The sequence below is a fragment of the Peromyscus californicus genome, unplaced genomic scaffold (genome assembly GCF_007827085.1).
Source record: "Peromyscus californicus insignis strain IS unplaced genomic scaffold, ASM782708v3 Scaffold_19__1_contigs__length_69161282, whole genome shotgun sequence".
Taxonomy (NCBI): domain Eukaryota; kingdom Metazoa; phylum Chordata; class Mammalia; order Rodentia; family Cricetidae; genus Peromyscus; species Peromyscus californicus.
The window spans coordinates 38,772,367-38,844,455 of record NW_026294491.1 but is presented as its reverse complement, the minus strand read 5'-3'; positions in this window follow the sequence as shown (position 1 = coordinate 38,844,455).

Genomic DNA, 72,089 nt, shown 5'->3' with positions numbered 1-72,089 from the left:
GATGAGAAAGCTACAGGTCACCACATATATAAGGCCAAATTAGAGTTCTTTATTAGCTGGTGGCCAAGAGCAGGCTCCTCCCCCAAAGAACACTCAGCTCTGAAGCTCTGGGGTACAGGGTTGACAAATGCAACACCTGCAATGACGTCATTGTCAAGGATCGTTCAGGGGAACCTTGTAACATTGGTTTTGGCTGTACACTCAGTGCATATTTTGGTTATGCATCTGGCCACAGTCAGGGTCATGGAAAGTCCCCAGTGTGTTGTTGCCAAGGAGGATATGGTTGTTGGGGGATTAAGGGCTGAAAAACACCAGAGTGGACCCAAAATGGAGTCAGGGTATTGATCAGGGTGGCATTACTTTGGTCACTCCACTAAATGCCAGCATTCATCACTCTCTGATTCCTGACTGAACACGACATGAACGGCCTTCTGTTGCTGCTGCCGACATGGTTTCCCCGCCATGACTGGCTGCACTCTCACATTGTGAACCAAAACAAATTCTTGTCATCTTAAGTTGCTTTTTTCAGGTATGTTGTAACAGCAGTGACCAAAGTCACTAGAGCCAACCCTTTCTTGGCCTTGCGTCCCTCACACTGACCCCCATCTGTCTCAGAACCTCTACTTCCTTCCTCAGCTACCAAATAAATTAGTATTTTTTTATCTTTTTCTAATGGAAAACAATCTTTCCCTCTATTTATAAACATTTTCACTTGTTCTGAGGATAAAATCCAGATTCTTGCCAAGTTACTCAAACTTCAGACTCACAATCCCATCACCTCACCCTCCCACACACTTGACACTATAGGTGTGCTCCTCCAGGGCCAGCGCTTTCGAAAATGTTCACATTCATTTATTCTGTGTCCAACTTTATCCACTCTTGTTCAGATGCAAGGAATGATCACGGGATTAGAAAAGGGGAGCAGAGAATTCCCAGCTAACTGTTCAGTAAACATGTCTCAGCTCTCCACCTCTGGGACATGCAGAAAGAGATGGATGCCGGAGGTGGGGGGGTGGGGGGGAACTTCTGGAATGCAGAAGCTCTTAAAGTGGTTCTAGAAATTTAGAAAAGCTGTGGCCTGATACAGTGTTAGGGTTGGAATGGAAGTTTCTAAAGAAATCCTAGGGAAGGATCTTCTGGGGGATATAGGGCTCTGTCTTTTACCTTGTAAGCCTACGAATCACAGAGGAATTGCAGGAATTTGGGTCAAATTTGGACAGGGTAAGTTAGTAAGTAGGGCTGGAGCCTGTGGTATGTAAAGACCAAGGGAACAGAGCAGGATTTCAGATAAGAAACAAGAGCCATAAGGTAAGAATCTGGAGCTCTGGAGGCTGGATGAACTCAAGGGGACAGAAAGCCAGGGGAAGACATTGGTGCGCTGCTCCCGCTTTCTGCCTTCTGGTCTTGAGATAGGGCGTCCTGTGGAACCTGGAGCCCAGAGAGAGGCCAGCAAGCCCCAGTGCACAGCTTTCTTCCTCATGCTCTTGAGATAGGGCGTCCTGTGGAACCTGGAGTCCAGACGGAGGCCAGCAATGCATCTGCCCTCATTCCCCACAGAACTGAAGTTATAGGTGCACATGACCATGCCTGGATCTCTATGTGGCTGCTGGGGATCCAAGCTTAGGTCCTCGACAGAACATCTCTGAAGTCACCGAATAAGTATCTCTATTTGCTTTTATTTTTTTCTTATTTATTTATTTATTTGGTTTTTCGAGACAGGGTTTCTCTGTGTAGCTCTGGTGCCTGTCTTGGATCTCACTCTGTAGACCAGGCTGGCCTCGAACTCACAGAGATCCACCTGGCTCTGCCTTCTGATTGCCGGGATTAAAGGCGTGCACCACCACTGCCTGGCTAAGTATTTCTATTTGCCTTCATCAAATGAGAAAATGGATCTTGTAGAAGTTTGCCTGAAATTGCGCAGGTCAGGAGGGTGAGGGTGAGGACCCAAACAAGTTTCTGGGAATCTCAGTCTTCTGGCTGGGGTAGGCAGCATCTAGGCAGAAAATTGCACTCACATTACAATGGAACAATTCTGGATAATTTTTTAATTATAGTTTTCATTAATACATCATAGGTCTGAGGTTGCAGAACAATCAATAAATCCAAACTCAAAAGAAAAAAAGCAGGAATTAGGACATATCACTTGATTACTTTTTTAACATTTTTTTTTATTATTCTTTGTGTTTTCCATATCATGTATCTCTGTCATTGGTTGTTTTTGCTTTTGGAGGGACCCGCCACCCAGCTCCCAAGTAAATCACACACAGAGACTTATTCTTAATTATAAATGCCTGGCCTTAGTTTGGCTTGTTTCTAGCCAGCTTTTCTTAACTTAAATTATTCCATTTATCTTTGGCCTCGGGGAATTTATCTTTCTCTATTTCTGTATACTTTTCTTTGTTTCTTACTCTGTGGCTTGCTGTGTAGCTGGGTGGTTGGCCCCTGGAGTTCTCCTCTTTCTCTGGCTACTTCTTCCCTTTCTCCCAGATTTCTCCTTCTATATGTTCTCTCTCCCTGCCAGCCCCGCCTATCCTTTCTCTTAAATTGCCATTGGCCATTTAGCTCTCTATTAGACCATCAGGTGTTTTACACAGGTACAGTAACACAGCTTCACAGGGTTAAACAAATGCAACATAAACAAAAGTAGCACACCTTGCAATAATATTCTGCAACATCTCTCGAACCCATTCATTTACCATCCCTGTGTATCCACCCTCAGCCCTTGCAGCTCCCTCCCACTTGATTACTTTTACAAACAGTGGACACCATGCCACAAGGTAAGAATTCACCCACAGTTTTTTTTTGTGAACAGCTGATGATTGAATGTGTACTAAGAAGCCTGCCCTAAAATCAAGATGGTACTAGAAGAATGTGAAGCTCAGACTCTGGTGAAGAGGACTAAAGCAATATAAAAACCCCAGAGAGCTCCACTTATAAATAGATGACCCTGGATTCTCATTCTAAACCTTACCTTTGAAAAACACGGAGGCCGGGAAGGGTACCCATTTCTAAAACTTAACTCCACCTACATGGATATCAGTGATCCTGGGATGGCTACTCTTCTTTGTCCACTTAGTAGATTTAGAATCTCCTAAGAAATGGTGAGTCACTTCTCTGGGTGTTTCTATGTGAGAGCTGTCCAAAGATTGACAGAAGGGAGAAAGTCACCTGGGTGGGACATCCAGTGAGCCAGGTCTCGGAGTGCAGTGAAAAGGGAAGAAATGGGACCCAGCTGAGCTCTGGCCCACCACCACAGGAACTGCTTTGATCTGCCGTGCTCTCCTGTCTGGATGGGCTGAACCCTCTGGAACTGAGAGCCAAGCTAATGCCTTCCTTCCTTGAGTTGTTTGTGCTGCCGCAGAAATGAGAAAATATAGTAGAGGGCCTTCCAAAGATGCCTGGCTTCCAAACAGAAAGGTATAAGACACACAAAAAAACAACAAAGAAAAGCGAGATCAGAGTTCAGTAGGGCATGGATATTGACGCTATTGTCTATGGCCCATCACACAGGATAGTTAAAGTAACAACTAATGTGTTCAAAGAAAAAGCTCAAGAGAGAAAGGTGGGGGACTATAGCTCAGTGGTAGAGCTTCCCTATCAAATTCAAGGCCCTGAGTTTGGTCCCAGAACAAAACCCAGACCCCTCAAAGGAAAAGGAAGATGGTAGACAGAATGCACAGTCACGTGTGGGACTTCAGCAGAGATGTAGAAATTACATATGAAAAATGACTCAAGAGGTAATGGCAAAATAAAATATGTTAATAAAATCGAAGGCGCTTCAGTGGTTTTGATAATGTAACTAATATAGCAGAGTAAGGGATCAATATCTTGAAGACGGCTACATATAAATTATGCAAACTGAAGCACATGAAAGAAAAAAATGGGAACAGATAGAACTGAGTCACCAAAGCCACAGGGCAGGTTCACATCATCTAATGTGGAGGAAGTAGAATTATTTGAACACAAAATGCTCAGAAATTTCTCAAAGTTAATAACGGATACTGAGATAAAAGTCAGAATTCTCCAACACTAAACAGAATAAATCCATCCAGTCTACCCCCACCAAAAAAATCCAGACAGCTCATATTTAAAAAGCTGAAACACAAGTACAGACAAAGGGGGGGGCAGGTACTTCAGTTAACCACAGGGGAATGCGCTATATACAGAGGAAAGCAGATTAGATCCACAGAGGCTTTTCATCACGAATTCTACAAGTCAGAAGAAGAATAATGACATATTTAAAGAGCTAAGACAAAGAGAAAAATGAGAATCTCTTATACCAGAATTCTACGGGCAATAAACTGTCTTTCAAAAGTGAAGGATGAATTAAAACATGCATACCAAACAATACAAGTGAAGACAGCCGACACGGATGCCGTAAAAGAAATACACAAAGAAGTTTTTCAGACATAAGAAATATGATACGTGTACTCACATCTACACATGAGAATGTTCTGAACTGTTGAGAAATTGTATTTATATTATATGGCTTTAAAAGTTAACACATAGGGACTGGAGAGATGGCCCAGGGGTTAAGAGCACTGGCTGCTCTTTCAGAGGACCCTGGTTCAATTCCCAGCCCCCATATGGCAGCTCACAACTGTCTATAACTCCAGTTCCAGGAGATCCGATGCCAAGGCACATAAAGTAAAGTTAAGTAAATTTCTAAAAAGTTAAAATATATATGGAGATAAAATTTTTCTGCAAGGAAAAAGATAATATTTTCAGTTTTTAAAAATATATTGTGTGTGTGTGAGTGTGTGTGTGTTGGGAGGGATTATTGTCTGCCTGTGCATGCAGAAGGTTTTAAAGCCTTACAATATGTTCTTTCCCAAGGACCAAAGCAGGAGCTGCCAGTCAATGCAGAAACCCACAGACCAGAACTGTTTGGTTCAGCAACACCACAGAGGGCAAGTGTTCCCACTTCACTGACACCAGCAAGGCCTGGTAGAGATTTCCCTTCAGCCCAGCCAGAGAAAGATGGCCCAGCCTTGTCCATGCAGCATCAAAACAGGCTGAGCCAGAAGCCAGGACTTCATCCCCTGAGCAAACTCTTAAAGCAATCATCATGAAGGTGATTCAGTGAATAATTTTTATTGTTATTTATTTATTTATTATTTTGTTGTTGTTGTTGGGTTTTTTTTGAGATGGGGTCTCACTGTGTAACACTGGCTGTCCTAGAACTTACTACGTAGACCAGGCTGGCTCTGAACTCACAAAGATCTGCCTTCCTCTACCTCTTGAGTACTGGGATTAAAAGCATGTGCCACCACGTCCAGCTCAGTGAATAATTTATAATTGTATGCATATATGGAACAAATAAATAAAGTGCCAGCAGAGAAATTAAAACTATATAAAGAGAAGCAAAAGGAAATTACAGAAAACAATTTTACACAACCAAATATAAAACTGGTATAATTTAGAAAAGAGCAAATGTGTGAGGCTGTGCCTAGTGGTATACATCTGCAATCCCAACATCCAAGAGGTGGAAACAGGAAGATTATGAGTTTAAGGCTAACTTTGGCTACATAGTGAGTTCACAGACTAGAGGAGACTGTCTACAAACAATAAACAAATAAACAGAATCTGTGAACTTATAGGTAAGCAAAGCAAAACTGTCTAATCAGAACAATGATAACAAGATACCCTAAGTAAATTAATACAATTTCAGGAACACGTGATCTGACATTCATGTCACTGCATCTGCAAAAGGAAAAAAAGGGACTCAAAAGATAACTCAAGGGATACAAGCCGGGTGCAGTTGTGATCCCAGCATTGAGGGCAGCAGAGACAGGCAGATTCTGGGGCCTGAGGAAGCAAACAAATCCAGCAAAAAAATGGCAAGGATAGGGTCCAACGAGAGACCCTGTCTCAAAAATTTGAGTGGAGAGTGATACAGGAAGACACCTGATGTTGACCTCTGGCATTCGTATAGATGTGCACACACAGGTGAGCACATCTACACACAGGCATGTGTACACACACACAAAATAAGCAAACACAGCAGGAGGAAGAGAAGTAGGTGGTGGAGGAGATGAGGAGGTGAAGGGGAAGGAAAGGAGAAGAGAGGGGAAGGAAGGGAGGGAAGGAGGAAGAGAGGAGAGGGGAGAGGGAAGAGGAGGGAAGAAGAGAGGAGAGAGAAGGGGAGGCGAGGAGAGGAAGCAGGAGGGGAGGGGAAGAGAGGGACAGACTATTTAAATCTTTATTGACTGAAAATTTCCAAATTTGCTCAAAATGAGATTCAAGAATTTGAGGAAACTGTAAACAGGATAAAACCAAACAATCTACTTCCAAACTTGTCTTTGTTGGAGTTCTGAAAAGTGAAGACAAAGAGGAAATCCTGAGAGCAGTGAAGGTAATTCTGCCAAACCAGAGAGAATGATCCAAATGGCAATGATTTCCCGACAAAGCCACAGAGGAAATACCAGAACATCTTCAAGTGCTGAAGAAGGAAAAAGAAGACAACACGGAATTCTCCACCCAGTGAAGGTATCTTTCAAGAATGAAGACAAAATCAAGGAATCCTGAGATGAAGGGAAGCGTCATTTTGTCATCGTTAGTGTGGTCTCAAAGGAATGGCTGAAGTGAGTTCTCCACACATCATGGAAATGCTCAAAGAGGGACTCTCAGAACGTTAGGAGGGAATAAAGAACAAGATAAAACAAATCAGAATGGGGTCCCAGACCCCAGTCAGATGGCTCAATCTTGAGAGTTCTGGCTGCTCTTCCAGAGGACCCAAGTTCAGCTCCCAGAACCCACATCAGGCAGCTCACAGTTATCTATAACTCCAGCCCCAGGAGACCTGATGCCTCTAGCCTCTGGGGACACTTGCACTCACATGCACAGACATATAAATAAAAATGAAAACTTAAGATGATGTACAATACAGTCTCCTCCTTTTTCATCCTCTAAATTCTAGTTAATAGTTAAAAATTATGATGTTGACTTCTATGATTCTAAAGACGTGCAGAGAAAATATTCAGACAATTATACTATAAACTTTGGAAGGTAAAAGAACCTACTGGAAGGAGTTGTCTACATTTGACTCAAACTGGTAAAGTTTAGATAATAATAGGCTATGTTATGTTATATTTACATAATATACTACCAAGGAATACCCACTACTAAAACTATCTAAAGAGGACCTCTAAGATGACTAATGATAAATCAATAATCCATAAGGAAAATCAAAATCTTAAAATTAACCACAGAGGCCTGGAGAGATACCAAGTTGTTAAAATGTCTCACAAGTATAAAAGCCTACGTCCTATCCCCCGAACTCATGTGAAAGTGCCCACCATGGTGGTACATACTTGTAAGCCCAGCACTGGGTAGGCAGAGGCAAACAGATCCTTAGGGCTCACTGGCAAGCTTCAGGCTATGAAGAGACCTGTCTCAAATGAAGTACATAGTATTCCTGAGGATGACACCCAAGATTGTCCTCTTGTCTCCACACACACATATGTTCATGTGTTCCTGAACACACACATACACATGAACACAAGCATAAAAATATAAAAACAAGCCGGGCGGTGGTGGCGCACGCCTTTAATCCCAGCACTCGGGAGGCAGAGCCAGGCGGATCTCTGTGAGTTCGAGGCCAGCCTGGGCTACCAAGTGAGTTCCAGGAGAGGCGCAAAGCTACACAGAGAAACCCTGTCTCAAAAAACCAAAAAAAAAAAAAAAAAAAAAAAAAAAAAAAAAAAAAAAAAAAAAAAAAAACAGCCAAAGAAAGGAAAAATAGAAAGAAAAAATGTAAATGTCTGACTAAACTTAAACCCATATGTACCAATAATTATATAAATGCACACATTATAAACTCAACAATTAAAAGACAAGTGACTGACAGAAGATATACATGTTATTTAAAAATAATTCACTTCAATTATAATGGCATGGAGAAGTGAACATGAAAAAGATAAAGGATAAGCTGGACGTGGTGGTTCATGCCTTTAGTCTCAGCACTTGGGAGGCAGAGGCAGAGGCAGGCAGACCTCTGTGAGTTCAAGCCAGCCTGGTCTACAAATCGAGTTCCAGGACAGCTAGGGCTGTTACACAGAGAAATCCTGTCTTGAAAACCCAAAATAAGATAAAGGATAAACAATTTAAATATTAATCAAAACAAAGCATAAATGACTATGCAAATCGGTTTAAGTAAATCTCAGAGTAAAGAAAACTGTCAGACACAGAGAGGCTTGTTACATGACAAAAAAGGAAACATTCGGTCCACGAAGAATAAACGAAAATCCTGAATGTGTCTGCATCAGACAATAGACTGCAAAATTTAGGAACAGAAAGAGATGGGACTGAAACACAATGCACGTGAATCCTTGAGTGGAGTTGGAGAATTTAACATCTATGTCTGGACAATTGATACAACAAGAAGACAGAGAAGAGCGAGAAAGAGAACTCAAGATCATCAGTCAAAACATGGAGAACGTCATGGTGACCCCAGCAGAAGGCATGAGCTTTCACACATGCTCAAAACCAATACTAAGATAGGCCATAGCTTGCATTGTAAAACAAACCTCAACAACCTTCAGCTGTCATAGTGGCCCTCCAGGGAGGAAATGCTGAAGAGGCACAGGCCAAGAGGATCATGAGTTGGAGACTAGCCTGGGCTACTTTATACCTTGTGACTAAAAAATGGCACAATGGGCTAAGAACACTTAGCATAGCATAAGGACCTAAGTTCGGATCCCCAGAATCTATATACAAAAAGAAAAAGAGAGGGTATATGGAGAAATGGCCCACTGGGTAAAAGCAGTTCCTGATTTTGCAGAGGACCTGGGTTAATGGGTTTGTTTCCCGACACCTACATTGAACAGCTTACAACTGCTTGTAATTCCAACTCCAGGGGATCTGATGCTCTTTTCTGGCCTACATGGGTACCAGAACAACTCAAAATAAACCAAGTGCCCTCCAGACTCCAATATCTACCAATAACATCACCAGTCACCCAAATCCCACACCTTCCTTGATGGAAACCCCTCTCCCCTGCCACAATATACTCCTCAACTCCACAGTACCCTCTGTCCCCATAGACCCATCCTTCCAGTGCTCACAGCCATGCCACACTCCAGGTAACTGATAAGAGATGAAGTCTTGTCTTTCTTTAATCTCAACCAAGGCAGCGCACAGCTAGAACTTCTTAGTAGAAGTTTATGGAAAGGAAAAAGAAAGCAAAGAGCGAGAAAGAGGAAAGGAGGAGGAAGAGGGGAAAACAGAAGAACGGGAGGCAAGGCCGGAAGAATAATTAGGGAAGGGGCAAGGTAGAGAGGAATGGATGTAGAAACCAGGACCAATTAAAGGGAGCCTTTGAACCAACAGAACAGACTCCAACTTGACTTTGTGGGCAACACCAGTGAACTAATCACAGCTCAAGAAGCAAGTTCACATGCAGGACATGATGCCAAGAAATGAAAGGGCTCTCAGCCACATGGAGTCTCTCTTTGGTTCACCAATTAGACCATGAAAGGCAGAGGCAGCTTAATGAGGACCTGTGGGTTCTTTAGGGACTGGGAGAGAGGAGGGATGCAGGAAGCAAGGGATCCAGGCCTCCAGGAGAAGGCCCCTGTCTTCTTGGGCAGCTCCAGCCTCCTTTTGATGCTAGAAAGGGGCACAGATCCGGATCCATGGAAATCACTCTTTGATACTCTGGCTCCAGATAATTCTGTGTTACTCTAGAGGTGAGAGTCCCCAAGTTTGTAGGCCACAGGTATGGGAGTCCTTTACAAAGAATGACAATTACACCTTTTGAATCTGGTCCCTCCAGAGATGGGTAGTGCAGGTCTCCTTTCTTGCCCATCAGCCACTGTGCCACAGGATATAATTTTCTTGACCCAAATGCCAACTTGAAAGCAGCCTCTATTTACAAACCAAAAAGGCTGCCCTCAAAGGCTTAGAGTAAACAGACAAAATGAGACATCACCTCTTGGCTCATTTTGTATGAAAAAAAAAAAAAACTAAGTCAAAGGTTCTACAAAGCCGAATGGCAGATTAAAATTTACCAATTGTGGAGAATAGAAATGATGCAGTTATGGAGCCAAATTATCTTGAGCCACCTTCGCCCCACTTAATAGCCATTCATTCAATCTGCCTCTGACCTATCACCCTGTAACTACTACATAAAACCTTTGGGGATATACTAACTTGCTAACCACCAACCCAAAAGCTCAGCGTGTCTTCCCATAGTACCTGAAACCAACAGCAGAGATTTCCCGCCATTGCTATAATGGTCTACCTAACACCCCCAACCAATGTGTTTAAAAAGAGGGGGGGGGGACCCTTGATTCATGATTTTGTTTTGTCTGTGGTATAAAAGCTCCATGAAACCATTTCCACTGTGGACTGAAGTTTCCAGGGGGAAAAATAAGCTACACCTGTGTTAAAGATGCTACAAAGTGAATTCATCAATCAGAAAATTATGATTGCAGAGAGTTGGATTTTGTAGACCCAGAGGCAAATTATCTTGGGCTATCTTTATCTCCCTATCTTAGTTACTTTTCTATAGCTGGAAAGAGACACCATGACCAAGGTAACTTAAAAGAAAGAGTTTACTGGGGGCTCACAGTTCCAGAGGGTTAGAGCCCATGATCATCATGGCTGAAGTATGGCAGGAGGCAGGCAGACATGGCTTTGGAGCAGTAACTGAGGCCTTATATGTTGAGACTACAGCCATGAGGAAAGAGTGACAACTAACTGGGAATGCCATGGGCTTTTGAAATCTCAAAGCCCACCGCCAATGGCATACCCACTCCAACAAGGTCACACCTTCCGATCCTTCCCAAACAGTTCTACCAACTGAAGATTAAGCATTCAAATATATGAGCCTATGGGGGAGGGCATTCTCACTCAAACCACAGCATGCCCTTAATAGCTACCCATTATTCATCTCTGTGTTTGATGAACATCCTTTTGACTATTAAGGAAAACCTTCTAGAATGCAAATACTACTATTTTCTTCAACAGAAATGCCAAGAATGACATCAGAGAATGTCTGAAACATACAACTGAGACTGACCCACTTTGCTCTAACAAACTACTTGATGTTTCTACCAATCTATTAAAAAATGCCTTAATTTATGACTTCCTTTTGTTTTATTACAAAACAAGCAAACAACAACAAAAACCTTCATGAAACTGTGACTGCTTTGGGACATGGTGATAGGGATTCCAACCACACCCATACGGTAGTGCATGCCCAGCAGGACACTTAGTCATTTCCACCTAGTCATTTCCGAGTCATACGTCCTGCGTGACCCATGACCCCTTGCTGCATGGTTGTGTAAAGTGCGCGTGCGTGGAGTAACCACGTGGGCCTGTGTGCACAGGTGCGGTTGGTCTTTAAAAGCCGAACCCCAGGTTCCCCCGCCCCCTTCACACACGTGTCCTTTCAGCAGGCCTGATCACATCTATTCTTCTCTCCTCATCTTAATAACTCTTGTTAGTGGATTCTGTCGTGTTTCGTGACTTTTCCTCGCAGGGTAAGAGCTCAGCTAAAAACCAACACATGGTATTTGGGATAACTTGAATCTGTGTTCCTCAACTGTCATCACTCATGTTTGGTTCCAAACTACACTCTCTTATTCCTTTGAGGTGAGAGCTGTGTTTTGCATCACACTGTCTGGCATGAATTGGAAGAGAAATGCCCCAATGGGCTCCCATATTTGAACACTATAGGTGCTGTCTGAGGAGGCTATGACCCTTTACGAGGTGGAGGCTTGCTAGATGGAGAACATCACTGGAATGGACTTTGAGGGTTTCTAGCCTTGCCCACTTCCTGCTTTCTCTCTGCTTCCTGTGTGCAGATGAGAACGTGGTCAGTCAGATTTCTGCTCCTGCTGCCTTGCCTTGCTCTGGAACCCTGGGCAAAACAAACTCTTTGTTCTTTGAGTTGCTTTTCATCATAGTCTTTTGCAGCAGCAAAGTAATTAACATGACGTCACAGACAGAGCATCCTTATTGGTTTAAAAATCAAAGAAAAAAGGTAGAAAAGCGGCATTTCCTAGAATTCATCTTCAGTTCTACACAACTCCCCAGATCTCCCATCTTTAACATCTCTTTTAAATTCTGATACAGCTTTCAAACTCTCATTAATTTTAAATTAGCAATTTCATCATTTTTTTGGTGTTTTCAAATCCCAATCAAAATAAACTGTTCATTTATGATACTTAGGTATATTGCCTAGAACCTGTAGTTTATTACACACACAAAAATTAGGAATATCAAATGTTTTCCTTTTAATGTTTGCAAGTTAAATTAATGTAATTATCAAATGCAAACACAACCAGAGCACCAAATGGTACTTTTTTTTTCCTCTAAGCATTTCTTCTTTTCTTGGCTAGTTCTCATTTTCTCCTGAAAACCCCAAGCTTTTCTGCCAGCTAATGATGTGTGTATTTCATAGCAGCCATACATGCTGCTTGTGGGAGAGACTCTCTCAGCTCTCACACTGAGATCAATTCCCTCTCACTGTGTCTTGGGTTTATCCTGAGCATCAGAGACATGAGAAGGCTCAAGAACTAGATGAACATCTCTGTTTGTGTCTTCCTTGCTGAGCCAATAATGTTTTTACTAATCAAAATTACCCAGAAGACATTTGTCTCAGCCACCTGGGCATTACCAAGGCGATGCTCTAAGTAACAGGAGTGCGGTGGTGGTGTTATATTCTCCACAGTTCTGTTACAGCACAACCAGGGTAGGGGGGAGATCTTTATGGGCAGCAGCTGCCAGAGAAAGGAGCTCCCTCCTCACTTAGAGACCCACGACCAGGATAATACACACTAGAGGACTGTCGCAGGGCAGCTGATCAGCAACCAACCCAATGCAAGCAAATCATCATACTTAATGAGCAAGTATGTCCCTATAATGCTGTGCCGAAGCTAAAGCCGCAAGCGCAGTCACTGGAAAAATGGGAAGGGAGTGGGTTCTGAGAGGAAGGGAGAGCTGTCAGATGCCAGAGGGAAGGGAGGCGTAACTTCAGCAGCTGACATTTAACACTCAGAGCTAAGTTGCTTGTTTTGTTTGGAAGCCCATTTTCCCAATACATGCAGATATTCCGACACCTGCGTAGCATTGACAATCAACCAGATGTTCAGAATGGCAGAACTGGGAAGGATGCCAGTGAGTCCCCTGGTCCTGCAGATGGCTTCAGTGGGGCAGGAAACAGGAGTATGGCACTCAGCCTTTGTTCTGCTTTGCACGCTATTGCTGTGATAAACACCATGACCAAAAGCAACCTTGGGAGGAACGCGTTTATTTGGCTGACATGTCCCAATCACAGTCTGTCATCGAGGGAAGCCAGGACAGGGATACAAGCGGGGCAGGAGCCTGGAGGCAGGAACTGAAGCAGAGGCCACAGAGGGATGCTTCTTACTGGCTTGCTCTCCATGGCTTGCTCCTTTTGCTTTCTCATTCTACCCAGGACCACCTGCCTAGGTATTTTGTTATAACTATGGAAAGCTCACGAGCACCTCTAGGGCAATGATCCATCACCTCATCCACATGCTTCATCATTTCCCTTCCTTCATGCAATTAAGACACAGATGTGGCTCAAATCCAAACATACACCGGAGGCAACTGGTGGCTTAGCCATTTCTGTGCATGGTTTAGACTTGGATTTAAGTCCTTTGGCCCAAGTGCCAGTAATGACAATTCCAGGGCACAGATGTTTGCCAATAACAAGAGCAAACTCCCCCAAGGGAAGGAGCCCTGTTCCAGACTTCTGCCTATCCTCCTGCACAAAGAATCTAGAGGACACACCTCAGAGCTGGGCTGGGCTCCAGCTCTTGGTTACCAGAGAGCATGGGACAAAGAGTGGGTACTGTCTGGAATGGACATATCCTTCCCTGCTCTTGTCCCAGGCCCCAGAGTCCCTGATAGGAGTACAACATTCTAGAGGACACACTTCAGAGCTGGGCTGGGCTCCAGCTCTTGGTTACCAGAGAGCATGGGACAAAGAGTGGGTACTGTCTGGAATGGACATATCCTTCCCTGCTCTTGTCCCAGGCCCCAGAGTCCCTGATAGGAGTACAACATCCAGGTTTGGGTCCCCAGCACTCCAAAAAGGGGAGAGAAAGTGATGGGAATGAAAGTTCAAAAAAAAAAAAAAACAATAACAACAACAACCAAAAAACATATCTTCCACTGAACCTGACACCAGGCTGATGATTGGTTAGGACCTCAGTAATTCTGGAGAGGTTAGGATGTTGCAAGTCCAGAGCCCAATCGCAGTTGAACTTGGGCTATCAACAGCCCCCTTAAACATCCTGTGAATAAGTAAGTGAAATCTTTGGAAACGTATTAACAGACCACTAGCTTCCACCAATCAAAAGGCTTATCAGCTGTTTTCATGTAACCTGGTATTTGCACTAATGTATTTGAAAAAGGGTCTTGATTTATGACTTTCTTTGTTCTGTTACTATTTAAAAAAAAAAAACTTATGAAACTGTTACCTCATTGGAACATGGAATTCACACAACTCAAATCTGTTCTCCAGCCATGGTCTCCCATATTTGGCTCCATAACAAACTATCTCTTATCCCCTTTGAGGTTAAGAGCTGTGTTCTTGCATTTGGGGATGGGGGTATGGTGGGGGGTAGAACAGAACAGACCAGAAGAGGCCACAATAGCAAGTACCTAGAGAATGAGCTACTCAGGAGTCTGAATTTGGAGGAGGAAGAAGAGGAGGAGGAGGAAGGGAGAGGAGGAGGAAGAGAAGGAGGAGGATTGCTTCCTCAGAATTCCACACCAGCCTAGGCAACATGCAGCACTGTGCATGAATTAGCTAATTAGTTGTTACCAAGAAACTGGGATGTGGCTCTGGGGTAGAACATTTGCTCAGCATGTGTAAGGCCATAGGTTCATCTCCTACATGGCGATAATAATAATATTGATGACAGTAATCATAATAAACTAGACAGACAGATGTAGAGCTACATCTAGATTTGGATGTCAGCTGCATTTTCTACATTTGGAAAGGAGAATGGCATAAGCAGCTGTGTTCTGGGTAGAGCTCCTGCCCAGCCTTTCCGGCTCTGGAACTATAAGGCTGAGTCCACTGTGATCGCTATCATAGAACATGCAGACGCTGAAGTCCTAGGTCCCAGGGATGTGAGCTGGGTGCTCAAGGAGGGAGCATTCCAGTCCGACTCCCATGAAGCTCACAAATGTTTGTATGTGGTGTGTGTGTGTGTGTGTGTGTGTGTGAGAGAGAGAGAGAGAGAGAGAGAGAGAGAGAGAGAGAGAGAGAGAGAGAGAGAGAGAGAGAGGTGGGGGCGGACCCTTAACATTTTACCCCAAATGGGTTCAGTAAGGCCTGTGCTTTGCTCCTGTTCTGGCCTGTGACTGAATGAAGGGACTCTGGAAGTATGTGACCACTTCCTCTGAGATCTTGGGATGAGGCCTATAGAAATGGAAAGGGAAAGGTTTACCCTGACAAGAAGACAGGCCCTCTCCCAACAGCTTCCTCAAGCAAAAGGCTCTGGGCTTGAGGCTGGAACTAAGGTACCAGAGAGTGTCTGAGAAAGGGACTGCTTGTGCTTGCTCAGACTCCAGTGGTGTGTGAGCATCCCTAGGGGACGGGTAGACCTTCTAAGTACAGGAGAGGATGGTCATGGCTGCAGAACAAGGTCAGAGTCCTGAGTTAGCCAGAGACGATGAACAAGTAGATGTCTACCCTGGCCAAAATGTGCGCAGTGAACAACCTACCTATCAGCACAGGATGGCTGCAGTGGCCAGCACCTGGCCAACAGACAGCGCTATGAAGAGGTCCCTTGAGAGTCAAGCCACAAAAGCCTTTGGAAAAGGGCTTTCATTCTCCTCCTAGTCTCCTCCTTGCCAGCATTTTCTGTGTTAAAGGAGAAGGCAAAGAAGAGAGCAGACCATGCAGTTCTGACCTCTATAAAGCCATTGCTCTCCACCCTGTGAAAAATCCTGACAATTGTGTCTTGCCCTGATTAATTAGCACTTTTGCTGTCAACAAACCGGTTCTTAGGAAAAAACAAAGAAGTGCGTGCATGCGTGCGTGTGTGCGTGCGTGCGTGTGTGAGTGTGTGTGTGTGAGTGTGTGTGTGTGTGTGTGTGTGTGTGTGTGTGTGTGTGTGTGTGTGTGTGTGTGTTTGCATGTTCATGAATGTATTTGCAAGCCCATCTCTTGGGCCACTAGGAGAGATACAAATTGACTAACCCCATGCTGGTTCATTCGGGAGAATAGGGACAGGGAAGTCCTATCCCTATGGATAATGGGAAAGGGAGCGGGGGCAGAGGGAAGGGGCTTTGATTAATCCTCATTGGAAATCATAGAGTGAAAACAACAAATGAAACCACAAAGAGAAAAAAGAAGGAAGGGTCGCTTTTCCTAGGTTGCAGAAGCAGACACACAATGATTAATGGTGCAATCAGGCCACAGAAGCTGCTTGGGTTTCTGCGCAAATGAAGAGGAAAAAATCCAAATATGTGGCCAGATCCCAAGCCCCAAATGCCAGTGTAATCTGAGGAGTGTCTGGCTGCTGAGAACAGGAGAAAAGCCACTGCTGGGATGTCACAAGCCCACCCAGAAGGGACCTGGGACTCCATGCTAGGGATGCAGGGTAAGGCTTCAGTTCTTTCTCACACACAACTGCAAGATCACAGGTCCCCCCTCTGCCATGGTGACGTCTCTGCCGTGGTGGTGATGTCTGTACCACCCTGTTGAGGCAGGACAGGAAATTGATGGTGAGTGGAAGGAAAAGGAGCCCCTAGGTGCTAAGTCTGGCAAAAAGCCCCTCCCAATCTGAGAAGCAGGGATCTCAGCACTGTCAACAGCATTTGCTGTGAAGGTTGCTGATGTGAGATTGTTTTCTTCTACCAATGGTAGGTGGTAGCCTGAAAGGAGCCGATATTTGCCCAGCCCCTAGATGTTTCCTGAGTTCTAGCACATCCTTCCCCTTCATACTCATTAGCCTGTTGAATCAGAGTGTGAGGTGCAACCCCACCTGGATTAGGGATAAAGGACAGAGGCCATCTTGAACCTAGTGTGCTCACTAGCCCAGTTTGGATCCGGGCACACCCATGCTGCAGAAAGAAATCACCGTCCTGGGTTACTTCATATATTTCTTTGCAAGACACCTGAATTATTCCGTCTCCACACTGGCACGGAGATAATGTTCCTTTCATATATAGATATTTTAAATTAAAATAGTAACAAACCAGGCTTAAGACTTGAATGTACACGATCTCGGATAGGGTCTCCTTTCTCTCTCTTACATTTTCGGGGAATCTCAAATAAGACTGTTAACCGTTTAGCATCAAGGTGTCTTACTTTTCTATACTCTTGTGATCTAAGTCCCTTACCTTATCAGTTGTAAGACTGCCGGGTGCAGGAATCACCCTGTCATCTCATCCAGGCTCCCTGGCAACTTTTTGAAGATAATAGCTTCAAAGCAACTAAGTCATGTGTGTGTCTATAGTAAAGACAATGAAATGTGGCTCTCCTTTGAGCAGCCCACACCCATACTCTGGGGTGTGCCTTCTATTCTTCCCAAGCACGGGTCCTTCTCTTAACCCTCATTCTAAAAATCCATGCTGGAATAGCTTTTAATGAACTCTGAGTTTGCTCTTGGCTCATCCTGAAATTCTTTCCTACACTGAAGCCAATGATCCTGTTTCACTGAGTTGGAGTCAGTACAGGACTGAGGGAACACCTCGGGCTGCTGGGAGCCACAGTGTGGAGCTGTGCCTCTGCCCTGCCGCCACTGCCACTATTTGGATTTACGAAATTATGACATGAGAGCTGAACCAGGCTAGCACTTGTCCTGGGATATGTAGAAGAAACTCACATACTCCTGAAATCCAAGTTGTCCTTTGAAATGGCTGTGTAGGAGGAGGAGAATGGGGAGGAGGAGGAACAAATAAAGGGGCCCAGGGACCACATCCAAAGTCCATCTTCCAGGTGCTGGCCTGAGGTTTAGATCGGAATAGAAGGTAAGTGTGCACATAGCTAAGCACTCCTGGTCCAGGTGGGGCTCTGGCCCTCACCACTGTGTCCTGTGTTGGCTCCCTTCTGGCCTGCCCAGTGGCTTGACAGAACTGTGTGGGATCTTGCCTAGGAAAGAAAGTTCTTCCCATGGTGGGACCTCAGGCTTTCCTCCAACAGCGTGCAATTTAGGGGGACATCTTAATTCAAGGGGATCATTCTCAACATCCATCTGGTGGCCAGAGACAGCCACAGATGTCTCCAAATGTCTCCTCTTCCAAGTAACTGGTTTAGGAAGGCTGAGGACAAAGCAGCCGAGCAGCCCTGTGAAGCAGTACCGTACCCCACTCCCCGACGTTCCTCTTCCCAATGTGGCCACAGTGAATAAATCTCTTCGCTTAGCTTCTCACCACTCTGCGTTTCTTTAATTGACTTGTTGAGGACAAGTGGGTGATCCTAGCTCATTATGACCGCCAAGGCCAAGGCTTTGCTGGGAGGGTGGGGTCTTACATTTGGTATTTGTGTTCTCAGTGGCTAGCAGGGGTCTGGCCGACTCTAGGAGCTTGGACGATGTGTCAGATAAGTGAATCTACTTTATCTGTGAACACCGAGGCAATGTGTATTTTTATTATCTCCTAGATAACTTGACACTCTTCTATGGAGAGAGAGGGCTCTCCATCCCTTCGACTTAAATCTCCAGGGCCTACGACCATAGGGAAATGAAACAGGGAAGTGAAACCGAGTAGCCACCAAGAGACACTCCCAGTGCCATCTGGTTCTATTGGAACCTCAAGAGGCTGGGAAGACAAAACCAGCCAGCCTCCTCCACCCCACACCCTCCTTCCCACTCCACACCCATACCACCAACCTTCACTTCCCACCCCTAGCTCCCACACCCTCACTCCTACCCTCCATCGCCCACCTCCACCCACCCCCCCATCTCTCATACCCCCACTCTCCAGGAGAGGCTATATAGAAGAGCAGGGTAGAAGTGAGGTCAAACTTAGCATATGAAAGAATCCAATGGCAGAGCAGAAGAAAGAACACTCTGACCTAGGGCTGTTACCTAACAAAGTAGCAGCGAAGGAAGTGTCCTCACTATGTGAATGACCCAAAAGCCCACCATACTGGCCCATAAAAGTGTCACCCGTTTGTAGAGCATTCGTCATTGAGCCTTTGACCTTTTCCCAAGCTGCGGCTCGCTTCCTTCCTTGTTAATGCTATTTTTCTTAATCAATGGCCTCGGCTTCTACCAGTATCCATGTGGTCCCTAGTCCAGTTCCTTTTTCCTAGACAAAATAAACCAAGCACATAGAAATCCCAGCGGTGTCCACCAGACCCCCCAATATGTTATACTATGTATCTATAACAACATGCTGAGGTTAGCCCCGGCTGAGGCCCCAGATGACAGGCCACCTCAGCCACCAGACAGGGGGGCCACCAGCCTGGAGGCGTGGAGTCCTAGATGGATGGACATCTTCCCATTGTTATGGACTCTAGACTCACAGCCTGTGCCCCGGGCAGTCCCAATAAGCCAAGTTCAGCCACCCCTTCTCAAGACACCAATTTAAAGAGTCAAATGAATAGCGAGAAGAAGAGAAAGGAGATTTATTCCATGTGGACACATTGAAAGAGAGACAAAGAGAGCTAGGCCTTCCCAGTTAAGCTGTAGCCCAGCTGCCTCTGACTCAGCTTCGTCTCGGCTCCATTCTCCTACAAGGTGATCCAACAAATTACAAATCTCTTTCCAAGGGAAGAGTTTACCCTCTACCTGGCAGACATTAGCCCTTTTCTTTTCCCAACATCTGGCATAGACATTAGCCCTTTTCTTTTCCCAACATGAGATTCTTGGGGCATTTCAATTTAGGGGAGGCCATAGTCTGATGGCCAAAGAGAGGGAGGGCCACAGTGTCCCTTTAGTATATCCTCATTTTTGCCAGGCCAGTTACATCAGCATCGCAGGGCAGAGACAGCATCCCTACCCTGTATGCTCCTAACCCCTATAACGCAGACCGGGTAAGGAAGGGCCTGCAAGTCATCCAATAGGAAGTGGGGGAGTGACCAGCATAGGCTCTGAATGAAAGGTCTGAGGTTGGAGGGCCACACTGAAGTGGACTGTCCCTTTGTATAAGGGGTTTATTTTAAGAGTTATTAATGCCATGGACAGACAGACAGACAGAAGCAGCATGGCAGAGGTCCTGAGGATAGTTCAGGCTCTGATGCCATAGGTAGAAAGACAGCCTGAGCTCAGGTTCTCAGGCAGACTGGAAGTCACTTCTACTGAGTTTCAGAGACAGGGGGGTAAGTTGCCTAGCATGAGCTTGCAGCCAGGCTGTCCCTGATTTCTGGGTAGCAGGGGAGAGCAGGGAATTCTGGGTAAGGAATGTGTGACTCCAGGATACAGGGGAGGAGGGGTACATCTAGTTGAGGTATACCCATTTTAAGAGTGAGTGAATGTAGACCACCTGTGGCCGGCCCTCTGATGTCTGGCAACCAGGTCTGGAAACTTCCTCGGGGCAGTGAAAAAACGGTGCTTGTCATTCTGCTGGAATCCAGGCACCTGGGGAGCCTGTTTTTGGATTCACAGACAGATTCTGGGTAAAGGTCTGTCTTTCCTGGTAGCATTAGGGATCCCAGAAAGAGGATGGAGACAGAACTGGCTCCTCTTACCCCTCCAAATAACAGTCCCTCGCTGAGGGGTACCTTTAGAATCATTTCAAAAAAAAGCATTAGGAGCAGAGAGGTGTGGCTCAGTCAGTAACATGCTTGCCCTGTAGAAGCATGAGGACCCGCATCCAAAATCCACTGAAAAAGCCCAGCAGTATAGTGTAGACCCGCGCTGGGAGGTAGTGACAGGTGGACCTCGGGGAGCTCAGTGGCCAACCGGAATGCCAAACGAGGAAGCCTGAGGTCAGTGAGAGCCCATGTCCCAAAATCAAACAACCAACCAATAATAACGACAACAAAAAAAAAAAAGCGGGGGTGGGGAGGTGGGGGTGGAGAGACGGCTTGTCAGTTGGGAGCCTGTTATAGTCCAGAGGACCTATGTTTTGTCCTGAGTATCAGGTAGTTCGCAACTGCCTTTAACTCCAGCTCCAAAAAAATCTGGCAACCTCTTCTGACCTCTGAAGGCACTCCCACACATGGCATACACACACACACACACACACACACACACACACACACACACGTTAAAAAATAAATAACAATAAATTTGAAAGGTGGGAGGCTGATGAGATGGCTCAGTGGTAAAGGTGATTGCTGCCAAGCCTAAAAACCTGAGTTCAATCCCCAGGCCAGGACACACGTGGTGGAAAGAAAAAAAAAAGACTGACGCCCGAGAGGTGTCCTCCAGTCTCCACCTGGTTAAAACCAGACATGTACGTGGCAAGGCCAGTGATGGCCTGGAGCCAGGGCCTTGGAGGAGTTTCGGTTTCCAAGATCCTGAGAACTAGACTTTCCTGAAGGGCTATGGCTGCTGAGTACTTAGTCTGTGACACACTTGAGGTGTCCTGTGTTCCCTTTGTGCAACACCACCTGATTAGCTCCCTGCTGACTTTATCCCATTGTATGATAGCTTCCTGCGGACTCTGTCTTGGTGTCCCCCTGAAAACGGTATAGAAGATGCTGTCCTGCTTAATAAACTTGCTTAACATAAGACATGGCTTGTGCAAGCCCTCCTGACCCCACTTCCCTAAATTCTTTTACTTCTGATCCGCTGGTCCTTCCTCTCAGAAGGTCCTAACCTAATCTGGATTAACCCCCACAGGCATGCCCGGGGTTAACCTAATCTAGATCATTCCCCACAGGCATGCCCAGAGGCTAACCTAATCTGGATCATTCCCCACAGGCATGCCCAGAGGCTAACTTGATCTGGGTATTCCCTACAGTGATGCCCAGGGACTAACCTAATCTGGATGGTCCCCCATGGGCATGCCCAGAGGCTTCTTTCCTGGGTGACTCTAGATCCTATCAAGTTAATAGTCAATAGAAACAACACAAATGGAATCTTCACATCATTGGCCTTGCAGAAATCCCATCATGCATCTGATACCATGACATATTAGAAAGCCCCATTTAAGGAAAGAAAAGAGGAATACACTCTGTTCTGGGACAATCCCAACCTTTTTCTAGGATTTTCTGCCTTTTCCCCACATGAACTCATGAATAGTCTTCCTCCATTAAAGTTTGCCCATAAAACAAGCTATGCAAAAAAATCCCACAATGCATTGTAAACTATCATCATCATCGTCATCATCATCATCATCATCATCATTGAATTTGCATGTGCCACAATGTACTTGTGGGGGTCTGCAGAGCTGGCTCTCTCCTTCCATTTACACATGGGTTCTGGGGGTTAAACTCCTCTTGTTAAACTCTGAGGGTACTTTACTTGTGAAGCCATCATGCTTGCCTAACCTTGAACTTCTGATGCGGGGGGTGGGTTGGTTGGTTTGGGGCTTCATGATGATTAATCTTGGTTGCCAACTTGGAGACTTGCCTCTGGGTGGGCGGGTGAGGGTATTCCTAGAAGGACTGACTCACGAGGGCCCCTCTCCCATGGTGGGTTGCACCTTCAGGTAGCAGCCTGCATGTAAGGCTGTCTGAGGACGGAAACGTCTGCTTTTTGCATAGCTGCCTTCACTGCCTGCAAAGCTTCTACTCTGCTGCTGTGTCCGCTGCTGCCGCCATCCTCCGGTGACATCAGAACCGAGCTTCTTCAACCTTGAACTTGGTTCCACAAAGAGCTAAGGATCTGTGGCTACCTAAAAATCCTCCAGGGGGATTCTATGAGCAAGGGATATGGAGACAGTGACTGGAAAAAGTACAGAGACAACCAGCCAAACTAGTGGAAACGCGTGAACTGTGCACCAATAGCTGAGGAGCCCCCATGGCACTAGTCTAGGTCCTCTGGATAAGCGAGACAGTTGTTCAGCTTGAACTGTTTAGGAGACCCCCAGGCAGTGGGATCAGGACCTGTCCCTAGTGCATGAGCCGCCTTTTTGGAACCTAGTGTCTATGGTGAGACACTTTGTGCAACCTTGGTGTAGAAAGAAGGGGCTTGGACCTGCCTCAACTGAATGTGCCAGGCTCTGCTGACTCCCCATGGGAGACCTTGCCTTGGAGAAGGTGGGAATGGGGGGTGGGTTGGGGGGTAAGACTGGGGGCAGGAGGAGGGAGGACAGGGGAATCTGTGGTTGGTATGTAAAAGGAATAGAGAAAATAATCTCTTAATAAAAAAAATTATTAAAATAAAATAAAAATCCTCCAGGCCTTCAGTGCCAAATTGGGACAACTGAGGCAACCAACCTCATGGACTGAGTGGCTATGGGGTTCTCTGCCTCTTCAGTGTAAAGATAGCCATTGTTGGACTACCCAACCAGACTCACCTGAATCAGTGTAATAAGCTTTCTTCATATATGTTCCGTTCTGTTCCTTTAGGAAACCCTGACTAACACGCTAGCAAGCACTCTACCAGCTGAGCTGTTTTCCCCAGCCCCACCCTTTTCCTAACCAACCAGCTGTTCTTCATTCTAACTCATCTGGAAATAGTTCTCTGCAACATAAGTCAAGATACAGACATCATCTGACTGGACTCCTGCAAAGGGAGCTCAGGCAGCCTGCGTGCAGTGATGAGCTGGCTCTTCTGTGTGACCTGAGACCAGCAGTATCATTTTCCAGTTTCCAGTCACTCTCCTGGGCTCCATGAACAGTGACTTCCTAAGTCAGAGAGCTTCAGAGTTCAGTTGAAAAAAAAATGCTTTCATCTGTAAAAAATACTTATTTTTATGTTGCTTTGACTAGGTGAGCTTTTGTATGTCTATAGAAAACATTTCTGCTCTGATCCCTCCTGGGTCCCTAGGCTGCCTCTCTGACTGACATCTTGATTCTTTCAAAGGAGAATAGTTTTGTCTGAAAAAAAAATTATTTCTTCCTTTATTTTATTTTTCCATTTGATCCTGGAGAGATGGCTTATTGGTTAGGAGCACTTGTAGACAACCTGAGTTAGATTCCCAGCACCCACATTGGGATGCTTACAACTACCTGTAACTCCAACTCTAGGGTATCTAGTGCTCTCTTCTGGCCTCTGAGGTCACCTACCCTCATGAATACATGCCTACACACACACACACACACACACACACACACACACACACACACACACACACACACACACAAAATTAAATCTTCTAAATTTTGTTGACTTACTTATTTAACAAGTGTGTTCCTATGGGTGTGCCACTGTGGACATGTGGAAGTCCAAGGACAAATGGGGGTCTTGGTTGTGTCTTTCCACCATATGTGTCCCAGGGATTAACTGAGGTCATCAGGCTTGGAGGCAGGCACCTTTACCCACTGAGACATCCCAGCACGTGCCTTCTTCCTTCTATTCCAGTAGGTTTCTCTAGAACCATTGCTGGATAATTTTTTTCTCCTGTACCTCACCCCTTCCCACTTTATTTATTCACTGCTCCATTGGAGATCAGAGCTTCTGAATTGGTAGGTTTTTTTTTTATAAGGTTTATAATTATGTTGCTAACGCCTCTATTTGTTATCAGAGAATGAGTCTTGCTTTTCTTCTTACAGCTTCTATTGACTTGCTTATTTTCACATCGTGGGTTACTACTGGAGAGCGTTTTTCTATTCCCATTTTTAAAAAAATAACAGTCAGTCTGTTTGGGGGAATGCTTTCTTTTATCCAGTCACTTTAGAATATTGATTCTCTCCTTCAAATTTATCTGTAGAGATCTATTTACCACATTATATGTATTTTATTGAAATTATCTCTATTTCCTTGTAGCTGAAGTTAAGTAAAAACTTCAGAAGGCTATTGTTTAGGAGTGGGCTCCTACAAGGGCCCTAAAAAAATCAGGATAAAATGCAAAATGGGTGCTGAGGAGGTGTTTCCACCAGTAAAGTGCTTGTCATTGGAGCATAAGGACCTGAGTTCGAATCCCAGAGCCCAGGTAACCGTGTGTGTCAGTGGTGATCAGCCCCACCTTCATCATGAGACAGATGGTAAAGTCTTGCCCCACTCCCGAGGCAGATCTGGGAGGAAGGAGGGCTCTTATGGTATCATCTGAAACTTCCACTATATCATGTCAGGCAGGAGAAATTGGAGGGGGGACATGAGAAGTGAGAAAAAGTCCAAGTCTTTGCCAGCAGCGAAACAAGAATGGTAGTACCATTCGTTCACAATGTCTTAAGGCATTTCCCCCTGCCCAGCCATAATTCAACATTTTTCTAGGAACAGCACCAGAAAAACCCATTTACAGGGATAGGGCACGTATTAGGCCCTTGTGCAACCCTAGCAACTTCCGGTTTTGTCTTCTAATATTATAAATTCATTGAAGGCAAATCCAAGCCACCTCACATATCTCTAGTTGGGTGGGGGGCTGTCATTAAAAACCTTTTGAGATATAACTTGAGAGCCACCAAAAGTATACTATGGCTAAGGCAGTTGCCTGCCCTGTCTTGGAGGAACCTGTATCTACACCTAGATGTGTCTTACTTTTTCCCACCCTTCCTTGGAAAGAACCCCGACCCCCACTTGAGTATATCTCATTTTCTTCTGTGCATCTCTGGCTCTTAACCCTCATGCTCAAGTCTATATTAAAATATTTTTAATAAAATTTACAGGTCTGCTGTATCAACTGGCTAGTCCTAAAATTCTTTTTGTTGCAAAAGCCACAAACATCAGATTGACTTGAGCTGAAATTCCCTAAAAGTCCAAGAGAATGTCTCAGGCTGAAGAGGTGGCAGTGTGGATCTGTGTTTCGGTCCCCTCATAGTTGACTAAGCTTCTAAGTGACTCAAGGTCACTTAAAAGAACTTCGGCATGGTTCACCTCTATTTTGACATTCTTGTTTGAAAATGTCTCTGTGTAAAATGAATAAGGTCTCTGTTAGCAACCTTCACAGAAATGTTATTTGTGCTGGAAGCTTTATCTGCCTGATGTTTCTACTACTGTACTTGAAAAATGTCCTGCTTTATGACTTTCTTTTGCTTTATAAATATAAGAATGCCACAAATCAGTTTCCACATTGAAACATGCTACTTTGGATGACTCAAACCAATGTTTCTAGGCTCGACAATAAACTCTAATTCTTTTTTAGGTAGAAGTTCAGTTTTGTGTTGACAGCCATTAACAATTGGAAGATTTGTTTTGAATTTTTCTCCCAAGGATAGAGCCCAAGGGAGGGACAGCTGAGAAGCGGTTTGGCATAGGCTGGCCCAGCAGGGGCTTTTAAACCAGGACTATGATTCAAAATCAGCAAGGGCTACAATCAGCCTGGGGCCCCGTCTGCCTCACCATACCTGGAGGAAAGCCTACTTCACAGCCAGACCTGTATGCTTTGTGGTGTATGCAGGATCCAGGGAAAGGACTGAGCTTGACATTTCAATCATATTTTGTGAAAACCACAAGAGCCCATTGTTTTGGACTAAGCTCACATTCTGGGCTCCATCAAAACAGGCTGTTGTGGTTGGAATGAAAATGGCCCCAGAGGTTTATATTGTTTGGAATACTTCGTCCCTAGTTGATGGAACCCTTTGGGAAGGATTAGGAGGTGTGGCCTTGTTGGAGGAGGTGTGTCACTGGGGGTGGGCTGTGAGGTTTCAAAAGCCTCCATCCATCCTTGGTGCTCTCTCTGCCGCCTGCTTGTGGCTGCAGATGTGAGCTCTCAGCTGCTGCTCCCTCGGCGGTTGCTCTCTCTGCTCCACCTTCATGGACTCAACTGTCTGAAACCGCAAACCTAAATAAGCTCTTCCTTGTATGTATTGCCTTGATCATGGTGTTCTATCACAGCAGTAGGAAAGTAACTCATATGGGCCTGGAAGTTAAAATGGAGTTTATGTCGCCCACTGAACTGAAGATGTTTGTCTGTTTATTGGTCTTTCTAGAAGACAGGATTAAAGAGGTAACTAGAAGCCAAGATTAGAGAGAGAACCACAAAGTTTCCCAGACAAGCCACTTCCACTCTTACTGAGGCTTCCTCTGCTTAATCTTTATGTAGAAAACATTAACATAATTTAACTTGAGGTTAGCCAATCCATTATTTTTCTCTAAGATTAAAGTGTGTGTGTGTGTGTGTGTGTGTGTGTGTGTGTGTGAACTTGTGAGTGCAGATGCTCACAGAAGCCAGAAAAGGAGCTTAGATCCCCTGAAGCTGTAGTTAAAGTTACAGACAGTTGTAGCCCCCTGAAGTGTGTGCTGGGAACTAAACTTGGGTCCTCTTCAGGAATAGTATGCAACTCAACCACTGATCTGTAGTGGGTAGCCATTCCAGCTTTGATCTGGAAGTTCCAACCCCCATTGAGACTTTGGCAATGTCACGCCTACAAGGAGGGGCCAAGGGAGGCGCCTGGGGACCCGAGAGCTGGATCGGCGGGCGCTCTCTCTGTTGCGGGACCCTGGACTGGAGAGGTGGACCGAGCAGAGCTCCAGAGAACACCGCTGGACTGTGATACACCTTCCCCAGACTCCGCGACCTACCTATTCCTTAATTTGTAAGTTACGCCATTAAATAAATCTCCTTTTAACTACGTGGAGTGGCCTTAATAATTTCACCAATATCTGGCGCTCACGTGGGGCAAGTTCCAAAGGCCTGGGTGGCTCCCGCCCTCAGCCTCCTCCCCGGCTGGCGGGTACCTAAACCCGCCTGCAGAGTTCCATAGAACCAGGGAACGCCTACACGGTTCCATTCCCGAAAAAGGGAGCAGCTAGTCCGGTCTCAGCTCCCTAGCTTAGCCCCCAGACCAGCGAAAAACCGCTGTGAGTGAGGCGATCCCCCTCCTCCCCGAGTGCGGGTCCCGGCTCCCACCATCCCGGCTCCCCGCCATCCCGGCTCCCGCCATCAGGCTCCCACCATCCCGGCTCCCGCCATCCGGCTCCCACCATCCCGGCTCCCCGCCATCCCGGCTCCCGCCATCCGGCTCCCACCATCCCGGCTCCCGCCATCCGGCTCCCCGCCATCCCGGCTCCTGCCTCCAGCTGCCGCCCGCCAAGGTTGCCAGCAGGCCCTGCTTTGGAGCTGTACCAGCGCCTCCTGCTGGCTGAAAAGCGCCACTACACCCCCCCCACCACCGAAAGGTAAGATAGGCAAACCAGCGTTTTATTTCAAGTAGAAGTACTTGATAATTTTACACCTTAAAACTGACTAACAAATTTTGAGTAATTCTTGTAATATGGCTGACAACATTACCTCACAAGAATTTGAAAACCTTTTTGCCTGTATGATGAATGACATCTTCCTGGAAATATACGACCTTCCTAAGGCATATCTGGCCTGTACCATTTTGGCATTCATTGTAATAATCCACACAGTGTTCAAACACTGGTTTAATAGCAAGAACAAAGATGAGTCATTATTGGGACTGATACAGGCTTTAAGCGAGAGCAATGAAGGCTTACAGAAAAAGATTCTCTCTCTGGAATCTGCTTTAACAGATAGCAATGAGACCTTAGAGAAAAAGATTCTCTCTCTGGAATCTGCTAACCAGGATTTACAGGCTTTCAAAACTAACAATGAAGGCTTACAGAAAAAGATTCTATCTCTGGAATCTGCTTTAACGGATAGCAATGAGACCTTAGAGAAAAAGATTCTTTCTCTGGAATCTGCTAACCAGGATTTACAGGCTTTCAAAACTAACAATGAGGGCTTACAGGAAAAGATTCTATCTCTGGAATCTGCTTTAACGGATAGCAATGAGACCTTAGAGAAAAAGATTCTTTCTCTGGAATCTGCTGATCAGGATTTACAAAACAGGCTTGTACCAAAAATTGATCTTATTGATAATAAATGTGAATATTTAATGGACAGAACACTAACTCTCCAGACACTATATAAGGAAGAAAGATTATCATTAATTGATAAGATAAGGTCCATGGAATCATGTGTTTCTGAGGAACATAAAAACTTCTATGATTCCATGAGAAATCTGGAGTCCCTTGCCAGAGAGGAGGTTCACTCCATAGAACAGACTCTAGGTGCTCGTTTGCAAGCCTTAGAAGAAACTCTCAGTAAACATGACAAGGGACCTAATAAGCAGAAGGGCAAGACCATAGAGGTTGTAACATCTCCAAATGGCTCTCACACAATGGCTTATCCTGTTATCATCCATGAGAAGCCAGCGGATGACACACACCCCGAGCCATATACTACATATACAGTACAACCAATTTCAACAAGGGACTTTAAAAATATAAAGGAAGCAGTAGTTATGTATGGGATACATTCCACATATGTAAAACAATTGTTAAATTCGTGGTCTACCTCACATAGAATCATCCCAGATGACTGGCATCAGTTAATTTCAGCTGTTCTAGAATATAGTCAGCAGCTACAGTGGAAAAGCTGGTTGAGAGAAGAGGCAAAAAATTTAGAACAACAAGGTAAAATCAGAGGTTTTGTGATCTCCCAAGATCAAATACTTGGTGAGGGATGTTTTGCTGACAGGAATGTACAAGCCACTTATGATGAACATACAATATCCCTATGCCGTACAGCAGCTCTAAATGCTTGGGAAAAAATTCCAGAACCTGGAAAACCAACTGAGGTATACACAAAGATATTTCAGGGACCACACGAATCCTTCACTGATTTTTTACAAAGACTGAACACAGCTATAACAAGAGCTGTATCAGATAAAGAATTAAGAAAAGTATTAACTGAGTCCTTGGCGTTCGACAATGCTAATGCAGAATGCAGAAGAATACTTACACCATTAAAGATCAGATCAGCTCCTTTGGAAGAGTGGATTCAGTATACTAATGGTGTTGAGTCTCGTAACTACAGTAATGAGACTTGGATAGGAGAGACAAATCCCAGAGGTGAAAGAAGGCCCCGTGTTACCAAATGTTTTAAATGTGGTACACCAGGTCATATAAGTAAAAACTGTACGTGGGGTACTCCTAGGAGTAATACTCCTTTTAGGAATAGCCTAAACAGGAGACCCCAACCACCTCCCGGATTATGTAGAAGGTGTGGCAAAGGCCGACATTGGACCAGTGAGTGCAGATCAAAAATAGATATACGAGGTAACCCTTTACTGGCGGGAAACGCCTCAGGGGGCCTCTTGCAGGCCCCCAAATCAAATGTAGTACGAACATTCCCAGCCACTGTGGAAGAAATTCCTCTCCAAGACAACTGAATAAACCAATGCCTAATGTAAAAACCGATACTGCAATGGATGATAAAACAGCTCTGATGGATGGATCACAGTTTACAAAGAACACTATAAAACAAATATTTTGGCAGACTTCCATAAATGATCAAAGACCAAAGCTTAGAATTCGAATTAATGGCCTGGTTATGGAGGGACTGGTAGACACAGGTGCAGATGTAACTATAATTACACCAAAATCATGGCATCCAAATTGGCCTCTTCAAGAGGTAGATGTCCAACTTTTAGGGATTGGCACCCTATCTCAGATAAAACAGAGTTCGAGATGGGTTGAATGCATAGGGCCAGAAGGACAGAGAGGAAGGCTGAAGCCATATGTAGCAAATGTAGCAGTAAATCTTTGGGGCCGAGATCTGTTACAACAGTGGAATACCCAGATTAAAATTCCTACACTTTCAGAAAAAGAATACAGACCAATGCATGTTTCTAGGAATAATATCATCACATGCTATAAAAATCAGGCACCAACCATTCAGGCTGTTCACAAACAGAGCACAACTGCTGTTGAACTCTCAGAAGTACCAACTGCCTTACCTTTAAAATGGCTAACTAATAAACCTGTCTGGGTTGGACAATGGCCTTTGACAAAAGACAAGCTACAAGCTTTAGAACAGCTGGTTCAAGAGCAGTTAAATGCTCAACACATTGAAGAATCTACCAGCCCTTGGAATTCTCCTGTATTTGTTATTAAAAAAAAGTCTGGCAATTGGAGAATGCTGACAGATCTGAGAGCTATTAATAAAGTAATTCAGCCAATGGGCTCCCTACAGACTGGGATGCCCTTGCCCTCTATGCTACCTAAAGAATGGCCTATAATAGTTATTGACTTAAAAGACTGTTTCTTTACCATACCCTTACAAGAAAATGATAGAGAAAAATTTGCCTTCACAGTACCTAATTATAACAATTCTCAGCCAGTCAAGAGATATCAATGGAAGGTTCTCCCACAGGGAATGTTAAACAGCCCTACTTTGTGCCAATACTTTGTGCAGAAACCATTGGAGATAATTCGTGTAAAGTTTCCACAATCCATAATTTATCACTATATGGATGATATCCTATTAGCTGATCCAAAGTTAGATACATTAGAAAGCATGTTTGAAGAAGTAAAGAAAGTTTTACCTCGCTGGGGACTGCAAATTGCTCCTGAAAAAATACAAAGAGGAGATTCTATTAACTACTTAGGATATAAGATAGAGCTACAAAAAATTAGACCCCAAAAGGTACAGCTAAGGAGAGATCGATTGAAGACTCTTAATGATTTTCAAAAGTTATTAGGAAGCATTTCCAACTTACTGGGTATCATGGGAATACCCAAAGAGGGACTACAAAATTTGGCTAATACTCTAGAAGGGGACAAAGAATTAAATAGTCCAAGAGAATTATCAGCCGAAGCTGAGAAGGAATTGGCTCTAGTAGAAAAGACAATTCGAGAAGCACATGTGGATCGTGTGGATCCAGAACTTAAATGCATTCTTGTCATATTCCCCTCCAGACATTCCCCAACAGGTATTTTGATGCAGAGGGAAGATATTATATTGGAATGGATATTCCTACCACGTAAACCAAATAAGAAATTAAAGACTTATATAGAAAAGATCTCTGATTTGATTCAAAAAGGTAAACTAAGACTTCGCCAGTTGACAGGAATGGACCCAGCAGAAATTGTAGTACCTTTAACTAATGAAGAAATTTCATCACTATGGAAAGATAATGAATACTGGCAGAGAGCCTGCAGTAACTTTTTGGGAGAGATTAACAACCACTATCCCAAAAGCAAGAGAATAGAATTCATAAAGAAGACCGAATGGGTCCTTCCTCACATTGTTCGACAAAAGCCAATTTCTGGAGTCCACACATTCTATACTGATGCAAATAAATCAGGGAAAGCAGGATATAAATCAGGAGACCTAAGTAAAGTGGTACAAAGTCCATACAGCTCTGTACAAAAGGCAGAACTGTATGCCATTCTTATGGTACTGAAGGACTTCACAGAACCCCTCAATATAGTCACTGACTCTCAATATGCAGAGAGAGTTGTTTTACATATTGAAACTGCTGAATTTATTCCTGATAATACAGAATTAACTTCATTATTCATACAATTGCAGGAAATCATCAGAAAAAGGGAACATCCTATATATATAACACATATCAGATCCCATACAGGTCTGCCAGGACCTCTAGCACAAGGTAATGATGAGATTGATCAGTTACTAATAGGTAATGTGCTAGAAGCTTCAGAATTTCATAAGAAATGCCATGTAAATAGCAAAGGTTTGAAGAAGGATTTCTCCATCACTTGGCAACAGGCTAAGGATATTGTGAAAAAATGTCCTACTTGTTCCATCTATAACCAACTTCCATTACCTGCAGGGAGCAATCCAAAAGGTATACAAAGAAATGAAATTTGGCAGATGGATGTGTTTCATTTTGCAGAATTTGGAAGATTAAAGTATGTACATCATACCATTGACACCTATTCAGGATTTCAATGGGCAACTCCTATGAGTTCTGAAAAGGCTGATTCTGTGATTACACACCTATTAGAAGTTATGGCCATCATGGGAATACCTGTACAAATTAAGACAGACAATGCCCCAGCATATGTCTCCAATAAAATGAGACAATTCTTTGCTTATTACAATATAAAGCATGTTACGGGTATACCACACAATCCCACAGGCCAAGCAGTCATAGAAAGATCCAATCGAACTTTAAAGGATATGCTAAATAAACAGCGACAGGTAACAATGACTCCTAGAAATAGATTGCATAGTGCTTTATTAACCTTGAATTTTCTTAATGCTGATGAGAAAGGAACAACAGCTGCGGAGAGACATTGGACGACAGACAAAACTCCTGAGCTAAACCAACCAGTTTATTTCAAGGATGTGCTGACCTCAGAATGGAAACCTGGATATGTTCTACGTTGGGGAAGGGGTTTTGCCTTTGTTTCTGCAGGAGAAGAGAAGCTATGGATACCAACAAAATTAATAAAAATTCGATTTGAACAGGAAAAACCCCTTGATGAGGTGAAGTAAAAGATCATCCACCAATGTGACATCTCTACAAGTTGTAAGAAAAATTTAACAATCAAGGTTGGGGTAGGGTTCTATTTTTGTCTTTCCAGGATAATGGAAATACCCATCTTCCAAAAATCATAAGGCCTTGGATATCCGGATGTTTACAGCAGAAAGAAAGAATCTATTGGTACCAATCTACACACGGTAAAATCTCACTGTCTAACATCTATCTCTCTATCAATCTAGAAAAGTTGTGGTTCCAATTCAATTATAAGCCAAGCTGGCTTTGGAGATGGAATTGGCTCACTCCTTCTCTAAACCCAAGCACATTGCTAAAAGAAAAGTTTGTAAGATTCTTCAGTTCCATATCAGAAGAGCCCTCTGGTGTGGGACAGAAGAAAACCAATAAAAGGGACCATTGTCTTCTAGATTCTAATTCTCTCCATGCTTACTCTTGATTTCTCAGAATCCTTTCTTACATGCTATGTCCTCTTTAAATCCAAATCTTCCATTTTGATAACAAATAAGTTTTTCTAATAGCAATCTCAGAAGTCTCCAGAAGGAAGATGGGGCCCCAACAACAACTCTACTCAATCCAGAATGATGCGATGGTAATCATCATCATACTACACTTCTTACCGGAATTTCAGACAATCTTACCCATTACTCTAAGACTTACTGCAGAACCTACAGTTAGTCTAACTGAGATTTAACTATCTGAGCTTTCTCACAGTACCCAACAGAGATAACATCACCCCCTAAACAGCAGGAAGCAATTCTAAGAAAACGACGCCCCTTTTCCCTTAGGTTTCATAATTCTCAGGGTTATGGATGATGGTTATAGGGTTGGGGGTGGAAGGAAATATTAAACTCAGTATTCCAAAAAAAAAAAAAAAAAAAAAAAAAAAAAGAAAAGAAGAAATGGAATGGATAGGTATAAGATATTATGTTAGATTATTATGTATACTAGTAAACAAATTTAGTAAAATAGTAGCCTTAAATAATTTGCACTGTAATTTGCATGGTTATGGGTTCTTATATGTTGATACAAATGTAAACTATTTTTATATTCCTGTTTAAGATAATTTGTATATTGATACAAATACGGAACTATATTTGTTATAATGTACATATATTTCTACTCTTATTTGAAATACTTGTATATTGATACAAATGTAAATTTATATCTGTCATACTTTATGTAGGTTCTACTTCTGTTTAGGATATTCGGTATATTGATATATATTTAAGATTATTGTCATATTGCATATCACACTACATACTCCTACCTCTGTTATAAATATCGATATATATTTAAGATTATTGTCATATTGCAATCGCACTATATACTCCTACCTCTGTTATAACATCTTGTGTATTGTCACAATTTTGAAGTCATCGTTCTTTACCATACACTTGCTTATAGACTGTTTACCTTGTTTACGTGAAGCCTTAGTCCTTAGGTTATTTTGGTAGATAAGACTTATAGATTAATAGTCACCTATGCTTGTCATCTCTATAGTTACGTTAGTTAGGTTATCCAGATTTACAGATACATAGGTCAGATGGACAGGTAATCTTCAAACACTTCATAGACCTAGAGAATATGGCATTTAAATAACTTAGAATTCTGTTGATGTGAGACATAATTGCTCCTGGCTGCACCAATTTGATCCCGAGAGAATGTTGGGCTTCTAAGACATTTCCATTTGGAAGTTTGTCTTCTTGGCACAAAATGGCCTACTGGGCAAAGAACTGCCCTTGCCTCGACGGCTGACAGTACTAATGCAATGCTATCCTTTCTGGACAAGTGGGACACAAGGAAAGCGACCACTGTACTCTGCCAAGACAGGGTAAGATGGTCTTTCAGAATTCCTGCTTCTGAAAATGGTCTGTCAGATACTTTAGGCCTGTAGCCAATTTGAATGCACCAACAATGCTGAGAAACATTAGGTGACTGTCCAGGCTGCCAGCTGTCTCCGTCTACTCTCGCAAGATTCCCGAAAGTTGCTTGCATCCATCTACCATTTCTCAGGTACCATTATATTCCTTCTCAGGTCTTTGATGGGATTGAAGACTAGCAGTTATAGTTACAACTTAGTAGATAGAATGTATTAAGTATTAGATTCAGGTTCTTTAGGATAGGACACCTTTTGGAATGATCTTTGTAACATGCCATTTACCTATGCTCTATACTTCTCTGGATTTTAGTATGTGTTTCTTGCTTGATATTGTTTGCATTGGTTGTAGTTCCATCTTATCTAGGTCATTATCCCTCATTATTCCTGGACAATATTTGATAACCATTCCTTTGTATATAGTCTTGTATTAGGTTAGAACTTTCTTATTTAGACAAAAAGGGGGAGATGTAGTGGGTAGCCATTCCAGCTTTGATCTGGAAGTTCCAACCCCCATTGAGACTTTGGCAATGTCACGCCTACAAGGAGGGGCCAAGGGAGGCGCCTGGGGACCCGAGAGCTGGATCGGCGGGCGCTCTCTCTGTTGCGGGACCCTGGACTGGAGAGGTGGACCGAGCAGAGCTCCAGAGAACACCGCTGGACTGTGATACACCTTCCCCAGACTCCGCGACCTACCTATTCCTTAATTTGTAAGTTACGCCATTAAATAAATCTCCTTTTAACTACGTGGAGTGGCCTTAATAATTTCACCAATACTGATCTCTCTCTCAAGTTTCAATTATTTTAAAGATTTATTTTTATTATTTGCATTATTTTCTTATTGTTCTGTTTCTCTGCCCATGATTTGTAATGAAAACAACTTTCAAATTATCTTTTAGATCCTCTTGAAATGGGAGAACAATGAGAATTCTTCTGTATGACAGAACTTTTTCATCTCAGTGAGCATAACTCAGGGGGCTAAGATACTGGATGAGTGGACACAAAAACCACCCCCGACTAGTACTTGAAGCAGCTTCCCATCCCAAGAATCCAAATGCTAACCACCCTGACAGACCTACCTTCATGGTCAGGGAGAGGCACCCAGGCTTCCCTAGGGACTTAGGGGAGTTCAGTCACTATAGTACTGAAGCTTGTGACTCTGTGTGGGGGCCCACAGAGGTTTCCTAGTGAGATCTGAGCTTGCTTCACCAGCAGGGCTGCATAAGAGGATGATTGGACCATGGGCCTGGGTACGAGGTGATTGGAAGGGTCTGCACCTGGTTGTATCTAGCAAGGGGGAGGTCTTTTGACTCTCCCCTTGGCATTGTTATAAAAAGCCTTTGGAATAAAATTCTGGACTGTTGGGTATTGACCCAGGTCCTCCCAAAGTTATCCTGTGTTTCTGTCTTTCTTCCTCTCGGCTAGGCCTATCATCCTACCTAATATTTCTTACTCCTCTCTCCTTCTCATAGGAACCCTGAAAAAAGGTGGGGGCTGGTCCCACACACTCTGTGTCTTCTATGACCCTCTAACTCAGTGGTTCTCAACCTTTCTGATGCTGTGACCCTTTAATACAGTTCCTCATGTTTTGGTGACCCCCCCAACCATAAAATTATTTTCATTGCTTCTTCATAACTGCAATTTTGCTACTGTTATAAATTGTAATGTAAATATTTTTGGAGGTAGAGGTTTGCCAGAAAGGTTGCAACTCACAGGTTGAGAACCACTGTAGTAAAGCCTTCACAGGGATGTTCCAGACCCATTGAGGAACAGCTGTGCTAGGAAGGGTTCTCTGCACCATGCTGCTCTTGGGGAGACTCTCTCTTGGATCATTTGTTCTATCATTTGCCTGGGCTGAGCTTCTTCTGTTCAACATAGAAGACTCATCCTCCACCGAGGGCCTTCCTGGAGTTCAACCTTGGGCCTTGCTCCCAACAGTAGAAGATCTGCCAAGCATGACTAAAAGGTCTCAGGTGTGGGCTTCTAGAGGAACACTGAAGTAGATTGGCTTTTTGGATAAGAAGTTTATTTTTTCAATTATCAGTGCATGGACAGACAGACAGACACCAACATGATGGGTGCTCTGAGTTCAGGTCCCAACACCACAGATAGCAGACAGACAGACAACATGATGGGTGCTCTGAGTTCAGGTCCCAACACCATGGATAGCAGATAGCACGACCGAGGCTCTGAGGAAAGTTCAGAACCATGAGGCAGAATGGGGTCTCTTTTTATAGAACCAAGGGAAGGGAATGGATTCACAGCACAAGCCTTCAGTAGTGCCGTCTCCAGTTCCCAGCAGGCACCGGGGAAGGGAGCAGGGAGACAGGTATGGGAAAATAATTCCAGGGGAGAAATGTTGGGAGAAGCACTTCCAGTTGAGATGTATTCATTGATGTGTGTGCACCACCACTGGTAGCCCTTGGGGGGCCCTGAGTCCAGCAGTCACACTTGGGAAGTGAGGAGCCACAAGTACCTGGTGAGTCTGTTAGGGAGCTACAGATTAACAGGCAGGCTTTCATCAGGGGGCTGTCAGTGGTCGGGAGGCTAAGGAGAGAGAGGAATGCTGCTGTAGGTGGACCCCAGCTTCTCCTTGTGACCTTGATTCTGAGAATACAAGTCCCAGCCTTGTAGGTCAGCACTGGAGGGACGGCAGGGAAGATATCATAGACAAAGCACACACACACACACACACACACACACACACACACACACAGAGAGAGAGAGAGAGAGAGAGAGAGAGAGAGAGAGAGAGAGAGGCATGTGTACACACACAGAGGCAAGTGGGCATCTTTCCCTTAGGACACACGTCATTACTGTTTCTGAAAATCTGGGGAGTCTCACTAGAGCTTGCTACATGTTATTAGAGAAATTAGGGTCCCCTCTTCAGAAAAAAATCTCAGGGTAAGCAAATTATAAATTTCAACAGCTGCCTGGAGGAGGAGAATGGAGAAAAAAAAAAGTCATGTTGTTTGAGTTAAGCAGGCATGGCGGTGGGCCACATTGTGAACATACACCCATCGGTGTGGAATTTTAGAGAGAATGGAAAAGCCAAAAGCTGGCTCTAGCCGGCATCTGAAAGAGAGACAGAAGAAAAGAAAAAAAAGGAAAGTCGGGGCTCAGGTGAACAGAGCCAACATGGTGGATCTGGAGTGGTATCACCAGGGATGAGAATTCTGGGAAGGAAAAGTGCATTACCTCATCAAAGGGCTTTTTATTCCTTCTGCCTCTTTAGTAAGGCTTAACGTGAGCCTGCCTTCCTAGGGGTGGTCCCACCCTTCTGAAGGGTGGTCCTTGGCCAAGTCATTGACCTTGACTGAACAGAATGCTAAGTCTCTACTCAGGCCAGAGATTTCATTCTCTTGAGCCTTTTTGCTGCTGTAACAATTCTGTCTGTACTTCAATCCCTCCAACAAGACTGAATTCCAGACTCACTCCCCACCCTTCCAGTGGATACACCCCAGCTTGTCGGTCAGAGTGAACTCAGGACCAAGATGTTCCCAGGTGAGCAGTCTGTGGTCAACTGCCCCCCCCCCCCGACTCAGAAACAATACCTGGGGTCTGGATCATGAGACCAGTGGGAAGGGAGTGTGAGGGCAAGTCCCCATGCAGGAGGGGCTGGATGTGGAGAGGACATATGCTTCTGCCCACCCCAGCCAGACCATGTCGTCCTTGGAGGAGGAAGGGTGACCTCCTATTCTCAGGGCTCTCCAGCTGGGCTCAGGAAACACCCTCACAGTGGGTGGCCTGACTCCAAAGAAACTAGACTGACCAGAGACTTCCAATTCCTCTCTCCCAGGCAGCTGCTGCTCAGGAAGGGAAGGGAAGGGAGCGGGTGTGCCTAGAGAGGCAGCCAGACCTATCACTGCATAGTAGCCTGTCTTTCTTTCTTTTTTCTTCCTTCCTTCCTTCCTTCCTTCCTTCCTTCCTTCCTTCCTTCCTTCCTTCCTTCCTTCCTTTCTCCCTTCCTTCCTTTCTTTCTTTCTCACTCTCTTCCTCTTTATTATTTCTCTCTGTGTGTGTCGTGCATATGTGCACCTGTGGTGGGTGGTTCCAGGTTTGACAACTGGGTGTCTTCCTTAATCGCTCTCTACCTTATTTTAATTTTTAATTTAAAATTACATGCATTTATTTGTTTTGAGTGTAGGGAGGTGAGGGGGGACATGTGGAAGAGGACCACTTGCAGGAGTCAACTCCCTCCTTCCACCCACCCACACACACAGACCCAGGGTGTGGACCTCAGGCTTGGTGGCATGAATCTACTTCTTCAATGGCTGGCCCATTCCCTTACCCTCCCTCCAAAAGGCTGAGGGAGGGACCATAGACATTATCCACGGGGAACCTGCAGGGGGCCCAGCAACCTGAACTTCAGACTGTTCTCTTCCAGTTTCATCTCCCTGGCAGTTTCTCCCCTGGTGTGTGTGAGCATCATCCTTTTTTCTGTTATCCGGTCAGACACTCACCTGCTATTTTTCCTGGCCTTGAACCATTTCAGGCGCTGGGCACACAGAGCCTCTGTCCTCAGCAGTGTGTGCTGTGAATGATAAAAGCAAAAAGAACACCAGGCGGTGGTGGCACATGCCTTTAATCCCAGCACTTGGGAGGCAGAGGCAGGCGGATCTCTGTGAGTTCGAGGCCAGCCTCTACAGAATGAGTTCCAGGACAGGCACCAAAATGACACAGGAAAAACCCTGTCTCAAAAAACAAAAAAAAAAAAAAAAAAAAAGCAAAAAAAAGACAAGCACATGAATGTGTATCCACTGCATTCATAGTAGAAAGAATTAAAGGGAATTGCAGATCTGAGACCTGATCAGAGGGTGTGAGCAGGGGCTAAGAGCCTGGCAAACTTGAGTGACCTTTCAGAGAAGTGTGGTCGGGCTTTTTTGGACCACCAGCCCCCAAATCATGACACAGAGACGTCTTCTTAATTATGAAAGCTCGGCCTGTAGCTTAGGCTTGTCCCACTAGCTCTTATAACTAAAATTAAACCATTTCTATTCATCTACATGTTGCCACGTGACTCGTGGCTTTTACCTCTCCTCCTGCATGTCTTGCTCCCTCTGCATGGGGCTAGTGACCCCACCTTTCTTCCTCCCAGAGCTCTCTCTGTCCAGAAGTCCCTGCTATACCTCCTGCCTAGCTGTTGGCTGTTTAGCTCTTCATTAAACCAATCACAGTGGCCTATCTTTACACAGTGTATTCAAATATCTCCGAACAGAGAAGTTGAAGATATCTGGGAAAGGTCACAGCAGATGAAGCTGTCAGTGCAAAGGTCACAGGACTGGGAGATACTCAGATGTTCTAGAAAGGACAAGTCAGGCCCCATGTACTCTTATACAAGGTTGCAAGACACACTAACAGACACTATAAATGGACACATGGACACACACACACACACACACACACACACACACACACACACACACACACGCACATGCATACTCATACACATGCACACGGATGCTCATGAGTACCCACACACTCACACTTGCTTTCCCACAGGCGTGAACTCATTCTGACACCATGTGCACTCACCTGCACTCACACACTCACCCATCATGCCCTGACACAAGCATGTGTTCACACTCACACTCACATGCACTTATATATATATATACCAACATTCTTGTCCATGCATGCACTCCTTAACCTTTTCAGTCCGGTATGTACATACACAAGCCTCCTTACATACTCAAGTCACTGAGCTCTGACTGCCACGGGGACCACCAAGGTCACAGTGTAGGAGAAGGGGAGGTCTGGACCATTGCTCCACCTTCAGTCCCCATCCCGAGCCTCCTCCAGGTAAGATGTCCTCAGTGTCCACCTCCTTGACGGTGCCCCCTTGGAAACATCCTGTCTTCTTATTTTCAACCTTGCGCTTTAAATCCCTCACTGGTGTCCTGGGTGGAGGACCGGTGTTGAAGAATGGCTGCCTGAGGACGTCTACTGACAGAGAGAGCTACTGTTAGGCTCACCAGAGGCCCAGCAGAGTGGAAAGTATGGCTGCAGAGGGCTGCATACCAGGCCTGCTCGCCTGTCACACCTGCGTTCCTCTGTGCACAGGCCCTTCACAGCCATGGCAGCCCAGTCGTGAGGGGAACACCGCGGAGCTTCCTCACTCCCCTGTGCCTGCCTGCTGCACGTCCCAGGCCGAGGACTTCAGTACCTGTGATGGCTGATCTTGATCAGCTTGATGGGATCTAGAACATTGGTTCTTAAACCTTCCTAATGCTGTGACCCTTTAACACAGTTCCTCATGTTTTGGTGACCTCCCCGCCCCCTGCCCCCGCAACCATAGAATTATCTATGTTGCTACTTCTTAACTGTAACTTTGTTACAGTTATGAATCGTAATGTAAATATCTGTGTTTTCTGATGGTCTTAGGTGACCCCTCTGAAAGGATCATTTGATCCCCAAAGGGGTCGAGACCCACGGGTTGAGAACCACTCATTTAGACACCCCCCCCCCCCTCTAGGAAACAGGCCTCTAATGTGTCTGGGAAGGAGTTTCTAATTGGTTCAACTGAGGCAAGATTATTCACCCCGCCTGTGTGGCAGCACCACACCATGAGCACCCCTGGGTGCATAGAAACAACAAAGCAAGCCGAGCACCAGCCTCCTTCCCTCTCTGCCTCCTGGCCCTGGAGGCGATGTGACCAGCTGCCTCACTTTCCTGCTACCTGCCTGCCTCACCATGATGGCTGTGCCCTCGAGTACTGAGCCAACAGTACTCCTCATAGGTGTGCATCCTCATAGGTGTGCATGAGTCGTGTGAATCTTCACACGTGAGTGGATTGGCACAGGCGTGTCTGTGTGCACGTGGGCAGGTGTCCGAGTGTGCACCCTCACAGGCCTTCCGTGTGGTTGTGCAGGCTTGGTTGGTCCAGACACACCGTGGAGCGTTCCGTCTCCTCTGTATGCTCAGGACCCCTGGGTTTCGGCAGCCACAGAGTTAGCCTGCACAATGTGCAGCACCTGGGAAGATCTCAAAATGTCTTTAAGGGTGCTGGGAGCGTAGCTCAGTTGTTAGAGTGCTCGGTTGGCATTCAGAAAGCCCGGAGTTTGATCCCCAACAGACAATTTATGCCAACAAAATGATGCGTTCGTTCACCTACTCACCCCCAGGCGCTGGGAATCTAGAGCTAAGCCCATTTGTGCAGACATTCTCTCTCCTTTTCACAATGTATCTTTTATTTAGCGTGTGTGTGTGTGTGTGTGTGTGTGTGTGTGTGTGTGTGTGTGTGTGGTCTGTGCATGTGCGTGCGTGCGTGCGTGCGTGCGTGCGCTGTGTGTCTGTATGTGGGTGGTGCAAGCGTCCCACAGCACACATGTGGAGGTCAGCAGACAACGGTCCTTGTCAAGGCAGAACCTCTCATTCTGCCCCTTTGTGTTCTCCCGTCTATACAGCTGACCCACGGGTTTTCTGGGCGGTTCTAGCGTCTCTACCTCCTGTATCAAAGTCGGCATCCTGGGATTCCAGATGCTCACCTGGCTTTCTATGGGAATTCAGGAGGTTAAGGTCAGGTGGTCAGGCTTGTACGGTAAGTGAAGGTTTTTTTGTTTGTTTGTTTGTTTATTCATTTGTTTGTGTTTTTGGCTTGGTTTGGTTTGGTTTGGTTTGGACATGGTCTCATTGTGTAGCCCTGGCTAGAAGCCTAGAATTTGCTGTGTAGACCAAGCTGAACTCAGAGATCTGCCTGTCTCTGCCTCCCAAGTGGTAAATCCTTTTATTTGCTCAACTATCTCACTGGCCTCAGATGCGATTGGTATGTTCTCATACATAGGAGTATGGTGTGTGCATGCGTGCGTGCGTGCGTGCGTGCGTGAATAGACAACCTTGATGACATTCCTCAGCCATCATCTACCTTGTGCTCTGTTTTGGAAATGGTCTCACTGGCCTAGAGCTGGTCAATTCACTCAGGCTGGCCAGGGATCTACCTCGTCTCTCTATTTCACCAACACTGAGATTAGAAGTATGTACGTTCCACCTGCTTTTATGTTATTTTTTAATGTGGGGTCTGGGGATTAACCTCATGTCTTCATTCGTGTGCTGAAAAGGGACTTTACAGACTGAGCTATCTCCCCATTCCCTTGGATGTTATTTTTATAATAAAAACACCAGAGAGAAAAGCTTTGAGAAGGAGGTAAGACTGAGGGGAACTGTGGTTGGTATGTAAAATGAAAAAAAAATTAAAATAATAAAAAAAAGAATACCAGGACTCCATTTTCTTCCTGTTTCACCTTTGCTAACAGCACAATAGGCAGTTTCTAAATATCAGAGGTGACTCCACGGTGTGTGGAATAAATTATGCAGTAGGTGGAATAATCACAAGGCCACTCCTCCCTTCACACCTTAAAATGCATTCTGCCAGGGATGCTATGTCAGAGTGATCTAAATGTACTTGGATCTGTTATCTAACTGCTCTCAACCACAGAAGACTAATCCAAGCCATTTCTGCTCATCAGCGCAGGGTCTGAGATGGTCGCCGGACAGAGGTGGCGGGCCTGAGGCAGCTTCCGCTGCACCTGCCACTAAGCGCCTATCTCTGCCACTTCGCCTCTGGGAAATGATGCAGCAGCTTTGAGGCCCCAGCCACTGGACAGCTACGCACCTCCTTGGCAGACCTCAGAGATGTGGGAACAGCTTCTTAGTGGCCATCTCAAGGTCCTCAGAAGGCAGCATTTGCCTGCACAATAACATAACACAAAAGAAGGTCTCAAAATGTCTTTGAGGGTAATGAGAATGTAGTTCATTTGATAGAGTGCTCCCCCAGCATTCAGAAAGCCTTGGGCTTGATCCCAACAGAAGGTGTGGTGGCATGTGCCTGTCATGCCAGCACTCAGGAGGCAGCAGCAAGAAGAGCATAAAGAAGTCCAAGGCCATCTTGGCTATGTAGAAAATTCAACAGAAATCTGGACTCTGCCTCAAAAAAATAATTAATTGATTATTTGAGTGTGCTCAACCTGACTCACATCACCTTGCTATGAAACTATTACATAACTGCTCTTCAACAACAGAAGCATGGGAAGCAGGTGATGCCCAGGTCAGAGACCTGCTTCTGGCCAGTGATTGATACATTTCAGTAAGGTTAATAATCACCGCGGGCCTCACTTGGAAGACACCTGCCACGTCAGGCAGAACTGCCCGGTCTTCTAATAGCTCTTGGCTTCCTTAGACCTGATTCATTATCCCTCAGTTACCTCGACCGTGAAATGACAAAAGTTTATATTGGCCTGGTTATGTTAAGGAGTAGATCAGTTCATGGGCCAAGTAAAATAATAATGAAAACAGCAATGGTGATGATGGTGATAATGCTGACAATGGTAGTGGTGATGATGATGATGATGACGTTGATGGTGTTGATAATGGTGATGGTTCTAGTGATGATGATGATGTTCGTGATGGTGATGATGATGAAAACAGTGAAGGTGGTGGTGATAACGATATGTGATGGTGATGGAGGCAGTCATGATGGTGATGGGAATGGTGGGAATGGGGAAGGTGGGCATGATGGGAAGAGTAGTAGAGATGATGATGTGTAATGGAGGTTGTGGTGGTGATGATAATGGTGAGGATGGGGGAGAAGGGGTGAGGGAGAAGATGGGGAGAAAGATGGTAGGATGACTGAGATGAATAGTGGGAAGATGATAAAAATGATGGGAATGATGAGGATAGAGATCATGGGGGAGATGGGGAGGGTGGTAGGGATGGTGGTGGTGGTGATTTGTACTTCACAAAGTCCAAGATGCTGAGACCTGCAGGGCTCTAGGAATTGACCTAAGTGGGGTAGCACAGGAATGAAGAAATCACAGACACACAGACAGAAAAGGTGAGATCGAGTGGTATGTTTTCTGTTAGAGAAGCTGCTGCCCATGGAAGCTTAGTTCTTTTTTTTTTTAACATACAGTTGAACAGGAAGGCAAGGTTATTGCATACAGATAAACAAGGAATTTGGGTGATTATACATAGCTGAACAAGGAGGCGGGTTATTATATACAGCTGGGCAAGGAGGCGGGTTGCTATGTACAGCTGGGCAAGGAGGCAGGGTTATTATATACAGCTGGGCAAGGAGGCAGGGTTATTATATACAGCTGGGCAAGGAGACGGGTTATTATACACAGCTGAACAAGAATGTGGGGTTATGCCGGGCAGTGGTGGCGCACGCCTTTAATCCCAGCACTCGGGAGGCAGAGCCAGGCGGATCTCTGTGAGTTCGAGGCCAGCCTGGACTACCAAGTGAGTTCCAGGAAAGGCGCAAAGCTACACAGAGAAACCCTGTCTCGAAAAAAACCAAAAAAAAAAAAAAAAAAAAAGAATGTGGGGTTATTATACACAGCCGAACAAGGAGGCAGGATTAGCTAATCTTGGTGGGCTCAAGTCTCTGTTGGGGAGCAGTTTTCAGGCCAGAAACACATGGAAAGACAACACAGTGGTGGATATTTCTTCGCACACTGTCAACCCTTGAACTCAGACCCCTGAGGAAGGTTTGCCATCCCTCTGAGCCTCACCCAGGGAAGGTTTTGCCATTCGTGTGTGGCAGAACGGTCCTTGGTGTGGCAGTGACCGTGCCACACAATACACGTTCACTCAGGACTTCACGCTCTCCCCACACACAGATACAAAGAATAGCAGCATGAAAGATCGGACTCATTCAAAAGCCAGCCTCTTTCTACATACCCTATCTCCTCTTCCTGATTGTCGTTTCAGTGCTCAACATGTTTCTCATATCCTATTACTCTCTGGGCAGCTTGACCCAAGTCCTCCCCCTAGCCGCCATGGTTTTATTTACTCTCCTTTTGTTAAGCACCTTTGCATCTGACCTCCACACCACCCCAGACGATGAGCTGCTGCAAGGGAGACTCACTGGTGTGTGAATAACCAGAACTGCTCACATCCGCAACATCTGGCCCCACAGCACTCTGAGGAGCTAATGAAATATTCAGAGGCTGGCCGCTACAAATTGGGATACAGAGGTCCCACCCTCCCCTGGCTTTCAATTTCCTTTTTTCAGGGTTTAGTTCTCCAATATCAATTTATGTTGGTGATAAATATTTAAGCACTCTGCCTGCCAGGCTGGCAGCACAGGGATGGGGTGTTCTAAGCTGCCAAGCCCCAGAGCTTCTGAACCACTCAGCCAGCCAACCTGGACCGTGCACAGAGAACATTCCCAGGAGGGCTTTACCCTGCATTCCCATGCTACTGAAAAAGACCTCCCCCTTTAGCGCGTCCTCTGTGGTCAATCAAAGACTACACCTCAGCCCTCACTCCTCCTGAACGGCTCTTTCTACCCAGCCTGGGACTCCTTCCCATTGCCGGGTGACCTGTCACATTGACTGAGATCACGGTCACTGGCTCCTTGGTAATTTCCATGTCTTTAATTCGCCCTCCCTCCAAGCCACCTTCCCCCATCATGTGGCAGCACGTGCCGGGAAGATGGCTCGGTGAGTCCAGAACTTGCAGCACAAGCGTAAGGTCCTGAGTTCAATCGCCAGAAGCCATGGGGAAACGCTGTGTGTGGTGTGTGGATCTGTAACCTCACCACTGTGGAAGGGAACACAAGAATCCTTAGGGCTCAGTGGCCAGGCAATCCATAGCCTAGTTGGAAAGGTCCAGGCCAATGAAAGACCCTGTCTCAATAAACAAACAAACCAAGGAATGACACCTGATGTTGACCTCTGACTCCACACGTACACGATTCTCGCAAATACATACAGACAGACAGACAGACAGACAGACAGACAGACACACACACACACACACACACACACACACACACACACACCCAACAACAACAATAAATAAATAAACCTGACAGTGTCATTCCCCATCCATCTTGAAGCTGTCTCTCCATAATCTGAAACCCAAACTTCCCCCACTCTACGCAGGTCCGTTTAGCCTGGCCAGCAGATACTCCAGTACCAGCTTGCTGTAGGTCTTCTGGAGGCCTCCCTGCTCCTCTTTCATGGAAGGTCCTGAAATGGGCTCCATCTTTACCTATATCTCTCATCACACTGTCCTCTACCATCACCCCTCGCCTAGCTGAAGACTTGTCCAGGGCCCAGCAGGATATCAATATGTGGTTATCAAAGCAGCTAGACCAAGACCAGCAGAGAAGCCTGTTGTAAGACCAGAGGAGTTAACCTGAGAGCTGAGGCCTCATCTGAAGCCTAGTCCATACGCCTTCCCTGTCCATTTTCCCCCAGATGCTCAGGGCTCCCTGGTTTTACCCAGCCAACTCTGCTTCTCCTCCTCATCTTTCTACCTTTCCTCCTCTTCTTTTCAAAACAGGGTCTCATGTTTCCCACCAAAGCCTCAAATGCAGCACTATGTAGTCAAGGATGGCCTTGAACCTCTGACCTCCTTGCCTAGAGTCCTATGAATACAGATGGCTAGTAGGAGAAGGGGCTTGTTTCTAATGTACTTGTTGATGTGAGCATCAAATAATGTGGAGGGAAGGACTGACCCAGGTTTTTGCTCGGAGCCTCTGAAATAGGGAGATGGTCTCCACTGAGAGGAGTTTCCCACAATCCACTGCCAAAATTGAAGAGAACCTACCGTCTTCTCTCTGGGATTTTGTGCATCCCAGTGCATGCAAACAAAGGTCCCATCTGGCAGAAGCTGCTGTGGGACAGGGTCACCTGGCCAATATCTGCAATAAGGCTGAAAGAAAACACAAAGCTCCGTAACACCAACTCTCGGCAAATGCTTTCTTCTACTGCAAAAGCATGCGTATTCCATACTTACTTTTATAATCAGCTTAGTGCTTTGCAACCACTGCTGAGGTGGCTGACACATACTGGCAATTAGCTGTATGCTCCCCCACCCCCCGCCGCAGGAAAAGGCAGGCAGTTCACGTGTGTCTAACACATCTTGATAAAGCCATCTGCAGTTAAAGGAGAGTTTACACAGGTGTCAGCAGCTGCACAAGCACCCACAGATACCCCAAAGGCAGGTGCAATCACCCATCACAGGGGTGCCTGTGTGGATGTCCCTGAGGGTCCATAGCTGGATGATAACAAAAAGAACCATCACCATCAGCCAGATGGTGTGGTCCCCAAACCGTGTGCTGCTCACATGGGCAGGGCAGACCAGACAAAAAGCCAGGAGTCTAGCTGCTGTTGCTTGACTTCAGCTGGACTGTAGGGCTCCCCAGGGTCTGCTACTTCCGTCTGAATCTTCACAGAGCCCCACAGTCGCTGACCCCTTTCCAGATGTTCTTGCCTTTCCATGGTAGAAGAAGTGCAGATGCCGCCTACAAGGCAGTGGAAGCGGGCTCATTTTCGGGGCTCAGCCCTGCAAAGTCTCCCTTGGATACTTTATTCTTTTCTCCTGTTTCCATTCTTTCATCCAGGGCCCTGGGAGCTGGCCATTCTGCCGCCATTCGGGGACTGACTTTCAGCTTTTACAAAAGAATTGCCCTGCTGTTTATCTGCCCACTTTCAGGTCTCCAGGGCCTCTGGGCCTCGATTGTCTAAGGCCATGTCCTCCTGGGTCCTTGATGTCCTTAGAGGTTTAGACCTTTCTGATCCCTGTACTTGCCCTCTGTCAATGAAGTCGGGGACAGAGCACATCTCCTTGGTTACCCACAGTGGCCCGAGGAGTCCCTTTAATCTTTTAGGGAACTTGACTCACATAAAAACCATATCCTTGGCCGTGACTAAAAGTAATTTCTGAATGGACCAGCAGGAAAGAGAGGTGGGGTTTATTAAGAGACATTTTTAAAATGTATTTTAAGCATGAAGGGTGATAGAAAAGGGCTCTCGGGAAGAAGTGATGGTGTACCCAAGAGCCTGGAAGAGCCCCGATTCAGGCCTGAGCAGCCGTCACCCACACCGTTTTGGTGGTTCTCCGGTTACTCCTCAAAAAGTTGCCGAGAAACTTTCTTTCATTCACCCTTTCTCTTTAGATAAATGAGATTACGGGTGGCTCTGGAGGTGCCTTGGATGGAATTACACCCTGTTAAAGTAAAACCAGGAGAACAGAGTTGCACCAGGGAGATAAGACATGGCCTTTCACTGTGAAGGTTTTTGATGAGAATCCTAGAAAACTGCCATTTTCAGCTGGAGAGGAAAAAAAGACCTTAAAAGTTGTTCATTGTGGCCAGGCGGCGGTGGCACACACCTTTAATCCCAGCACTCGAGAGGCAGAGCCAGGCAGATTTCAGTGAGTTCGAGGCCAGCCTGGTCTACAGAGCGAGATCCAGGGCAGGCACCAAAAACTACACAGAGAAACCCTGTCTCAGAAAACCAAACAAACAAAAGAAGTTGTTAATTGTGTTGGAATTCATGAGTCTCAGCTGGTGAGATGCCTCAACCAGACTCCAGGCTGAGGGGATCAGTTCCTTTCTCATGTCCCCCTTCATGTCCCTTATTTTCTTTCCTGCCCTACTTCAAGCAAAATGTTGATAGAAGACGCCATACTGGCTGAGTTCAGTTTCCTGAATTTGGAAGGGATCCATCCCCTTCTTGCCTCGGGTAGCATCTGTGGAGAGTATTAGTTGTTGGGCTCATCCACCCATGCGCCCAGCACACGTATGTCAGGTGGACAGTGGAAGCCAAGCCCTTAGATTAGATACCAGGGGACTCAAGGAGAGACCAGAGGTAAGGCGACTCATTCTGGGGAGAGCAGATGGGGACATGCAGCTTAATGTGGCAGCTGTGAAGGGCATCATGTAATAAAGACCCTGCCCCAGGCTCCACACTGCCAAACTAGGGCAGTAAGGGCCTACCAGACACGTCCGAACTGCAGCCCGTGGGCTGCATGTAGCCAATTAAAGCTATGACCATAAACTCACTTCAAGTCTTATGCGATTAGTTCTTGCAATGATTTTTTTTTCAGTTTGTGTTTGTTCGTTTGTTTGTAACTCAATTGAATGGCTCACCAGTGTCAAACTGTAGACAGCCATACTGTGTCAAAACATCAAAAGATTGGCATTCCTGGGACTCGCTCCTCCAGATAGGGAAACTGAGGCCATGATGGCTGCCCAGGCTTGGGCCTTTCTCTCTGGCCCATTGACTTGTCTGTCTCTTGTTGCTCTGAGAATCCTCCCTATCTTCCTGTGTTCTCCGCCCCCTGCATCCCCTCCTCCCCTCCCTGCCCTCCCTCAGCAGAAGGCGTCCCTTCCTACTAAGTCAGACCTGGGACACACTATCTGGTCAGCCAGAGGCCTGTCCTGGCGGCCTGTAACTCAGACATCCCCTCCATTCTGTCCTGCGTCCATGTCTGACCAGGAGACCTCCAGGGTGGTCCATCCTGGGGAGCCTCTTGTCAACCAGCCAGCTAGCAACGTGAAGGCTGCCTTCCTCCTCCCGTGCCCTGATGTCAGCTGGCTGGTGGTGCTGGTTCCTCTGCCCACCTTTCCTCAGTTCACCTTTCTGAACCCTTGCACCTGAGCCGCTGCCTCAGCCTCCCACTTATGCCTTCAGATGCTGCCTCCTTCTACCTTTGGAAGAGAGGGGGCGAAAAAAGGATCTGTAGGCGTGGAAGCCAGTTTCTGTGACGGCCTAGGCAAAATGCCTGGGCCGCCTGTCACATTTGATTTCAAAAGATAATTCTATTTTGAGCGCAAGAATAATGAAAAGACATCCCCAGCTGTCCTGGAAAGAACCCTCTTCCTTCTCTCCAGAAGCTTGTGTTCCCCAGGCACCCTCGGTATCCGTGTTGCCACAGTACTGTGCCTTCCCAAGTATTAGCCTCCCATTGTTGTATGCTCACATCTGAGCCCCTGCCAGCATGGACTGTCCCCTTGCCCTCAATGAGCTCCTGGGACTCCCTCCCTCAGGAAAGATCAGGTCCTGTCCTCTTAGGTAACCACACAGAGGCCTTTCCTTGAGACCCATCCTGCTGTCTGTCTCTGTCACTGGTCTTAAGGCTCTTCTGGGCTAGCACACGCAGGGCAGGCTGATATATGGACACACACAAGCAGCATTTGCCAAATAAATGTGCCTGTAAGTGGACTGACTCACACCAGCCCTGAAACAGGGAGGAAGGCAGGGCTTCTCATTGGTGGGTTAATAAAGAACAGAAACTGTACATGGATGGTGGATGCTCTGCTGGGAGTTTTCCCTACAAACCTGAAATGCAGGAAGAACTCAACATACTGTACCACAGTGTATGCTAGGGGACTTGGAGCCACTGGCCAGCCACTGACCACTCCCGTCTCTGAACTCAAGCCCCAGCTCAGGCTGCTGAGGATGTGTTTGCCAGAGGAAGTAAGATTCCTTCCATCCAGTGTGCACGGCAGGAACCGAAAGCTGTGGGAAGGGCTAAGCCATAACCCCGTCCTCAGGGCACCTGTTCTGGCCAATTTTAGGTTAATTTGACATAGGCTAGAGTTATTTGGGATGAGAAAATGCCCCTACTGGATTGGTCTTTGGAGCATTTTCTTGATTAATGATTGATGGGAGGGAGCCCAGCCCACAGCGGGTGGTGCTACCCCTAGGCCTGTGGTCCTATAAGAAAAGAGACTGAGCAAGCCACTAAGCTGAGTTTTCTCATGGCCTCTGCTTTGGTTCCAGCCCTGACTTGACTTCCCTCAATGATGGGATGTTACCTGAACTGAAAGTTGTCCATTGAAATAAGCCCTTTCTCCCCAAGGAGAGCTGAAGTACATCACATAAGGAGAGCTTAGGTAACAATACAATATGAAACTTTGAGGAAGAGGGGACCTGAGGAGAAAGCTTAATCAGTGAAACACTAGCCATGCAAGCGTGAGGGCCTGAGTTTCATCCCTGGGACCCACGTAGAAAACAGCCAATGCTTGTAATCCCAGGACTGGAGACAGGCAGGCCCATGGGGGGTCCCTGACAAGTCAGCCTAGAGGAATCGGTGAGCTCTAGGCCATTAAGAAGCCTAGTCTCAAAGGCAGGTGGATAGCCCCTGAGGAATGACATCTAGATTGGTCTCCAGTCCCACATGCATGCACACAAGTGTATGTAAACCTTACATTTACACATGTGCACACATACCACTTTTTTTTAATGTTAGGGCCTGGAGAGATGGCTCAGCAGTTAAGAGCACTGGCTGTTGTTCCAGAGGACCTGGGTTTGATTCCCAGCACCTCCGTGGCGGCTCACAACCACCTGTAACCCCAGTTCCAGGGGATCCAATGCCTTTCTCTGGCCTCCACAAACACCAGGCATCCACATGATGTACTAACATACATGGAAGCAAAAACATCTATACATATAAAACAATTTAAAAAACTCAAGAAGAGGAAAAGGCAAGGGTGTATTTTTGCTACATCCCAAGAGCTATGTTCTTTGATTTAACATTTTGGACTGAATGCATGGGTTTGTAGGTGGAAACTAGAGCATTTTTGACTCCTTGTTTATTACAAATTATTTATAAAAAAAATTCAGCAGCTGCATAGCACCTGCCTACACAATTTATTTAAGACGTGTTTAGCTAGACTTTTGTGAGTACTGAACTGGAAAACTAGAATTACTTTCCAAGGGATTTAGATTTATCAACAACTCTTCCCCAAAATAAGAGAGATGGTTGCCAGGAAAGCAAGTTATAAACAGTTAAAATGAGCTTGAGAGTGGGTGCCAAAAAAGACAGTCAAGTTTGCTTTTTAATTTGTTAGGACAATTTTATTATTTTTCTTTTTCTATTGTTATGAGTTGTTTATGTATTCATTTAAAGAAGTATGTATTTCTCCATGTGTATTTGAGTGGGGGGCGGTGATGTGTGCCACCTCTAACATATTAAGGTATAGGTGCAAAGTGTTGTTCAGCACCCAAGAGAACCTCCCTGTAATGGTACTGGTGCCGAATGGAACTCAGTGCTCAAGGAAGTCTCTGGTAATGGTGTATGTGGAGAGTGGAGTACAGTGCCCAAGAGGACATCTGATAACAGTGTGGATGGTATGTCAAGCAAAACAAACCCATAAAAACATCGTTCTTAATGGAGAGCAGGAATGCACTCTCCAAAGATCAAGAACAAGAGAGATGATCATTTAGCACTTCTATTTAGCATTGGGCCGGGGGAGCTAGTCGATGCAATAAGACAAGAAAAAGAAATAAAGACACGCAGATGGGAAAGAAGGAACTGAGTTAATTCTGTTCACAGATACCATAATTGTCTACGTAGAAAATCCCACGGGGAGAAGATTCTAACAACTAATGGAGTAAGTTCTCAGGTTACAAACAAACCAAGGCAAATGTGTTTTTATAAATCATCAACAGGTGATGGAAAATAACATCATATGCTTGGATAGGATGAGCAAAGATTTCAAAGCTATAAAGCAGTGCTGAAAGAAACTGAAAGAGACATCTCATTTTTACTAGCCGAAAGACCCAATATCGTCAAGATGTCAGTTCTCTTCAAATTCATCTATGGATTCCTAACTATTGCAGGCAAGCAGACCTATTTGTATATGTTAGCAATATGGTTCTAACATGTATGTATAAGTGCTCAGAATCTAGAATGCCTAAGACAACTTTGCAAAGAAAGACCAATCCTCCCTGATATGAAAGCTTACAGTAGTACTATAGTAATTCTAAGACAAGATGGTGGACTGGGGAGACGGATTTGTCGTCAAGTACTTGCCTTGTGTCCTCCTTAGTTTTAACTGTCAGCCTGACACAATCACCTGAAAATCACCTGAGAAGGTAGTCTCCTCAATTGAGAGATTACCTAAATGAGATTAGATCATGGGCATATCTGTAGGGGATTGTCGACTGTTAACTGACTCAAACCATCAACGGTGACATCATTCCCTAGGCAGGGGTCCTAAACTGTATGAAAGTAGAGAAAGCTAAGAACAAACAAGCAAGAGAGGATGTGTTTAATCTCTTTGCTCGTGACTGGCTACGACATGACTATTTGAGTTTCTGCCTTGACTGCTCTGGAGTGATGCACCTGGGACTTTGAGCCATAAATAAACCCTTTCTGTCTCCTGGGTTGCTTTTTGTTGGGATATTTTACCACAGCAAAAGAAATGAAGCTAGAGCACTGTGTAAGGACCCGAGTTGGATCTTCCAGAAGCCACATGAAAAAGTCAGGTATGAAAACACGCACTTGGAACAGCTAGAGGTGGAGACAGGCAGATGCTTGAGGCTCACTAGCCAGCCTGGCTGGCTGCATCAGCCAATCCCAAGTAGAAGTGAGAGGCCCTGTCTCAGAACCCAAGGTGGATGATGTTAGATTGGGACTGGTGGGGGTGATGGGAAAATAAAGAAAGCAGACAGGCATCTCCAGAAGCAGAATTGTTCTTTTAATCCGAGCAGTTGATGGGTGGCAGGCTCTCTAAGGAAGTAGAGACTGTGCACACAGGGTGTGGGGCATGGTGGGGTAGGGAATCTCGGGGTTTTATAGGATGGAAAAGGGGAAACATTGGGGACAGAGAGTCCATCTGCAGATCAGTTCCCCTGCAGTCCGGAAGTGGTAGATACAGGGGTGGTTGGTGTGTAGATCACCAACCACAGGCTTCCTTCCACAGGTGTTAATGGAGTCCACCTCCCTGTCTAGAGTGTCTCAGTCCACCTGAGGCTTACAGGTAGTTTACCCCTTCAGATTGCATTCTGAGAAGCATCTGTGGTTGACCTCTGTCCTCCACACACAGGCTCACAAATGTGTACAGGCACCCAGCATCCATGAATATGCACACACACACACACACACACACACACACACACACACACACACACACAGGGGTTGGGGGGGAGTATTATAATGGAAATAGAAAACTCAAACTTCTTCTTGCTCCTCTTCTTCCTCTTGTTCTTCTTCTCTTCCTCCTCCCCTAACTCCTCCTCCTTCTTTCTTGATATACATCCCAACCTAGCCTCAAAATCTCCATCCCAATACCTAGTTTCCAGGGTGCTGGTTGCAGCTGTTTGCCACTGTGTCTGGCTCAGATAAGACCCCTTAAGCAACTTTAGACAGCTCCTTTTCAGTGGGACAGAGAACAGCTACAAGCCATTCCAGGCTCTGCCCCTGTGCCCCTAACCTGCTCCTGTGAGCCTCTGATCCTAGAGCATCTCTAATAGCTGTGTTCTCCATGAGGATGAACCCTTCCACCCAGAGCATGCCCAGAGGCCAATGTAGCCAATGAACATCCCTGCCTTCCGTACTGAATGGTCACCTTCCCAAGGACCCAGAAACTTGACTTCTGAGAGTCACTGAGACGTGACTAGTCTGCCCATCCTCTGTACTCAGATGTCCAAAGGCCTGCCATGGCAAACATGTGCTATGGCTCCAGGAAGGTTAGTTAGCCTGCCTGGCATGCGAGAGCTCCTGGGGCAAGCGTAAGGGTGAGCAATGGCTCCTTCCCCAAAGGACCCAATTACCAAAGACCATGAGGACATTTCCAGGAAGAACTAACTAAGAGGCCGGGCGGTGGTGGCGCACGCCTTTAATCCCAGCACTCGGGAGGCAGAGCCAGGCGGATCTCTGTGAGTTCGAGGCCAGCCTGGGCTACCAAGTGAGTTCCAGGACAGGCGCAAAGCTACACAGAGAAACCCTGTCTCGGAAAAAAAAAAAAAAAAAAAAAAAAAAGAACTAACTAAGGGGAGAAAGACCCCTCCCCCCAGAGTGGGCAGCACTTTTGGGCAGTGGACCATGGATGTAGATGTCCAAGGAAAAAGCCATGCTGCTTGCTTGCCTGTCCCCATCTGGATCTGGAAGGCAACCAAAAGCAGGTGTTAGACTCTTAACTGTTACAAGCTAGGCTCAACTACCCATTCCCAGCACCTTAATTAAAGAGACAAGTAATGGGGAAAAACATAGAAAAGGGATGTGTCCAGTGTGGCCACACAGGAGAGAGGAGCTGTTGCCCTCAGGTCTGTCTTTGGAACATGAGGTTTAGGCTTAAGGGCCAGAGGCAAACACACCTGAACAGATCTGTCGACAGTGGGTGTCCATCCATCTTTGAGCCATCTGTCTTGCGAGATGGTCCAGTAAGTTGTCAGAAGCCTGTGGAGTCTCTTCCTGGAGGCAAGTTCTTTCCCCGACCAGCACAGAAGGCTTCTTTCTCCCAGTGTGAGATTGCTAGGGAAACTTGAACTCTTTGGAACCCACTGTTTCAAGACTCTGACAGCCGAAAGGAGGGATCAACTAACGTTCCTTCCCGAATCTTTTCTCCCGCTAGGGTGGTTGCACGAGGAACGTTTTGCATTTCTGTCATTTTTCATCTGCTTCCTTCTTTTAATTTTAGGGGTGGACTACAAACAAAGGAGCTGCAATTTAATGATCGCGGCCTGTAAATGTTTTGTGCAAGCAGATACGTGTGCATGCTGCTGTGCGTGTGTGAGTGTGAGAGGACAACCAGGGGCAGGCCATGCTCTCCTCCCACAGTGTGGCTTCCCAGGACCAAACACACATCGTTCGGTTCAGCAGGAATCACTCTCACCAAGTGAGTCCTCCCACTGGCCCCAGGGTATCACATTTTGTGCGGGTGGTGGGTGGAAAAATGTCCTGTCCTGCCCCACCCGGCCCTGCTTCCCTCTCTTTCTCTCAGACAGGGACTCGGTAGCCCAGGCTGGCCTTGAACACTATACAGTGGAGGATGACCTTGAACACTTTGTTCTATTGACCCTGCCTCCATGTAACCTCCTTTCCTTTGTTACCTGCTTGCCTCCAACATAAGCATGTAAATTGTTTTAGACATATCTACCTAAGCTATCTCCCCCATACAGCTTGAAGCACAGAAATGGGTCATTATCATATATATATTGTAAGAGGAAGTCAAATCTGAATGATATTTATGACAGAATGAAAGAGATTAGGATCTCCTGTCTACATGATGCCTTTTGTAAGCCACTCATTGGAAAACTACAGCTTGATTTTACAACCACCAAATTTTGCTGTTAACTCTTCAGTCCCTGTATTTTAACTAGGCCTGCCTGACCAAGATAAACACCTGGAATAACAGAATTTTCAAAAGATGTAGTAATGATGAGAGGCAGGGGAAGAGAACACAGATTAAAAAGGCAATCATACCTATGTGTTAATTTATTAACACTATAATTCCAAGTTAAAAGGTCATCCTGAAAATGTTTATAATCACACACACAAACACCAGAGAGAGAGAGAGAGAGAGAGAGAGAGAACATAAATCTTGAATTAGGTGTGCCAAGAATAGTAATTTTTAACATATAGTAAATTGTTTTTAAAACTGTAAAAATAAACTGACCAAAGAATTCCTACTTGGTTGTTTTTAGAAATTCTGGAGACATATTTAATTTTTCTCTCACATTGTTTTAGAAGCAAAATTACATATAAAAACAATTACATGAAACCAATAATCATGAATAAATGACTACATTAAGTTAGGTGCACTCTTGGTAATAAAGAAAGCAGAGAATTTTCACTCCTGTATCTTTGAGATGTAAGAAAGCCCCAGTAAAAGCAAAATTATGAAAAGATGAAGCTTATGTAATTTTAGGTTAATATCTTCCCTGTTTTAAGAGCTGATTATCAGGGAGCAGGGGATGGTTAATAGGCAAAAACTATTTTTAAATGTCAGAAAACTCCACTTTGTGTATCAGTAGAGTGATCTGAAATTCTTTACCAAATCTCAGAGTCCTGATAACTCAGGAAAGCCCACACTCAAAACATTTTGTTTTCATTTTTATCTAGGGCGTGAACATGGTATGAGATTGCCTCTACCTCTATGTTTTATCATAAAGGGGCCTGGGAAAGTCTTTTCTTTTGACAGAGAGCCTTTCCTCTCAGAGAATAGGGAACTCTTAGAGAATAGAGATGATAATAAAGAGGGAGAAAGAGGCAGGGTCAGAGATGGCCAAATGAAAGTGGGAGACTGATGAAGTTAGATCCCACACTCACAGGTCTAGCTCTGGTCACACAGCTCCTGCACAGCCTGGGGCAGATCAGAAACTCACACCAGACACACCACCAAAGAAAGAGGGCCACATGCCCAGGTCACAGCGCAGAACTACAGCTGTGAAAGATCGAGACAGTGTGTCCGACCTCAAACCCACCAGTCCTATAGAAACGTTCTCCAGTGAGAATTAAAATACCCAGGTTAAAACCAGGACACATACTTTAATAGAACAATCATGGATTTTATCAAAGGATTTATGGTGTTTAAAGGTGACACACAAAAAAGCAGATCTAATCACCTAAAGAGGATGACAATAAATGCCTGAATGACAGTCAAGAAAATGCAAATATGCATATGGTTGAAGATTATTCCGGGTTTGGAAACTGAGTTCAGTAAGGAGATAAAAATATTGAAGAGAACTCAAGACAAAATGGAGAGTATATTGAAAAACTCAATAACCCGATTAGAACACTCAGGGGGAAGCCTTATGAGTATAATGTCAAGTAGACTATCATGATGTAAAGACAAGATGAGTTGCAACACTCGAGTAAAGAATATGAAATTTGGAAATAACATAAAAAAAAACATGCAACAACTTTGGAACATCACGAGAAGACCAAATTTTCAAAGCATAGGTACAGATGAAGGAAAACAGCCCCAGATCCATGGAATTGACCAGATCTTTAACAGGATCAGAGGAGAAAACCTTCAGTCAACAAGGAACCACACACCCTCACAGACATAAGAAACACACAGAACACCCAGTAGACAGGACCAGAAATCCCCTGTGCCATATTAAGTTAAAACATTAAATATACAGAACAAAAAGAAGGTTCAGAAAGCAGAAAGAGGGAAAAAAAAAAACCAAACCCACAAATCACATATAAAGGAAACCCCATCAGAATAACAGCCTATTTCTCAACAGAAATTTTATTAGCCACAAGAACCTGGAGCAATGAACTTGGGGTTCTTAAAGACCACAGATGCCAACCTAGACTACTCCAGCAAAACTCCCTGCCATAGTTGAAAGAGAAAGAAAAACTCACTGCCATATAACAGTCTAAAAGAAGTCGTGTCCACCAAACCAGCCCTACAGAGAATACTGAAGGCAACACTTCAGACTGAAGAAAGGAATTAGCATGACTGAGAGACTACAGAAAGTAAATGATTCAAACTATAATTACTGAAACACAAAATAGAACTAAGAACACCAACAACTGCAAAACCAGAGCAATCAAAACTCGCCTTCCAATAATAAGTTTAAGTATTAATGGCCCCAACTCCCCAGTCAAAAATCACAAATCTGTTGAATCAGCTAAGAAAGGAAATCCATCTGTCTATTGTCTACAAAAGACTCATTTTTACCTTCGAAGATAAGAGTCAGCTTTAAGAAAAAGGATGGATGGACACAAATATTCCAAGCAAGTGGAACCAGGAAGCAAGCAGTTCTCACTAATACTATGTCTGGAAAAGAAGATAGACTTTAAACTAAATCAGTTCAAAGAGATAAACAAGTACACTTTATTCTAATCAAGGTGACAACCAAGAAAACAATACAATCCTAAACATATGTGCACCAAACTCTGGCACACCCAGTTTTATTAAAACAAAACAAAACAGAACAAAACAAAACAAACAACAACAACAAAAAACCCAAAACATACTATTGGACTTAAAGACACACGTTAAGTCCAACTCAGTCATAGGTGATTTTAATACTCCAATTTCTCCAATAGGTAGCTCCAATATGGATAAAAATATAAACAGAGAAACCTTAGAATTAACTGATATCATGCACCAAATGAACACAACAGATATGTATTCCATCCAAACACCAAAGAATATAAAGTTTACTCAGGAGCCCACGAAAGTATCTCTAAACTAGGCCACATGTTTGAACACACACACACACACACACACACACACACACACACACACACACACACACAAATTATTAAATTCAGAAAAATTTTAAATACCTCCATGTATCCTTTCTAGCCCAAATGCAATAAAACTTAAAATCAATACTAAATGAATTCTTAATAACTACACAAATTCAGGAAAATTAAATAACACAGTACTGAATGATGAATGGGTCAAAAAAAAAACCCAACAATTCCCCTCCCCAGAATTAAATGAAAATGAAAATACAACACACACACACACACACACACACACACACACACATACACACACACCCTCTGGAACACATTAAAAGCAGTCCTAAGAGGGAATTTATGACTCTGAGATCCTCTATTAAAATACAGAAACGGCACAGATGAATGACTTAATGATGTATGCAAGAATTTGGAAAAACAGGAACAAACCAAATCCAAATCCAGTAGATAGACAGCAAGGAATAAATAAATAAATAAACAAACAAACGAATAAATAAATAAATAAATAAATAAATAAATAAATAAATAAATAAAATCAGAGCAGAAGTCAGTGAAACGAAAACAGTACAAAGAGTCAATGAACCCGAGGCAGTTAGGTCCTGGAGAAGATAAGGAAGATCAGCTAACTCTTGACCCAGTCAACCCAAAGAAAGGAAGAGATGGCCCAAATGAACAGAATCAGAGGTGAACGTGGAAACATTCCAACACCGAAGAAATACAGTATATTATAAGGGGTACTTTAAAAATGTATACTTTACTAAACTAGAAAAATCTAAAAGAAATGGATGAATCCTCAATTCATTCAAACAATTAAAGTTAAACTTAGAAGAGATCAACAACCTAATCAGACCATAAGAAATATGGTGATTGAAACAGGAATAAAAAGCCTTCCAACTCAAGTACTCCAAGCCCAAATGGATTCACAGCAGAATTCTACCAGAGTTTCAAATATTTGTGACCAATACTTCTTAAATTACTCCAAAAAGAAGGAAGGGGAGAAAGAGAGAATTTAAGGGAAAGAAAAAAAGGAGAGAGAGAGAGAGAGAGAGAGAGAGAGAGAGAGAGAGAGAGAACAAAAAGAAACAGAAGGGTCACTTCCAAACTCCATGAAGCCAGTATCACCTAATACCCAAACCAGTTAAAGATACAACATCAACTAAAATAAAAACTATAGGCTAATATTCCTTGTAAATAAAGATTCAAAAATCAATAAAATATTTGCAAACCAAATATGGATACGTATTGAAAAGATTATCCATTATGACCAAGTTGGCTTTATTTCAGAGATGTAGGGATGGTTCAAGGTACACAAGTCAATAAATATAATAAATCATGTAAACAGACATGAAGACAAAAATCACATGACTATTTCAATAGATGAAGAAAACGCCCTTCACAAAATCCAGCAAGCTTTCATAATAAAAGTTTTTTTTTTTTTTTAATGACACCAGTCCTGATAACCTCCATCAGCTGCAAAGAGAAGATTCTGTGGAACGCAGTTAGGAATTATACTGGTTGGGTAAGGCGACAGTAGTCGATTCTCCTTTAAGATCCATGACTTCACTAGACTCAGGTATTTGGTTCAGTTTCCAGTACCAGGCATGTGGGTCGGGCCCAGTCCAATCAGACAGCTGTTGGTTACCACCAAGATATGATTGACACTATTGCACCTTTAGGAGTATCTTGCAGGGCTGGTCACTGTTGTGATTGACAGGCATCAGGACTGGAGAGGGCTATTGATTGCTTCCTATATACCATGAAAGCTCGTCTTCAGGAGGAGGTGCCTAAAGCTAAGATGGGTTTCTTGTAGACAACAGAAAGATGGATTTTGTTTCTTAATCCATTCAGCTAGCCTGTGTCTCTTGACTAGACGTAGGTCTGTGAGTGTGGAGATGGCAGCAGGGTTGATGGAAGCGGGGGAGGAGGGAGGGGGCAACTTACCAGGCAAAGATGACTCAAGAACAAAGCCAGTTCACAAGCCTTGGTCTGGAGCTAGGTGTGTGGGGTGGAGATCTCCACTGCATGTCTCATTGCCCACAGCAAAGGCCACACAATATCTGCCACAGCCTCCTTACGATCCCACTCCCCATGTGTGCTAACTTCAGGGGTTGTCATGTGTTCTCTAGTCCATCAGCCTTTTGGGAATGTCCCCATACTTATGAGATCAACTCCGTTCATAAAGGAGGCATATCACCCCATACCACATAGAGGAAGTGAGCTATCCTGGGACTTCATCTAAGGAAGCTTCACTCTCAAATGCTTGGTGTTAGCTGCATATTCTATCAGCCACTCCAGGGAGCATACAACCGTCACTACCTGCCATACCACATGGGGAAATGTAGCTCTATCAGGACTGCTCTCTCTCTCTCTCTCTAATGAATCACCCTCAAGGGATCAGCCTCAGTTGCATGTCTTATCATCCATCACAGGGGTCACGCAGCTGATCCTCCTGACTCATCTTTGATTCTGGTCATCTCTGTTTGAGGGCCAAGCAGGTTGTGTGACTTTACCTGGGGAGGTGTGAACAAGTTTATGCAACCAAGATAGAATACAGAATACAGACCAGGGGTATGCATGTAGTTTAATGGACTAGTACATTGACTGAAGTCACTTACTGGAGTCTGGGTGAGCCAAAGACAGCTGCATCCGTAGGTAATGACTCACAGAAGCTGCATCCTCAGAGCTCGATGCACAACTTGCAGGCAACTCTACCGGAGAGTCTCCTTCTCTAGAAAGTCCTTACTGCTTTTATACGCCTATAGGGGGCACTTCTGAGGCATAAGACTTTCTGACCTTCCTGAGCCTTGTGCTTTTCCTCAGTGTCTTAAGTTTCATGAGTCTCCTCCTTCCATCCAGGAGGGGGCGCTTCAGTCTAGAAGAAGTAGCTATGAAACAGCCACATCTCCAACATCTATGGTAATTCCAATGTTCTCTCTTTCCATGCTGTCTTTATGGGACAACAGGGCTGTGTGTCTGCGTGTGTGTATGTGGGTGTGTGTGCATATGAGTGCATAAGTCATATGCCCACATGCAGAAATCAGAGGGGGACCTCAAGTGTCTACCTCCATTCCTCTCTGCCTTTCTACCTTGAGACAGGATCTCTAACTAAACTGTAAGCTCACCATTTGGGCTAAATTGACTAGCCAGCCAGATACTGGAGTCTGCTCATCTCTCTCACAGAGTCCTGGGGTCACAGGCAAGAGATGATTAGTGTTAATGGTCAGCTTGACAAAAGTCTCGAATCACCCAGGATATGAGTCTCTGAGCATGCCTGTGAGAGACTATCTTGATTACATTGATGTGGGAAGACCTGCCCACTGTGAATGGCACCATCCCCTGATGGGAATCCTAGATTGTCTAAACGGAAAAGGAAATTGAGTGGAGGCCATTCATTTTTTCTTCTTCTTCTTTTGACTGTCTACACAATGTTACCAGCTGCCTCAGGCTCCTGATGCCTTGATTTCCCCCAGCAAGACTGACTAGGGACTAAAACAAGTCTTTTCTCCCTCCAGCTTCTTTTGTTTGACTATTTCATCACAACAAAAGTTGTTGTTTTTTTTTACTCTAATACAAAGTGCATGCATCTATGTCTGAATTTTTTAATCTAGGTCCTGGGGATTGACTCAGGTGCTCACGTTTGCTATACAAGTACTCTTAGTCACTGAGCCACCTCCCCAAATCCCTCTCTGCTGCTGTCTTTATGGTGGGTGCATGCTGAAAATTATAAAGTCCTTGTGACAGAATGAAAAAAAAATCCTGCCCCAGAAGTCTCCATGTCCTGATTGCTGGGACCTGCAAACGGTAGCTCATACACAGGCTACCTGAGCTAGGGAAGAATTACAGGAGAGAGGTTTACCTCGGTTCTAGTGTCTGGAAGTTGAAGAACATGGTCAAGGGCACAGTAGAAGATGGAAGTGCAGCGGGCATGCGCAGAAGCAGCAAAGCAGAAGCGGCAACCTTACATTACAACAACCTGGTCTCCCCATGACTAACTCACTCTTACAAGAAAAGCATGGAGGCACTTTGAAGGTGTCCCATGACCTAATCAACACTCCCACGGTTCTGGCTTCCCAAGGCTACCACATAGGAACCCTACTTCAACCTGAGTCAAGGAAGACTTAAAGGTTGCAATAGTGAGCTGACCCTGCAGAGGAGTGTAAGCGATGTCATTGACAGGAGAGTGCTGCCCTGGAGGATTCATGGGTTTCTATGCATGATCACTGGGTCCTTCCAAAGAGGGGGTAGAAGAGTCCAACCCTGGAGGTACACAGAATTTGGAGCCACATGGCCAGAGGCACAGAAGTATCAGCAGCTCCAAAATAAATTAAGAGAGACTGAGTGCCTCTGCTCAACCGCCAGGAGGGAAAAGCTGTACTCCTGGGACCTGTGTCTGAATACCAACAACTTCCTGATATAAGCTCATGAGATGACCACTGTAGGCCACAGTTCCGAACCAAGAGTGGGGTGTTCAAGTTCCACACTCATAGAGGATCCCCAGACTCCAACAGAGTAGCTTAGGAGGAGTGGGTGGGACCACAGGAGGACCAGGCTGTTGAGACAGGTCCACAAGTATAAGTCAGGTGAGCTGGTGTGAGGCTTTCTTCCCACCCAGGCTGGCAGCCCTGTCCTGCTCTATGCTGACAGGGTGACTAGGCTGAGGTATCGGGCCCTTGAGAGTCAGGGCAGGAGGTGTTGCCGCAGGAGAAGAGGGAGGGACATCCCAAACAGCAGAGCACTAGAGCACAGAGGCCTTTCAGAGTAGCTCCAGGGCAGGGTGCTATCTACTGGGACAGAGTTATGTTAATACACAGTGTCGTACGGTGAGGCTGCCTGGGCACGAGCCCGAGGGCCGAGCGCCAAGAAGCATTAGCATGACCTGTGTTTTACCCCTCCGGCTTTTGCCTCCAGTACTATGTGTGTAGTCACCCCTGCCCTGGGAGAGTATTTATTGGGTGCCCATTGTGTGTTCTAGAGGACAGCTAGCCATAGTTGAGTAAGCAAAACATTCTCCTGACCATGTGACCGTGACCACATGGCCTTGCTCCCACCTGAGCCTACTAGAGGGCCAGACAGGATGAGAAGGGTAGACTTTTAGGGAATCTCCCAGGCCCAATGCAAAAGGCTCTTTACCTGTAAGAACTTCTCTAACCACAGGCTGAGTTCTTGGTAGGAAAAAAGCTGAGGGTCACCTAATTCTGGGTACCCAGAATCCTCATATTGCCCCTGAGGAATCTGCTTTTTTGTTGTTGTTGTTTGCTTGTTTTTTGTTTTTCAAGACAGGGTTTCACCATAGCCCTGGCTGTCCTGGAACTCACTCTGTAGCCCAGGCTGGCCTCAAACTCACAGAGATCCGCCTGCCTCTGCCTCCTGAGTGCTGGGATTAAAGGTGCGTGCCACCGCTGCCTGATGGAATCTGATTTTATTATCCCAATGTTTGGGTGGAGAAAACCGAGACCATCAAGGAATAATCACTCCTCATAGCCTAGCCAGACCCAGACAATTCAGAGGGACCTCACAAGATCCTGACCTCCATTATGAGAACAAACACAGACAGGGCAGCATGTCACACAAGAGGAAACTGAGGTCTCAAGAAGGAGAGATCCAAGTTAATCAACATTGAGCTGGGCCTAGATCTTGTGCTCTTGGCCTTGGGAACAAGAAGAAAAGCAAGATGCTCTGGTGGGCCGGGGATGGTCCTCCTGGTGAGCCACGCACAGGCTCTGCCCTTCTTTCCTGTCCAGTCAAGGACACTGCTTGAAATTTAAAAAAGAGGAAGAGAAGTTTTTTCTTAAACCCTAGAAAGAAATGCCAGTAGTCATAATGATCAGAGACTGAAGGTCAGTAGCTTCCTTTGCAAAGGTAATGGTATGTTTAAGAGACATAGAAACATAGGGAAGTATCTCAGCAGGTAAAGTGCATGCTGTCCTCAAGCCTGAGGGCAGGTTACTTATGGGCTATCCTGGGGCTCTGATAGGCCATACTCATTCAGTGGGCTTGGGATGATTCTGTGAGTCATCATTCTTAATGCCTTGGGGGATATATGTGAGTGTCTTCGGAGAACTCACCCTGAAGTTCACATCTGCACAGGGACCAGTTTGGAGACAGCGCAAAGACTTACTTCATTAGCGAAATTCTACAGCAGGTTGGAAGTGTGTGCCTACGGTTCAGTAGGAGTCCAAGGAGACAGTCTGGGCCATCCTGTATCCCAGCAGCTCACAAGTGCCTAATACCTGGGTTCTCCCTCCCCTTGACCCGGAAAGCCATCATCCTAGGTACTAGTGATTATAAATGTTGCCCGCCCTCCTTAAAAGAAGAAGGGTCCACAATTGGAAAACTGCAGGAGCCTCCCCTGTACCCACAGGCCCAGAACGTGGCCATCAGCCAGCACTCAAAAGGCCCTGGTTCAGCTGGGTGGCGGTGGCGCACGCCTTTAGTCCCAGCACGTAGGAGGCAGAGGCAGGCAGATCTCGTGAGTTTGAGACCAGCCTGCTGTACAGAGTGAGTTCCAGGACAGCCAGGACTGTTTCACAGAGAAACCCTGTCTCGAAAAACCAAAGAAAAAGAAAAAAGTCCCAGGGTCAGAAGAGCTGGAGGAACAGTTCAGTTTCTCCTGAAACTGCAGGCTGTGCAAGGTATGAGGGCCTGAGTTCAGTCACTGGGAGCTCCATAAAAATTCTAGGCACGGTAGCACAAGCTTGACATTCCCTCCAAGCAGAGACCAACAGATCCCTAGGGCTTGCTAGCCAGCCAGCCTAGCTGAATCACCAAGCCTCACGTTCCAGCTAGAGAACCTGCCTCAAAACAAAAACAAAAGTAAAAACAAGATGTGTGGCTCCTGAAAAAACGGAATCTAAGGTTGACTTCTGGCTTCCATGTGCACACATGTCCAAGCACACACACACACACACACACACACACACACACACACACACACACACACATCCCTGGGGTCTTGAGGATGGACAGAGACATGAAGGAAAGGACAAACCTCTCTAGCAAAAAGGACCCTGTTTACATCAAGCACATTCGTTTTTTGTGTATGTATAAATGTCCCACTTGCTAAGAGGACGGTCTGGGAATGTGAGCTATGTCCAACTAACGGCCAGCAACTAAAAAAAATATGAGTATGTGGGGAAGCTGCAAACAGTGGGTGTGGGAGGGGGATACTTCGTAACTCAGAGAGGGAAGTGGAGTTCCCAGGTACCATGGCAATGTAGACCCTGACCTCCTGCGGGGGGAAGGCAGGATGGATGATGATTACACGGCATCTCTTCGCTTCTTCCTCCCTTCGCCCCTCCTCCTCCATTTGCAAATGGCGTCCACCAGAGAGCCCCCATGCTTGAAGGGGTTAAACTCTCCCACCCTCACTACTGAATTTAGGTTCCAGTTCTCTGAGAAGGGCAAACAGGTGTCTTTTCCAACAAAGGGTCGTTTATCTACAAAGCCCTTACACTCAGGGTCGAGGGAGAGAATGAACACAGAGGGTCTAAGTCAGCGTCACAGTGTCTCAAGGACAAACCCGGCAGCCCCCTTCTGAGTCACGTCCAAGCTTGTGCGATGTGTTCAAAAACGGTAAGACTAAACCTCAGCCAATTAAATATACTAGCCAACTAGGTAACTGTCCCTGAAACTCCCCTTAGCTGTGCATTAAAGAACTTTGAATGTCCCTCTTGGGGTCGCCACCCATTTTGTACAGGAGAACGACCCACATGTATGTGGTATAATAAACACTCTTTGTTCTTGTATACTATTTGAGTCTGGGGTCTTCCTTAGGCGTTTCCTAAGCTGAGCTTCTGTCTACAGGAACAGTCTTGGAGAATTTATTAGGAGCTGAAGAAATGCTTGCACTTCAGTCTTGCCTGTCCTAGCAGGCAACTCAGAGCTCTCATTAGATGGCCATAGGCAACAGGGGAGGGCTAGGGGAGCAGCATGGGGGCTGCTCACAGAGTCCAGATTGCCGACAGCCAGCAGGAGGGATGGCAGAGACAGACACGGCACACCAGGTGTTAACTGCACACTGTGCCTGCAGCACCGAGCAAGGCCTGGCCAGCCCAGGGTGGCCATCTGTGAGGGCCAGAGTGAAGAGAAATGGGGCCACCTGAGCAAGGTGGGTCCTCACTCTCCAGCACCTGGTACAGCTCATGTGCCCATTTTACTCCTTTTAAAAGCGTGGTGGGGAGTGCCATGTGAAAGAAAGGCTGCTTTCCCAAATTCTGTCACCTTTTCTGAATCCCCTCTGATCTATAAAACAATAATTTCTTGATCCTCCAACCTTCCACCTGTTTTAATGTCTTCTTTTAAATGAGTCACAATCACCACTTGTACTGCAGGCGCTGAGCAAACTATGAAGCAACAGGGTCACAGTGAACTACACACACACACACACACACACACACACACACACACACACACCGTCCATAAGAGGAGTCCTGTGAAGGAAGTGTTACAGATGAGAAATCCCAAGTTCAAAGAGGCTGAACAATGCTCCCCAAGTCACAGAGCCAGGAACCTGGGGCAGGGTCTGGATGTTATGAGCCCCACATTTAGTGACGTAGGTGTGTTTATATATGTATAGACTCATGGGAAATTAACACCCGATTAAGTGAGCAGAGCAGCAATCAGCCCATTGAACAGATGTGGAAACTGAAACTCAGTGAGGCCCTGCCCACTCAGAACCTGAAAAACTCCATGTCCTACTTCATGCCACACAACTGGACAGGATGATGTTTGCTTGTCATCTCAGTACTGGAGAGGAGGCGGAGACAAGGGGGTCCTTGGAGCTCACTGGCTAGCTACCCTAGCTTAATCACTGGCAAGCCTCAGGTCCCAATGAGAGGCTCAGTCTCAAAAAAAACAAACAAACAAACAAAAAAAAAAAACCAACAACAAAAAAAAAAAAACAAGGCCGTAACTCCTAAGGAACACCTGAGGTTGTCCATGTGTATGGGCATGTACATGGCCACTTTGTGCTCTTGCCCTAGGCCACAGGGGCATTAAGGATAGGATTAGGAGTTCCATTCAGTACAGTCACTCTGACAAGAGCCGGGGAGCTGCACCCTGCTCAGCATCCCTGCCTTCTAGCGACAGAATGATCACTACAGCTGGGTTTGTCCACAGCTCTTGATACTAAACAATATTTCCAACACACGTCTTACAAATTGATTTGTAGGAGAGGGGGTGATGGAGCACCAGGGGAGGCTGCAGACATTGAATCAAACACCAAAATAATCTAATACGCCCAATTTTTGTATTCCTTCCCTGCATTTAATGTGTGCAAGCAAATCACTGGCACTTCGGTTTGCGCATATATCTCAATGTGAAATGGTGAAACTGCGGTAAATAAATGCGTTATCTAGATAAATGGTTGCCCATCAGAGTGAGCCATGAGGGATGGTTTGTGTGCCCCGGTGCTTTACAAACGGGAAGCCACTCTCCCTTGACCCTTAGTTGTTGTCAGCTTTGAAATTCTAGAGCAGGGAAGACAGGGCAGGAGAACCTAGAATAGCAGGGAGGCAGGAAGGGGGTCCCAGGACTGCCAGGAGACGATATCACCTGTGATGATGATGCCTGGGGCTCCGTGGTCCTGAACCCCACCCTGGTTGCAGGCTAATCTTTGATCTTTGCCTACACACATGAAAATATCGAGCCAACCACGACAGCACACTCGACAGACCGCAGCCTGTGCCGACACCAGCCAAGCACTGTGACCCAAAGCATCTCTCCACCTCTCCCTTTCCAGTCCCAAGGTCACGTATCCCCATGGGCACTGCTGGAGCAGTCAAGCAAGGATTCAGCCTCTCCTCATCTTCCACTAATCTAGCCTGTTCAGAAGTGCTTTCCATGGAGTTTCTCGGTGAAATCCTCAGTGGCTTCTTCTTCTACCCCTCTTCAATTCCAAAAACTTCCTCTTATGATTCCCTCTAGAACTCTCTTACCTTTGCTTTTCTCACTCGGGCACCTGTAAATAGGCTGTATGCTCTTTAAAGGCAGGAGTCTTATCTATTTCACCCTCTTTGTTTCTCAGCACCAATTATAGTACCTGGGATACTGGGATGCTGAAGGATGATTGGATATGCAGGTGGAAAGTGGGTGTGTGTGTCATGAATGGATGCATAGATAGATGAGATAAGTCAATGGATGGGTGCATGCATGCATACGTGGATGCATTGGTGGATAGATGGATAGATAACTGAATGGGGTAATGGGTAAGTGAATAAATGGATAGATGCATAGGGTGGATGCATAGTGGAATGGATGGATGAATGCGTGCATGGTGAGTACACGGATTTGTGGATGGATACCTGGATGCATGCATGCATGCATGGATATAAAGATGGGTGATAACTGGTGGGACAATGGTTAAGTGAGCAAATGGTGCATGGATGGATGGTAAATTGATAAATGTGTGAATCAATAGTTGAGTATATAAAGAGATGATGGGTACATAAAGGGAAGGATGCAGTCAGATGAGTGTGTGAGTTAGGTGGTGGGCAAGCATCAGGAACATGGCTGGTTGGGAAAATAGTGAGTCAGGATCAGTATGAAAGAACAAAGATCCGACTCATACTTTTGGCATTCTATTCCCTGGTGCCCTGAGAAGTCTGTCCGCATTCTAAGCAGCAGAACAGATTTTATTATGTCATGAGCACTGAGAAGATGTGTCATTCAGTAAAGTGCTTCCTTTGCAAGCATGGTGACATGAATGGGTCCCCAGAATCACCATCAAAAGCCAGGTACAGTGATGTGTACTTGCAGTCCCAACACTGGAGAGGTGGGGATAGGTGGATCCCTGTGACTCTGCAGGCAGCCAGTCAAGCCAAATCAACCAGTTCCAAGTAAAAGGTGAGAGACCCTGCCTTAAAAAAAAAAAATTAAGTGGATGATACCTGAGCAACAACACCTCACACACACACACACACACACACACACACACACACACACACACACACACACATACTTTATAAAACTATACCATGAACCTCTGCCGAAGCTCATCTCACATCATCCTGCTATGTCCAAGTCCATGACAAAACACGCTTATCTTCCACATAGCGCATCAGCCCAGGTGGTGTTTTCAGACCCCAATGCCTGGTTCAGCCACCATTCTAGGCTCTTTGGGACCTCCCATTCAACACAGTATCTCGCTCTTGGAGCGCCAGCTGCCTTTGTACCATCATTCTCCTGGAGCTGTCATGACTTCGCTTCCGGAGAACATCTCAACCACAGAGTCCTGCAGCCATGGTGTGCCTGAATCAAATGAGATTCTTCCTTCAAGCTGGGCCATGAAATCCCACTCCGTGCCCATCTAATTGCAATCGCCCTGGGTTGCACCATATTGCCATTTTGTTCATAACAGCATAATTGGAAATGTCAAATATTTTATAGGGCTCACAGTATGTTTGATTTAAGAGTATCTGCTCTTATGTCCTGATATCAGCCCAGTTTTAAAAAAAAAGCACCATTGAAGCATGTCTCTTTTTTAATAAGCTGTGCGGGCTCCAGCAACTGCCATGTTCTTTTTCAAATGTCCCCTCTCTGGTGATTCTTTGCCTGAGAATAGACAATCGACACCAGGATGCACACAGAAAAGCTGAATGACGTGTTTACGATCATATACAGCCTTAACAACTTACTAAATTCCAAACCATAAACACACACATTTACCTGCTACTACTTCCTCTAAGTTGGAAGTTCCCAGATCCCAAGATGAGTCAGCACTTCAGGTGTCAAGTGAGGACCTTTTCTGGTTCTATAAGGGCAAAAATGATGACTGTTGTACTTAGATCTGAGATTCCTCATTGTAAGAGGGGACAGCAGCAACTCCCCCAGAGGGTGATTGAAACCATGAGGTGTCATGCATGCGTACATGCATTGGTTGCTTTTCAAGTTGCTATGACTACATACCTGACCAAAAATGATTTAAGAGAGGAAGAACTTATTTGGTCGCCATTCAAATGTAACAATGCAGCCTAGGTGGGAAAGCATGGTGGCGGGGCAGGAGGCGGCTGGTCACACTGTACACAGAGCCAGGAAGCCAAGATGGGTGAACACTGGTGCTCAGCTCACTTCTAAGTTTTCGTTCAGTCTGGGACTCTACCCTGTGGGATGGTGCTACCCACACAGAATGTGGGTCTTCCCAATTCAACCCATTCTACAGAGTCCCTTATAGATGTTTGTTTCCATGGTGATTCTAAATACCACTGAGTTGACCATCAAGATTGAGTATCACAAGGTACATCCTACAGGTGCTCTTTAACAATGGATGACGTCTCCCCACTAAAAACTGCACATATGAGCAGAAAGTGGATCTGCTATGCCTCTGGTGCTCTACCCTGG